Source organism: Triticum urartu, chromosome 1A (assembly GCF_056163025.1).
Source record: "Triticum urartu cultivar PI428250 chromosome 1A, HENAU_Tu73, whole genome shotgun sequence".
NCBI lineage: Eukaryota > Viridiplantae > Streptophyta > Magnoliopsida > Poales > Poaceae > Triticum > Triticum urartu.
In genome coordinates this window covers 464,616,564-464,688,652 of record NC_141873.1, presented here as the reverse complement: position 1 = coordinate 464,688,652, position 72,089 = coordinate 464,616,564, and the positions used below count along the sequence as shown (strand labels likewise).

The window sequence follows — 72,089 nt, the reverse complement described above, 5'->3', positions numbered from 1 at the left end:
TATAACTCATGTTCGGCACGATCTTTCCAAAACTAAGTTCCTCTCTTTTACAGATGAACACCATGCTACGCCCGTCCAGGATACGGCACAACGGAGACACAGGCGCAGACGTGCAGCAGGGACCCGTTCCAAGGATTCTTTTCAGATTAAGACCCTGCGTAAACCTTTTTTACTGTCTCTTGTTGATACACATCCCCTGGTTTCTTGGTATAACCAAGGAGGAGGCTGGCATTTTGGCATGTGGCCACATCAGAGTTTTGCGCGTACCTGGACACTAGGGGCTTATTACTAAGGGCGTTATCTCGCCCGCCCTCATAAAGACCGAATACCTTAGGGAGTGTTCGGCGTCGCGAGTTTGGCCTTATATGCATCAACTCCGAATCATGTCTTTGGTCAAATGTTGGGTTTGCCCGGCTCCTGTGTTTTGCTACCTTACATTCCTCTCTATCGGCTAAGGCGGCACCAGGAGAACTACTGTGATTGTGCCCCGGTTCGGCCAGGCGAGCACCTCAGTAGAGAAAGCCGAAAACTGACTATCATGATATAGCGTGAGATTGGTCAACCACTCGATGACTTACCGGAATCTTTAGGATTCCTCCGCATTAACGAAGGGCCGCTTCCTGGCCAGGCACATACGCGCCCCGAGTTAGGGCGAGCGCAGGCGCCACCAGGGGCTATATAAGTAGCCTCACTATGAAACTCCTATGGCTAAGTGAAAGTGATAAAGCATCATAGTCCAATTGCCTAGTTCGCTGCGCTATCACCTCCTTTGTAGGACCAAGACGTTGGATCAAGTGTGAAAATGCGCCTTCTGCGAACACCCCCGCATTATGTGCGTGGGGGCTGAAGCCGACGACTGCCATCTTTCAGATTATATATACATATATGTTAAACGGCCGCACAGGAGGTATTATAATACTTGCAGGCACAAGTATAAAAAGCTTCTACAATTTATCAAAATATTGTTTTACAATAATATATGCCATTCGAATATAGTATCCTTCGAGCACTGCATCTCTATTAAACGAGCGCCTTGCAGAACTTCCTGAAAATAGCGCTCGGTAGGTACTCGGCTTCCATCCGAGTCTGGGGATGCAACAGCGGTGGCCTCCATTTCCGCCCGGTATGTCTTGACACGGGCAAGAGCCATCCGCGCACCCTCTATGCACGCTGACCTCTTCATCGCATTGATATGCGGCGCCGCACCAAGGAATTGCTGCACCAAGTTGAAATAACTTTTTGGCTCTGGCCTCTCTGGCCACAGATGACTCATGACATACTTCATGGCGAGTCCGGACAACCTATTTAGCTTGGCCCATTCGGCCAAACAATTGGCTAATAACAGCGGATTGTGGAACTGCGACCAAAAGAGCTTTTCCACTTCGTGATCTTCTTGATCTCGGAAGTGTTCAGCCGCATCTGCGGCACTCGCTGCCAAATCCAGATAGGTGTCCGTCGTACTCCACATCCGGTCTAACGGAGCATGTTTAGGATCACAGAACTTCCTCCGCAGCATAAAGGGCTTTCCAGCCGCGATCTCTCCGGCCTAACGCAGCTCCTCCTTCATAGCTCTCATCGCAGAGCGAGCATCCTTGGCATCGGCAACAGCCTTCTCCAAGTCCGTCTGTTCCGCCCGATCTTCTTTTTCAAGAAGCTTGCAACGGTCAGCAGCGTTCTTCAGCTTCACGGCCATTTCCTTCTTGCTTCGGCAGTGAGCAGCTTGTTCGGCTTTCAGCTCTTCAATTGCCTTTAAGGCAGCCGCATCACTTTTCCTGGCTTGCTCCTTGGCTCGGGCAAGTTCCGCCTGAAGATTCTCCCTGGCAGCAGCACCATCTGCATCAAGCGCACACATTGTAAGATACTGGCATAAAGCTCCTCTTACCAGGTGCCGCCGGAGGAATTACATACCTTGTGCCTCGTCAAGCCGCTTGTTGACAAGCGCGATGTTGGCATCTGCCACGTCAAGTTGCCGCTTTAGCTTGGCAAATTCATCAGTCCGGCTTGCCACCGGACACTTCGCCACCTACGTATGAAGGCGGCATATTAGACCTGGGATTATGATCCTCCGCGCGTCGTCATTTTTGAGAACACACAGAGTCTCAGGGGCTACTATCTACACAGGGCGCATCTTACTTATGCGCAACTGTCCAAAAAGGATACATTATTTTGCGTACCTCAAAACCTGCCAGTAAACTCCTGACGGCCTCGTGCAATCCGCTCTCCGCGGATGAAATCCTCTCAATCACCGTACCCATCAATGCATGGTGCTCCTCTGAGATAGATGCTCGCCCTAGCAGATCCTTCAGCTCCTCCAACCGCGCACCGGACGGTGCCGGGCTCGTCCGATGGCCCTTTTCGAAGGCTGGACGCGGAGGGCTTTGGGGGGGCCATATGACTACCGTCCAGCCCTGCCGGATTCGGAGAAACCCTTCGCGACGATACCTCGGGATCGCCCGCCTCGCAAGGCGGTACGGCAGGGGGAGGCATTCCGCTCTCCATCATCTCCGGAAGAAGATCCCCCGAAGACAAGCTCTGCTGAGAAGGGCTAAGGTCTGAGCTACAAGGTAAATTTTTGATTACTCTTCTCAGATATAACGCAAGGATTTCTCTCATTTCTTAAAAATAAAAACTCCTCTCTACTTATGGCTCAGTGGAGGGCTGATCCCCTTGAGGGCATAATTCGGCCGAAGTATCCCCCGGCGTAGGACCCTCTGACGAAGATTTCTTCCCCCGCTTTGAGGCCATGGTCTCCGGGTCGTCAGAGGCGGTCCTCTTCTTCCCCTGGGGAGAGGAATTTTTGATTCCTCCCTTCCGGATAACCTTCTTCAAGGAGGCTGTAGCTTCCTTGTCCCCTCCCTCGCTTTCCTCCGAGGCACAACCTCCAACATCATGGATAGCACGGGACCCGGCGTGGTCTCGGGGAGGGGGGCCGGACACCTGATTAGCTTTGCTTTTGCTATCCACTCCTGTTTAAAGGACAGCTCTTTTAAGGGCAATTTTATGATAAATATGCGGATTGCGAGTCCGAGCACAGGGCTACTTACTTGAGTATCCGGACACACTACTTGTGGTCTGAAGAACAATTTGTACATCTCCACGGGCGTCATGCCAAGAAAATGTTGGAGAACTCGTGGTCCCTCCGGGTTGAACTCCCACAAGCGGAGGGGGCGACGTTTGCAGGGCAGAACTCGGCGAATTAACATAATCCGCGTCACCACGACCAGACTGATGTCTCTTTCTAGGAGATCTCGGATGTGGCCCTGCAACAGGGGCACTGAGGGAGTCCTGTATTAGGGGGTGTTCGGGTAGCCGGACTATACCTTCAGCCGGACTCCTGGACTATGAAGATACAAGATTGAAGACTTCGTCCCGTGTCTGGATGGGACTTTCCTTGGCGTGGAAGGCAAGCTTGGCGATGCAGATATTCAAGATCTCCTACCATTGTAACCGTCTCTATGTAACCCTAACCCTATCCGGTGTCTATATAAACCGGAGGGTTGTAGTCCGTAGACAATCAACTCCATATACAACAATCATACCATAGGCTAGCTTCTAGGGTTTAGCCTCCTTGATCTCGTGGTAGATCTAGTCTTGTACTACCCATATCATCAATATTAATCAAGCAGGACGTAGGGTTTTACCTCCATCAAGAGGGCCCGAACCTGGGTAAAACATCGTGTTCCCTGCCTCCTGTTACCATCCGGCCTAGACGCACAGTTCGGGACCCCCTACCCGAGATCCGCCGGTTTTGACACCGACATTAGTGCTTTCATTGAGAGTTCCTCTATGTCGTCGCCTTTAGGCCCGATGGCTCCTTTGATCATAAACAACGATGCGGTCCAGGGTGAGACTTTTATCCCCGGACAGATCTTCGTCTTCGGCGGCTTCGCTCTGCGGGCCAATTCGCTATGCCACCTAGAGCAGATCGAAAGCTACGCCCCTGGCCATCAAGTCAGGTTTGGGAGCTTAAACTACATGGCTGACATCCGCGGAGACTTGATCTTCGACGGGTTCGAGCCACGGCCAAGCGCGCCGCACTATCTCGAGGGGCATGATCTAGCTCTGCCCCCGGACAGTGTCCTGGAGGCCGCACACGCATCGATTCCGACCCCTAACTCGGAGCCTATTGCGCCAATCGAGGATGAGCGGTTGGACGTCACCTCGGGGGCTGCGATCTCAAAAGCGATCGAGCCGAACGCTAGCCCTGCACTCTGCGCGACCCGTGACTCCGAGGATCCGGACTCCTTCCCGGACTCCGAACCCCCCGCGCCCCTGCCAATCGAATCCGATTGGGCGCCGATAATGGAGTTCACCGCCGCAGACATCTTTCAACACTCGCCTTTTGGCGATATCCTGAACTCTCTCAAGTCTCTCTCCTTATCAGGAGAGCCCTGGTTGAACTACGGTCAGCGAGGATGGGATACGGACGATGAAGAAATTCAAAGCCCACCCACCACCCACTTTATAGCCACTGCCGATGATCTAACCGACATGCTTGACTTCGGCTCCGAAGACATCGACAGCATGGACGACGATGTAGGATACGAACAGGAACCAGCACCTGTAGGGCACTGGAAGGCCACCTCGTCATATGACATATATATGGTGGATACTCCAAAAGATGGAGATGGCGATGGAACAGTGGGGGATGACGCCCCCAAGAAACAGCCAAAGCGCCGGCGTCAGCGGCGCCGCTCAAAATCCCGCCAAAGCAAAAACGGTGATTCCGGCACGGGAGATAATACTACCCCGGATAGCGCCGAAGAACACCCACCTCAGCAAGATTCGTCATAGGAAGATGGAGAAGCCAGCCCTCATGAGAGAGCGGCAGACCGAGAGGTCGAGGATGATAACTATACGCCTCCCTCCGAAGACGAGGCAAGCCTCGATGACGACGAATTCGTCATACCATCAGACCCCGCCGAACAAGAGCGTTTTAAACGCAGGCTTTTAGCCACGGCAAGTAGCCTCAAGAAAAAGCAGCAACCGCTTAGAGCTGCCCAAGATTTGCTAGCTGACAGATGGACTGAAGCCCTTGCGGCCGAAGAGTATGAACTCGAACGCCCCTCCAAGAGTTACCCAAAGCGCAGGCCGCTACCCCGATCAGAGGAGGAAGCACCTACATCACCAGCGCATGACATGGCAGACCGGCCACCTCACGGCCGCGACAGAGAGGCCTCTCGGCCCTCCACCCAAGCCATGCCCCGACGCCGCTCAACTAAGGCACGGGAAAATGCGCCCGACCTGTGAGACATACTGGAGGATAAGGCAAGACAAACAAGATCGATCTACGAATCGCGCAGGCGCCCTACGGCATGTGACAATGATCTTCACTCCGGATACAACAAATCCGGCCGGGCCGAACACAACAGACATAGCTCTTCCGAGCTACGTCGTGATACAGCCCAGTACAGAGGCGCCGCACACCCGCTATGCTTCACGAATGAAGTAATGGATCATAAAATCCCAGAGGGTTTCAAACCCGTAAACATCGAATCATACGATGGCACAACAGATCCGGCGGTATGGATCGAGGATTATCTCCTTCACATCCACATGGCACGCGGCGATGATCTACACGCCATCAAATACCTCCCGCTCAAACTTAAAGGACCGGACCGACATTGGCTTAACAGCTTGCCAGCAGACTCAATCGGTTCTTGGGAGGACCTGGAAGCCGCATTCCTCGACAACTTCCAAGGCACTTACGTGCGACCACCGGATGCCGACGACTTAAGCCACATAATTCAGCAGCTAGAGGAATCGGCTAGACAATTCTGGACACATTTCCTAACAAAGAAAAACCAGATAGTCGACTGTCCAGACGCAGAGGCCCTAGCAGCCTTCAAGCGTAACATCCGCGATGAGTGGCTTGCCCGGCACCTGGGACAGGAAAAACCGAAATCCATGGCAGCCCTCACGACACTCATGACCCGCTTTTGCGCAGGAGAAGACAGCTGGCTAGCTCGCAGTAACAACTTATCAAAGAACCCTGGTAATTTGGATACCAAGGACAAAAGTGGCAGGACACGTCGGAATAAGCAAAAACGCCGCGTTAGCAGCGACAGCAATGAAGACACGGCAGTCAATGCCAGATTCAAAGGCTATAAATCCGGTCAGCGGAAAAAGCCATTCAAAAAGAATACTCAGGGACCGTCCAGTTTGGACCGAATACTCGATCGCTTGTGCCAGATACATGGCACCCCCGAAAGGCCAGCCAATCACACTAACAGGGATTGTTGGGTGTTCAAGCAGGCAGACAAGTTAAGGGCTGAAAACAGAGACAAGGGGCTGCACAACGACAACGAGGAGCCCAAGCCGCCGAACAACAATGGACATAAGGGCTTTCCCCCACAAGTGCGGACGGTGAACATGATATACGCAACCCACATTCCCAAGCGGGAGCGGAAGCGTGCGCTACGGGACGTATACGCGATGGAGCCAGTCGCCCCAAAGTTCAACTCATGGTCCTCCTGCCCAATCACTTTTGATCGAAGGGACCATCCCACTAGCATCCGTCATGGCGGCTTCGCCGCATTGGTGCTCGACCCAATCATCGACGGATTTCATCTCACAAGAGTCCTCATGGGCGGCGGCAGTAGCCTGAACCTGCTTTATCAGGATACAGTGCGGAAAATGGGCATAGATCCCTCAAGGATTAAGCCCACAAGAACGACCTTTAAAGGCATTATACCAGGTGTAGAAGCCAACTGTACAGGCTCAGTAACACTGGACGTGGTCTTCGGATCCCCGGACAATTTCCGAAGCGAAGAGTTAATCTTCGATATAGTCCCGTTTCACAGTGGCTATCACGCCCTGCTCAGACGAACCGCATTCACAAAATTCAATGCGGTGCCGCACTACGCATATCTCAAGCTCAAGATGCCAGGCCCTCGAGGAGTAATTACGGTCAACGGAAACACCGAACGCTCCCTCCGTACGGAGGAGGATACGGCGGATCTCGCAGCAGAGGTACAAAGTAGCCTTCTCAGGCAATTCTCCAGTCCGGCCATTAAAGAGCCAGACACTGGCAAGCGCGCCCGGAGTAACCCACAGCAGGACCGCCTGGCACACTCTGAGCAAGTGTAGCAATGCGGCCCCAACCCCAGCTTTCGCGACATAGCGAAACCAGTACCTCGCGTACATAACTACGCCCTTGAAATACCATGGGCACAGGGGAAGGGGCACAATAACGGCACACCCAAAATACGGCTTAAAACGTACTAGGGGCTGCCGGATTCTTTTTTTAATTTTTTCTTACTTTCAGGACTCCATACTTCGGACGACCTATTCGGCAATTCGACTGCCGCACAAACGATGCAAGATCCAGGGAGGCAGATAAGCCATGCCGCATTATGGAACTCCCAGGTGGTCTCTGTTACGAGCGGTATACCTGTTTTAAATACAATTCCGCGGCCTGCCCCTGGTTAGGACATACTGAATAGTCCAATATCTTTTGCTTACCGCACTATTTGTATTGTTCGGCTTTGATAAATAGCCTCTCTCTAAACAATGCTTAGCTTCTTGTCTATTTTATGCATTATCTTCTTTTCACATTTATGTTTATTAAATGACATGATTGCACCCGTACACCATGGTACGGCAAACACGCCAGGGGCTTCAGTACCCCTCATAATGGTGTGAGAAGTCCGTACACTTTCACAAGTGCGGCACCCCGAACTTATAGCACTATATGCATCGGCTCCGAATCATGATTTGGGTCAATAGTTGGGTTTGCCCGGCTCCTATGTTTTGGTGCCTTACGTTCCACTCTATCGGCTAAGGTAGCACTAGGAGAACCACTGCGATTGTGCCCCGGTTCAGCTGGGTTAAGCACCTTAGTGGAGAAAGCTAAAACTGACTGTCATGATGTGGCGAGAGACCGGTCGCTGTTCAAGAGGTTTTTCGAGTCCCTAAAGGCTTATGCCGCTTCGAGCGAGGAGCTGGCTTTGTCCGGCCAAGGTGTGGATAGCGCCCCGAACTCGGTCTTCCGAACTAGGGGCTTCGCCGAAATTTCAAATTATAGAGTTCTATGGCTAAGTGAGAGTGTTCAAGCATTATAGTCCGATTGCCTGGTTCGTTGTGCTGAGCGCCTCCCTCGAAGGACCCAACTATGGGAAAAAGAGCGCTCAGGTTTATCCCAAACACCCCAGCACTAGTGGCACGGGGGCAGAAGCCGACGACTGGCCATCTCTCAATTTTTGATAAACGGCCGCACAGAAAGTAATATTTTAAATTCAATAAGCATTGCTTAGCGCATATGAACAAGTTTTTAGCGCACAGGATAATCACGAGCGAGTTCATTCAAATATCACATCCTTGGTACATTCATCCGCCACAAGGCGGGCACCTGCAAGAACATCCTTGTAGTAGTTCTCGGTCTTGCGATGCTCCTTCCCCGACGGTGGCCCGTCCTTCACAAGCTTCTCACCGTCCAGCTTACCCCAGTGCACCTTTGCACGGGCAAGGGCCCGACGGGCACCTTCGATGCAGACGGAGCACTTAATGACCTCAAGCCTCGGACAGGCCTCCACCAGCCGCCGCACTAGCCCGAAATAGCTCCCAGGCAGGGCCTCTCCGGGCCACAGCCGAACTATGAAGCCCTTCATAGCCTGCGCGGCCACCTTGTGGAGCTCGACCAGCTGTTTCAGCTGGTCGCTCAAGGGCACAGGGTGTCCGTCCTCAGAATACTGAGACCAGAACACCTTCTCCATCGAGCTGCCCTCTTCAGCTCGGTAGAATGCGGCGGCATCGGATACACTGTGGGGAAGATCTGCGAATGCCCCTGGAGAGCTCCGGATTCGGGTAAGTAACAGGTAGTTCACTTTTATATTTCTGCTTTTCACAAAGAATGCCTTACCCGCTGCTATCTTCCTCATCTCCTCCAACTCTTGGAGGGCCTTTTGGGCTTCGGCCTTGGCAGACTTGGCAGCCTCTAGGGCCATTGCAAGCTCGGATGCTTGCGCCTTCGACTCCAGCTCCAAACTCTCATGTTTTTTCATGAGAGCCTGAAGCTCTCGCTGCACCTCGCTGACCTGAGCCCCAAGTCTGTCTCGCTCGGTGCGCTCCGCAGCCGTTTTCTTTTTGGCCGCAGACAGCGCCTGCTTAAGGGTTGCCACCTCAGTCGTGGCCCCTACAATAAGCAGTACAATCCTGTTACTCTTTTTGCAATCAAGCCTTTTTATAGGCACTTTTTCTGTAAGGTATTTCTTACCTTCTTCCTCCTCGAGCCGCCGCTTGGCAAGGCCGAGCTCTTGCTCAGTCCACTCGAGGTCCTGCTTCAGGACACCCACCTCCGCAGTCAGTGCGGCGGTGGATAGCAGCGAAGCCTGCATACGCATATTGACTCTTTTTTGTTAGACTCCTGCGATATTTAATAGATCCTCTATTCAGCTTTTCTTTCCGAACGCCAAACAGAGCATCAGGGGCTACTGTCTATGCGGTAATATTTTTACATATTTTTACTTACCTCGAAGCCTGTTAGAAGGCTAGCGCAAGCTTCAGTCAGTCCGCTCTTGGCGGACTGAACCTTCTGGATCACCGTACTCATAATAGTACGGTGCCCCTCGTCGATGGAGGCATCGTCAAGCACCTCTAGCAGATTTTCCGGCACCTCCGGTTGGACGGAGGCCGCCGGCTCAGAAGGCTTGCTCCTCTTGGAAGGAGTTCGCCTACCGCGGTCCGGAACTGTGGAAGATTCCGGCGCGGTGTCCGGCACAAAGCCTGACTGAGAGCCCTGGGGAGCCCTATCCCCTTCACTCCCGGAGTCCGGGAGGTTGCCTTGCGGCCCCTCCGGGACCACCTCCTCCTGCCCCGGAGCTTGTCGCGACGCCACTTCGGCGTCGTCTGCAGTGCGGGGGGAGACAGCGGGCAGAACTGAGTTCACGTCCGATGAGTCCAGGGAGCCGCCCGACGATTCGTCGAATTCGGCCCAGGGCGGACTGCATAATTACATTCGACATTAGGGAAAGCTGTGCAACAAAGGAACATCATGAGTTGCTCTGATATCCGAACTTACGATTTCGCCGGACGCTTGGCCCTATTTGGCCACTCCTCTTTGCCCTCTTCGGCATTCGAGGCGTAGTCCGGCGGAGGGGCCTTCCTTTTCATAGACCCCTCGGCCTCCCCCGTTGGGGCGGCCTTCCTCTTCTCTCCTCCCTCCGCTGGGGGGGAGAGTTTTCTTCTTCCTCCTTCTCATTTACGTAGGAGGAGGGCGTCTCGGACTCGTCAGATGACGAGTCCGACACCACCACGTTGCGGGCACTCTTTCGAGTCCCCGTGGTCGTCTTCTTCTTGGCCTTCTTCTCCGGCACCACATAAGGCGCCGGAACCAGCAGCTTCACTAGTAGAGCTGGGGCTGGGTCTTCGGGCAGCGGAGCCGGACAGTTAATCGGTCCGGATATCGCCCGCCAAGCATGTCAAAGGTAAGGGAGTTTAGATCCCGCATAGAGTCAAACTATGAAAAAAGCTTAACATCATGTAAAAGGTGTAGATGGCATACCTCGCTAGCGTGACGCTGTGAGATGTATCCGCGGTCCTCGGAAGCGGATGCGGGAGCCTCGGCGCCCTTGAATAGCATCTTCCAGGCATCTTCGTACGTCGTGTCGAAGAGCCTGCTGAGGGTTTGATGCTGCGCCGGGTCGAACTCCCACAGATTAAAATCCCGTTGTTGGCACGGGAGGATCCGGCGGACGAGTATAACCTGGATTATATTAACAAGCCGGACTGGCTTGTTCACCAGGGACTGGATGCATGTTTGCAATCCGGTCACCTCTTTTTCGTCACCCCACGACAGGCCCATCTCTTTCCAAGACCTAAGCCGCGTGGGGGGTCCGGATCGGAACTCGGGGGCTGCGGTCCATTCCGGATCGCGTGGCTCGGTGATATAAAACCACCTGGATTGCCATCCCTTTAGGGTCTCCACGAAAGAGCCCTCGAACCATTGGATGTTGGCCATCTTGCCCGCCATGGCGCCTCCGCACTCCGCCTGGCTGCCGCGCACCACCTTGGGCTTGACGTTGAAGGTCTTGAGCCAGAGGCCGAAATGGGGGTGGACGCGGAGAAAAGCCTCGCACACGATGATAAACGCCGAGATGTTGAGGATGAAGTTCGGAGCCAGATCGTGGAAATCCAGGCCGTAGTAGAACATGAGCCCCCGGACAAATGGGTGGAGTGGAAAACCCAGTCCGTGGAGGAAGTGGGGGAGAAATACTACCCTCTCATGGGGTCTTGGGGTGGGGAGAAGCTGCCCCTCTTCGGGAAGCTGGTGCGCGATGTCCTTGGACAGGTATCCGGCCTTCCTTAGCTTCTTGACTTTACCCTCCGTAACGGAGGAGACCATCCACTTGCCTCCCGCTTTGGACATTGCTGGAGAAGGTTGAGGTGGGAAGTGCGGGCTTGGGCGCTGGAGCTCGGGTGCGCAAGAGATGGATAGGCAAAGGAGGAAGAAGGCGTAGGTAAAAAGGTGGATCCTTGTCCCCTTATATGGGCGGATGCGGTTGTGCGTCCCCACCTGCCTAGTAAAACTCGCTTGCCTCCCAAGCGCCGTGATAAGTGGCGCGATTGGGTTACCCACATCCGTATTGATGAGAATCCCGTAAAAGGGGGGTACACGATCTCTGCTTTGACAAGACGTGCCAAGGAAACCACCTCGCGAAACACGCTGAGGTGGGAAAGTGAAAACGATTCAAGTGAAGGACTTGGCTGTAGTGTGTTGACGCACTGCGGAATACGTCAGCAGATTTGATTTGTGTTAATATTATTCTCTCTATGGCAATATGTGGAAGCTTATTTTGCAGAGCCGGACACTACTCTTGGTGTTTACAATCTTCTATGAAGGACTTGGAGGAGGAACCCGCCTTGCAATGCCGAAGACAATTTGCGCGCCGGACTCGTCGTCATTGAAGCCTGGTTCAGGGGCTACTGAGGGAGTCCTGGATTAGGGGGTGTTCGGGTAGCCGGACTATACCTTCAGCCGGACTCCTGGACTATGAAGATACAAGATTGAAGACTTCGTCTCGTGTCCGGATGGGACTTTCCTTGGCGTGGAAGGCAAGCTTGGCGATGCGGATATTCAGGATCTCCTACCATTGTAACCGACTCTATGTAACCCTAACCCTATCCGGTGTCTATATAAACCGGAGGGTTGTAGTCCGTAGACAATCAACTCCATATACAACAATCATACCATAGGCTAGCTTCTAGGGTTTAGCCTCCTTGATCTCATGGTAGATCTACTCTTGTACTACCCATATCATCAATATTAATCAAGCAGGACGTAGGGTTTTACCTCCATCAAGAGGGCCCGAACCTGGGTAAAACATCATGTTCCCTGCCTCCTGTTACCATCCGGCCTAGACGCACAGTTCGGGACCCCCTACCCGAGATCCGTCGGTTTTGACACCGACAGGCACGTCCTTTGCCGACCCTCATTCTAGCCCCTTATTGACCCATGACGCCAGTCGTGGTGGGGGACCCGAGCGAAAAGCAGGCAGTGCCACCCACTTGGTGCTCCTGGGAGCTGTGATATAAAACCACTCTCGTTGCCATAAGCTGGACTCCCCTTGAGAAGAGCCCTCGGGCCATGGAACACCAGCATTCTTGCTTATAAAAGCACCTCCGCACTCCGCGTGTCGTCCCTCGATCATCTTCAGCTCTACTTTGAAGGTCTTGAGCCATAGTCCGAAGTGAGGAGTAATACGGAGGAAGGCTTCACACACGACGATGAATGAGGAAATATGGAGGATGGACTCCGGAGCTAAGTCGTGAAATTCTAGCCCATAATAAAACATGAGCCCCCTCACGAAGGGATCCGTCGGGAAGCCTAGCCCCTGAAGGAAGTGAGACATGAACACCACACTCTCACCAGGCTTGGGAGTGGGAATGACCTGCCCTTGAGCAGGCAGCCTATGCGAGATTTTTTCGGTCAAGAACCTGGCCTCTCTCAACTTCAGCACATGAGGGCATCCATCGGCCTCGAAGGTCGGAACCGGACATTATCGAAGGTCTGAAGCGCCTGAAATCTGGAGCCTTGGGTGTTGGAACTTGAGGCAAAGGGCGAACTCGTTTGAGATTGAAAGAAACGAGTAAGGCCTTGGTCTCTTTATAAGAGGTTGAATACCAAGGGCCCTCCCCGTGACCGTTTGGGACTCACCTTTGATCGAGAAAAGATACCAACGGGTACGGTTGGGTTACCCACGCCCGTATTGATGAGAATCCCAGAATAAGGGGACACGATCTCTGCTTTGACAAGACGTGCCAAGGAAACCGCCTCGCTAAACGCGCTGAGGTGGGACAGTAAAACGATTCGAATGAAGACTTGGCCTGGTGTGATGTCACACTACGGAATACGTCAGCAGATTAGATTTGTGTAAATATTATTCTCTCTATGGCAATATGTGGAAAATTATTTTGCAGAGCCGGACACTACCTTTGTGTTCAAAATCTTCTATGAAGTACTTAGAGGAGGAACCCGCCTTGCAATGCCGAAGACAATCTGCGCGCCGGACTCGTCGTCATTGAAGCCTGGTTCAGGGGCTACTGAGGGAGTCCTGGATTAGGGGGTGTCCGGATAGCTGGACTATACCTTCGGCCGGACTCCTGGACTATGAAGATACAAGATTGAAGACTTCGTCCCGTGTCCAGAAGGGACTTTCCTTGGCGTGGAAGGCAAGCTTGGCGATACGGATATGTAGATCTCCTACCATTGTAATCGACTCTGTGTAACCCTAGCCCTCTCCGGTTTCTATATAAACCGGAGGGTTTTAGTCTGTAGGGAGAACATACAATCATACCATAGGCTAGCTTCTAGGGTTTAGCCTCCTTGATCTCGTGGTAGATCTACTCTTGTACTACCCATATTATCAATATTAATCAAGCAGGACGTAGGGTTTTACCTCCATCAAGAGGGCCCGAACCTGGGTAAAACATTGTGTCCCCTGCCTCCTGTTACCATCCGCCGAGACGCACAGTTCGGGACCCCCTACCCGAGATCCGCCGGTTTTGACACCGACATTGGTGCTTTCATTGAGAGTTCCTCTGTGCCGTCGCCATCAGGAAGGATGCCTCATCCCATCTTTAAAGACGGCACCGTTGCTAAGGGAGCTTTGGCTGTCGGCCAAACTCTCTGGCTAGGTGGTTTCCTTATGACCGCCTGTTCGGCTGCTGCGCCGATGATGACCTCTCATGTCATCAAAAGCAATCTTCACGCCAGCTCAGAATTCGCCGAGCAGCTAGATCGAATGGATCTCTCTTCCTTAAACGAGCTCTTGGATCGCATCGCCGCACTGGGAGTCGCAACGGATTACGGCCAGATTGGGCCTAAACCCGATCTGAGAAAGATTAACTCTCCCCAGGTCACCCATCATGTTGCCGTGGTAGAGGGACAGTGCGGCGACCCTTCATCTATCTTAAGGACTAGCTATGTGCATATTCCCGATCCCTCCAAGCCGGATACCCGCGGAGGGGAGGACATCACTCAAGACCTGAACTTAAAGTCAGGCGACGGGCTAGATTCATTGGACAGCATCCAAGAATCCAAATTTCCGAGTTCGGAAACTCCTTGGCCCCTGGGTCTCAGATTGGGTGAGGTTTCGATTCCACCCACCCACCCATACATAAGTGATCTCTCCCAAATTAGGCAAGAGCCCGAAGAAACAGTACATCATTACTGGGCCAGATTCCTCCTGGTTATGAACAGGATAAAGGACTGCCGCGAGGAAGACGCAATTTCATTCTTCTACAATAATTGCACAGACAAGGGAATCCTCAATGCCATAAGTCGCTATGATATTACACACTTCGCTGACTTGACGTCCATAGTACGAAAGTACTGTGTGATGGAAAGCGCCTGGAAAACTGAAATAGAATTTTGGGACAATCCGGCCCTGAATACAAACCCAGTCCGAAATAAAAGGGTGCATCATCACCAGACACCCGGGTTCAATACCAAAAAGCAAAAGCCTTCTACAGGGCACGGAACCGTACTGGAAGGATGGCTTAATGGACCCTGTAAAATTCACAGTGCAGAGGGCGCCACACCAACTCACAGCCTTAGAGCATGTTGGATACTCCGGCAGGTGGCAAAAATTGGCGAAGATCTTCTAATTCCAGAAGCCACAGAAAGCCACCCCAGAGACAGCAGTACGGTATTAACAGTCTTCGAGACTTCCGCATCAAATAATATGCGAAAAAGAACACTTCGCAGCCTTACCGAAGTCTACCAAGTAGCAACAATAAACCCATGGAGTGACACGGCTATTACTTTTAACGCCAGTGATGAACCTAAATTCCGAACAACCCGAGCACCAGCCGCATTGGTCCTCAGTCCAATAGTGGACGACTTTCGTCTTACCAAGGTACTCATGGATGGCGGCAGCGGATTGAACCTCATTTATGAGGAAACCCTTCAAAAAACGGAAATAGACTGGAACCGCATTAAGCGAAGCAGCACAACCTTTAGAGGAATAATCCCCAGTCGGGAAGCGCGCTGTACAGGAAAAATCACACTAGATGTGGTGTTCGGCACGCCGGATAATTACAGGTCCGAAGAGGTCGCGTTCCAAGTGGCCCCGTTCAGTAGCGGATATCACGCTATGCTAGGGTGGGAAGCGTTTACAATCTTCCAAGCAATACCCCATTACGGGTACATGAAGCTCAAGATGCCCGGGCCTAACGGAATCATCACTCTCGCTAGTGATCCGGACATAGCACTCTGCGCCGAAAACAAGACAACCGCACTGGCCCTTGAGGCGCTATCCGAAGCCCTAGCGGCTGAGGAACTGACTGCGCTGCGCTCCACGGTGAATAGGGACGATGTGATACTCGACAAAAGATCCAAGTCCACCTCCTTTTCAAAGTGCTGGGACTTCGGTCTCAGTTACCTGTGAGGCTGGGAGTAGCCCTGGGTAATCGGACGTAATGGCCACCAATGCGTTGTCCTTGCTCAATTGATGAAACACCCCATCAATCAGCTCCACAGATAAGTCCGGATCCTCTTGAGAGGCCCGGTCGAGGGACCGTCCCGGATCATCGGGTTGTGGAGGAGGGCTGTTTATTTCTTTAACAGCCTGGCGCAATTCCTGTGTTGAAGTCGTTAGACTGGATATTTAACGATGGGAATATAAAACGGATGGGCAAGTAAAAGTGTCCACTTACCCAACTTGGGGGATTGTACATGGAAAATCCACCCTGTGGGTTGACGCGGAGAAATTCCTCCTCTTCTCCCTTGTACAAAGTGGACAAGGTCTTCATTAGAGCGGCAGCCGAATCCGGCCCCTTACGGCCGTGGCGGGTAGCGTCGTCCTCCCCGTTGAAGTCCCACATGGGGTGGCCTCTATACTGGAGCGGCTACACCCCTCGCATGATGCATGCGGCCATGACTCCGATCATGGTTAGTCCGGAATGAGCTAACAATCTTATCCGACCCATCAGGTAAAGAACGTCCTTGTCGCTTTCCCTCTGAGGGCTCTGTGGACGCCAGCTTAGGCGCTTCTTTAGGGGAGCACTGTCGAACTCAGGGAGGCCGATCCGGACAGGATCCCGCAGCAGGACATCCTCTATATAAAAACATTCCGAAGGCCAGTCCTCGGACGCCTTCTTTGGGGTTCCGGATAGATATTCGGTCCCGGCGATGCGCCACACTTCGGCTCCGCCCACTTGATATATTGACCCCTTCTGAGAACGGGGCACAAGGCAGAATAGCCTTTTCCACAGCGCGAAATGAGCCTCGCAGCCCAAAAACAGCTCGCAAAGGGCCACGAAGCCCGCGATATGCAATATGGAGGCAGGCGTGAGGTTGTGCAACTGGAGGCCATAGAACTCTAGGAGCCCCCGGAGAAACGGATGAATTGGCAATCCGAGCCCTCTTATGAAGTAAGGGACAAGGCATACCCGCTCTCCTTTGGAGGGATTGGGGGCGCTCTCCACTTGCTCTCCACCATTATAGGTGGCAAGTCCGGCTCGAACCGGGACCATATAGGCCGGGGGGAGAAATCCCTTGGTCTGGAGCGTCACTAGCTCACTGTGCGGGATGTAGCATCTCTTCCAATCTCCAGGCTGAGGGCTGGAAGGGCGAGAGGAGGGGCTGCGGCGGCCGACCATGATAGAATGGACCTCTGCCGGATACGCTCTGATGAATACTCGCGGAGGGGAGAAGGTGTGGTTTGGATCTAAATCCTCGTCCCCTTAAATAGGCGGCTCATTCGCGCGGCTAGGGGTGTAAATATAAAAACACCCTGACTTTTCGTATTCGTTTGACACGTGGAAGACGGCCATTATTAGGCGTAGAAGCCAAGGAGCGCTACATTTACAAGAAACCGGACATTATTCAACATGTACACGGAATTTGGAGAAGAACCCGCCTTACAATGCCGAAGACAATTTGCGTGCCGGACTCGTCGTCATTGAAGCCTGGTTCGGGGGCTACTGAGGGAGTCCTGGATTAGGGGGTGTCCGGATAGCCGGACTATACCTTCGGCCGGACTCCTGGACTATGAAGATACAAGATTGAAGACTTCGTCCCGTGTCCGGAAGGGACTTTCCTTGGCGTGGAAGGCAAGCTTGGCGATACAGATATGTAGATCTCCTACCATTGTAACCGACTCTGTGTAAGCCTAGCCCTCTCCGGTGTCTATATAAACCGGAGGGTTTTAGTCCGTTGGGAGAACATACAATCATACCATAGGCTAGCTTCTAGGGTTTAGCCTCCTTGATCTCGTGGTAGATCTACTCTTGTACTACCCATATTATCAATATTAATCAAGCAGGACGTAGGGTTTTACCTCCATCAAGAGGGCCCGAACCTGGGTAAAACATTGTGTCCCCTGCCTCCTGTTACCATCCGCCTAGACGCACAGTTCGGGACCCCCTACCCGAGATCCGCCGGTTTTGACACCGACAATGACTTAACACCTAGACGGAGGGAGTACTACTCCTCAGTCCAGGTTTGATGGAATATTCGTCACCTCTTATCTTCTTGTACGTACTCCATTTGTATCTCACTTCGTGTGGCTTCGCACTCGCATGATTTTCCTATTCTATGAACCTGTGTGTGTTTAACAACATGTGTGTGTTAGAGAGAGCGACAGATCGGCCTACTCCTACAGAGAGATGGTGTGTAGTGTACGATTTTAGCCGCTCCAAAGAATCGGTGTGATACGTCTCCGTCGTGTTTATAATTTTTGATTGTTCCATGCCAATATTCTACAACTTTCAAATACTTTTGGCAACTTTTTATACTATTTTTGGGACTAACATATTGATCCAGTGCCCAGTGCCAGTTCCTATTTGTTGCATGTTTTTTGTTTCACAGAATATCCATATCAAACAGAGTCCAAACGGAATAAAAACTAACGGAGATTTTTTTGGAATATTTATGATTTTTGGGAAGAAAAATCCACGCGAGACGGTGCCCGAGGTGGCCACGAGGTAGGAGGGTGCGCCTGCCCCCAGGCGCGCCCCTGACCCTCTTGGGCCACCCGTAAGGTGGTTGATGCCCTTCTTTCGCCGCAAGAAAGCTAATTTCCGGATAGAGACCGTGTCAAAATTTCAGCCCAATCGGAGTTACGGATCTCCGGGAATATAAGAAACGGTGAAAGGGAAGAATCTGAGAACACAGAAACAGAGAGAGACAGAGAGACAGATCAAATCTCGGAGGGGCTCTCGCCCCTCCCACGCCATGGAGACCATGGACCAGAGGGGAAACCCTTCTCCCATCTAGGGAGAAGGTCAAGGAAGAAGAAGGAGGGGGGCTCTCTCCCCCTCGCTTCTGGTGGCGTCGGAACGCCGTCGGGGGCCATTTATCATTACCGCGATCTACACCAACACCTCCGCCATCTCCACCAACATCTCCATCACCTTCCCCCCTCTATCTACAGCGGCCCACTCTCCCGCAATCCGCTGTACCCTCTACTTGAACATGGTGCTTTATGCTTCATATTATTATCCAATGATGTGTTGCCATCCTATGATGTCTGAGTAGATTTTTGTTGTCCTATTGGTGGTTGGTGAATTGCTATGATTGATTTAATTTGCTTGTGGTTATGTTGCTGTCCTTTGGTGCCCATCATATGATTGCGCGCGTGGATCACACCATAGGGTTAGTTGTATGTTGATAGGACTATGTATTGGAGGGCAAGAGTGACATAAGCTTCAACCTAGCATAGAAATTGATGCATACGGCATTGAAGGGGGACCAATATATCTTAATGCTATGGTTGGGTTTTACCTTAATGAACATTAGTAGTTGCGGATGCTTGCTAATAGTTCCAATCATAAGTGCATAGAATTCCAAGTCAGGGATGACATGCTAGCAGTGGCCTCTCCCACATAATACTTGCTATCGGTCTAGTAAAGTAGTCAATTGCTTAGGGGCAATTTCATAACTCCTACCACCACTTTTCCACACTCGCTATATTTACTTTATTGTTTCTTAACCTAAACAACCCCTACTTTTTATTTATGTAATCTTTATTATCTTGCAAATCTATCCAACAACACCTACAAAGTACTTCTAGTTTCATACTTGTTCTAGGTAAAGCGAACGTCAAGCGTGCGTAGAGTTGTATCTGTGGTCGATAGAACTTGAGGGAATATTTGTTCTACCTTTAGCTACTCGTTGGGTTCAACACTCTTACTCATCGAAAACTGTTGTGATCCCCTATACTTGTGGGTTATCAAGACGGTGCCGCATTCATGCCCGGGCAGAGCGGACGTGACCTCTCACTGGCGCCTGCGTTGAAGGGAGAAGCGGATTCAAGAGTGATGGTTGCTTTGTCCGTCCAACTTACTGCTGGGTCTATGTGATTTGACGGCTCATTGGTCATTATTACTGAGGTGGTAGGACTGCTGGATGTCCCACGCTTTCGGCGAAAGGAGGTACTACTAGATTACAATTTTCTCCATTCTTACGGCGGAGGAGTGCAAGAGCAGTGAAAACACGCAGGCTCAGTGATTACATGGCCCACCTCACACTACAACTTTATTTATAAATGACGCGACACCTACTACTCGTTCTCTTATAAACCTTGCGCTTGGCATCTCCAAACTATTAAACTTGCGATTGGCTCTTCGCCTCTTCAGGAAGTTGAGCAATAATGGTACTGCAGTATATATCGTTCTGGCTATATGAGAAGGAATGAATTGCTGCAGGTCCACCACGTGGCGAGGGGCGAGGGGTGAGGGAGAGTGCGTACTATTATGTACGTTTCAATATGGACTACATACGGAGCAAAATGAGTGAATCTACACTCTAAAATACGTCTATATACATCAGTGTTTGGAGTATGTACTAGTATTTCATATTGAAATCTACTAAAGGACATATATTCCAAACAATATGATAATCTCTCTAACCAAGGTAGGGACGAGGAGTAAACGGAGGGAGTACTAGTAAAATTTTCTCCTCATCCTGCGAGCCACCGCGTGCATGGGCGAGGGAGCGGGCGTAAGGCGTAGTAAGCAAACTTCACCTCATCCTGCGAGCCACCGTGCCCGTGGGCGGGGGAGACGGCGTACAAGCAAGCTTCTCCTCGTTCTGCGAGTTGACGAGACACATCAAAAGTACTCCAGTGTATAGAGCCTTGCCTCTAAGGTAGGCCCCACATGGTTTGCCTCTTTTTTAACATAACGCGTCAAGTCGCAATTTGTTTGTTCACCCGTGGTAGACGATCCTCCCTCCATCTAGTGGACAACCAGTACACGTGTCAAATTACAATGTGGGTTGCCTTTTCATACAGAAATGAGCTCCACCGTGTACCCGCGCGGGTGTGGTTGGGAAAGAGACGGGAGTACATGCGCCATGCGTGCACCTCTTCTCTTCGTGCAAGTCCCCCACCTACGTGGGTGTGTGTGAGAGATACAAACCTAGACAAATGGTTTGTGCGTTCGTGAGTGTTTTTTGTTTTTGGGGGGGGTGATTTCGTGAATGTATTTGTGGGAATATGTGTCGATGACATCTCAAACAAAATTTTGCATGCAATGTGTGTGAAATGGAGACCTATCCATATCATATATACAGGGTCGGGCGATCCACGAGAAGAGAGGGAGGGGTAATAGATATCGATAGAGTCGAAAAGAGGATCAAGTGGGTGGGGCGAGATCGATGAAGAGAGCCATCAAAATTGTGTGTGTGTGTGTGTGTGCAAGTCAAAGATATAGGGCGAGTGACCTAGCTACCAGAACGTCAGTGGGCACAGGTCAAGTTTGTGTGTGGCAGGGAGACATGACTAGAGCGCTCGATGTATCAGTGTGTGTGGGGGGGGGATGGGGTGGGGGAGGGGTAGGCAGATGCCTAACTATAGAGGTATAATGACTCGTATATGTGTTGAGAAGGAGAGACCCAGCTATGTCTTGAGGGAGATCGGTCGACATCCATACATAACTGAAGGACGGGAAATAGGATGGGACAGAGAGAGAGGGGAGAGAGAGGGAGGGAGAGGGGTAGAGTGCTGGATGGTTGATGGAGTTGCTTCTCGAAGATGGTGGGAGAGGCCTACTAGACAAACTGAGGGTGGAACTGCAATATTATCAATAAGAGTGGGGATGTGTTTCTGTGTGTGCCTGTACATGATAGATCTATCGAGACACATCCATGGATGATGAAGGGGAACCATGTGTTTGGTAAGCAAACCTAACTAGATTGGTAGATCAATTGTTGTTTGTCGAAGGAAGGGAGAGACATAACTAATGAGGTAGATCGATCGACGCGTGGGGAAAAATGAGTTATAAGGACCTAGCTAGCTATATGTATAGCGGGAGATCGGTCGGTGTACCTCCATTTGTTAGAGGAAAATAAGGCCCGGCGAGACGGATAGAAAGAGAGAATGGATCTAGGAGGTGGTGCGAGAGGCCCAGCTACTAGCTAGATAGGAGGGAGTGTGCGGTTGTAAGATCGATGAAAAGAGGGGCGAGAGTTTACACGTGTGTGGGACAGTATGAGAGACACGAGGCAAGGACACATAAAGGAGGAGATTGAAGGTGCGTGTGTATGTTGTAGGCAGACATCGCTGGAGAGGTTTATCGATTGGTGTGTGTCAGAAAGGAGTTGTGGAGACTGTGGGAGAACGACCTAAAGAAAAAAAATGAATGTGCACGATGGATAGAATGCTGAGGGAGGGGGAGGGGGAGGGGAGGGGGAGGGCGAGGAGGGCGTGTGCATGCACGAGAGAAAGTTAGTGGTAGCTACAAAGGTTAGAGGATTGTGTGGGTGTAAGAGACTAACAAAGATCATAATTTGATATGAAAGTGGATTCATATATTTGAATAGGAGATCATAGTGTTTTAAACATATGCATCCATGAATATAGCGGTAATACGCGTGTTGTGGTTTTACACATGTTATACCATAATGTGATGATGCATGGAGTTTGCAACTCACAACTAAATGTCGAACAATCTAAACCATACTATACATCGAACAATCTCACATTTTATTTGAATTTGTGATAATGTGTGGCGTTTGCGGCTTACAACTAAATATCGAACAATCTAAACAATACTATATATTGAACATTCTCACATTTCATTTGAATTTGTGGTAATGTGTGGTATTTGCAACTCACGTCTAAATACTTGTAGGCGTAGGGGGGCACCATACATAATGTGATAAACACATTATACATATGAGACATGGTTTAGTTTGTGAAGATCTAGCTAGAGCTTGAAATGTACTATGATTTGAAATCAACATAAAGTGGATTCAAAAAATCGAGTTCGAGTTCATATAGTACACAAAGTTCATATGTAACTCGAGACTAATCATGTGGTGTGCTGTGAAGATAATACACAAACGATGGTTTAACTTGACAATAATGACGATTGTAGATCTTATTAAAACAGAGAAACGAATTCAAATGCTTTTACTTCACAACAATCATTATTGTAGATCTTATTCAAATAGAGAAACGAATTCAAATTTAGTTCATATTGAAGCGGTAGTATATACGTTTGGAATGCACTAAAACGTTCATTTGAGTACTAGGTTGCATGCATTATACACATAGCGAAATATTTTAATTGAACATAACATGAATTCAAAGTTTTGGATGACATTTGTAGTGCGAATTGATTTGGTACAGTATGCGTTAGGCTTGTCGGGAAATTTCAACCCGCGCCTTGTTAGCCCGAAATATTTAAGATATATCTTTGTCTCGTTGTGCTCCGACAACTCCCTCCATCTCAACCCATGCCTTGCTATTCCAAAATGACAACGCGCGCGAAAACTCCCACCTCCTGTGAAATCCCGACACGTGAAATGCCCGTGATACCCCTGAACCGAAAGAACCTCCTCAAATCGGTGGGGGTACTTTCGTAACTTACCTCACATTTCGGACAAGCGCGTCCCTAAGCCATGGTTCCCCCACTCCCATCCCATCCGCCCACCCATTCGTACACCAAGGTCGGCAAAACCTGCGAAGCCTCACACCCTCCTCCATCCGCCACCCAGCCGGAGCCTCTTCCCCGACGAAGTCATCCACAGCAACACCTCGACGTCCCTCATCCACCGTACCGGATGAAGATCCGTCGTTGATCTGGTCGTCCCGCCGGTTCAACCACCCCGTCCTCCACCTCCAAGGAGCTGCCCCGACGTTCCCCTCGTCTTTCGCGCCACCTCCATTCCCACACCGCCGTCTTCACCTGCACCACCGGAAGAGCATCATCATCAACGTTTCCTCGGATGAAGCTGCGGCCTAATCGGCGCCACCAAAGAGGTTGTACACTAATCGCCGCATTTTCTTCTTGATTCGAACTCACGGTGCTGCCGGCGCTCGGTCCCGAGCCGACACGGCGCGGCTCCATCCACGGCGGCGTCGCTGGCCACTTCCTCCACGGCGTCGCTCCCTCGGCGGCGACGTCCACATCAGTAGGATCTGCTGCTTTAGCTCTCACTTGCGTTGTTGCTCTGCTCTTGCTCTCGGTCCCCTACCTGGTCTGCTCTTGCTCACGTTGCTGCTCTCGCTCTTGCTCTTGCTTGCGATGCTGCTCCGATTTGGCTACGCTTCAATCGACTGAATCGACTTTTGGGTCAGTCGATTTTCAGGGGGGGTCACCGGAGTTAAGGAAGAACCAGCCACAGCGGGGAGGGGGGCTCGCCAGAGAGGTACCCCACTATCTATCTTAGGGTTCAGGGTGGGGGCGGTGGTCGCCGACGGTGGTGGGGCGGAGGCGTGGGGATCGCCGGAGAAAAAGCTCGGCACAGGGGGCCTACAGGGATGGCCGGGGCGGCGGCGGACCGGCGGTGGGGAGTGTTTTCGGGGCGGGCGGGGCGGCACACCGCCGGCCGCGGGCGGCGGGGGGCGGTTGTTTGGACGGTGGTGGCTCGCGTCTCAGGGGGTGGAGGTTGAAGATGAACTGCAGGCCCTTGATTTTGTATCCAACGGCTGCAAAATCGACTGACCAGAGATGAAAAAGTGAGTCGACTGACTTGTAGCCTCACCTCTAGTGCGTTCAGTTTCGACAGTAAAATTCAGTTTCGACAGCAAAATTCAGTTTCGACAGTTAAGTTCAGTTTCGACAGTTAAATTCAGTTTCGACAATTAAGTTCAGAGATGAGCGGCTGATGTATACATCTAGCAGTTTGTGGTTATGTATTTTATGTCAACTATTGGAGATGCTATTAGAATTCCACTCAGGTTAACGTTGTCTCTCTTGTCCTGCTTCAGCCTCGGCGTCGTACAACTCACCGGAGCTACTCCAACGACGAAACCCTCCATCACAGCGGAGCAGTACCTCGGGCTCCATCTCCAGACGCCTAAGATCTTCTTCCCCTACTCCGACAGCCAAGTCAGCCGGAGCATCCTCACCGGCCAACCCAATCACGCTGAGATCGACATGGCTTCGCCAAAGAGGTTGTACACTTCTTGTGGTTTGACTTAATCTCACCATGCTTCTTTGCATCCTGTGATCTTCCAATTCTTGTGAACCAAACACCCAGATTGGCAGAAATCCTGTGTTTTTAAATTATCTGTTTTGCACGTGCATTCCTATCCTACTCCTGTCTATTTCCTATCCCTGCATTGATAGAATCCTCAAATTCAAACAAGGCCTTACACAATTACTTCTGTTACAGATATGTGTCAAAGAAAACCTTGTGTGGTTTGTCCTGCTCCTGCGGTGCTGTGTTCCACCCTAGCCCAGCTGCTCCAACGATGGAAGGGTTCACCACAGCAGGGATCCGCTCTGCAGATTGTCTTTCGCCGCCTCAGATCTTCTTCCCCGCTGTTGGCAGCCACGACAACTACATTATGATCATCAACTGAGCAGATGACCTTGAGGACTACACGGGTACGCAAGAGAGGTCGCACTCTTCCATGTCTGCTTACGTTATGCATCGCTTAATATGATGACATGCTACTTTATTGTCGTGTTCACCCATTAGACTCCGACTCAGGTCCAAACTTATGTTGAAACTTGAGTTTTTAAATGGTTGTGGGGTACATATTGGGGCAACAATCAATACTATCTGTCTACTATCTGGTTAATCTCGGGTGTCTACTATGAGTTTCATGTTGGGTGCAAACAAACATTAAAGGAGCCATTATCTGTATTTTTTAACTAAAGCTATTATCAGCCTGCTATCATTGGTTTTGGGTCTATCCACAGTTTGGTACCTTCACTCTGGATTTGTGCATGCACTCCTTACATAATATCACTATGTTTTATTCCTATGCATGTCAGTTATTGTACACAATGGAATTGAACATGTAGAGCAAAAGAGACGAGCCTTGCGTGGCAATAAAATGTCATGCAGACGTCGCTCCATGGTGGGCTGATACGTCTCCGTCGTATCTATAATTTTTGATTGTTCCATGCCAATATTCTAAAACTTTCATATACTTTTGGCAACTTTTTATACTATTTTTGGGACTAACATATTGATCCAGTGCCCAGTGCCAGTTCCTGTATGTTGCATGTTTTTTGTTTCGCAGAATATCCATATCAAACAGAGTCCAAACGGGATAAAAACTGATGGAGATTTTTTGGAATATATATGATTTTTGGGAAGAAAAATCCACGCGAGACGATGCCCGAGGGGGCCATGAGGCAGGGGGCGCGCCCCTGACCCTCGTGGCCACCCCGTAAGGCATTTGATGCCCTTCTTTCGCCGCAAGAAAGCTAATATCCAGATAGAGATTGTGTTAAAATTTCAGCCCAATCGGAGTTACGGATCTCCGGGAATATATAAAACAGTGAAGGGGTAGAATCTAAGAACGCGGAAACACACACACACACACACACAGAGAGAGAGAGAGAGAGAGAGATCCAATCTCGGAGGGGCTCTCGCCCCTCCCACGCCATGGAGGCCAAGGAACACAGGAGAAACCCTTATCCCATCTAGGGAGGAGGTCAAGGAAGAAGAAGACAAAGGGGCCCCCTCTCCCCTTCTCTCCCGGTGGCATCGGAACGCTGCCGTGGCCATCATCATCACTGCAATCTTCACCAACAACTTCACCGCCATCATCACAAACTCTTCCCCCCTCTATGCAGCGGTGTAACCTCTCTTTTACCCACTGTAATCTCTACTTAAACATGGTGCTCAATGCTATATATTATTTCCCAATGATGTATGGCTATCCTATGATGTTTGAGTAGATCCGTTTTGTCCTATGGGCTATTTGATGATCAAGATTGGTTTGAGTTGCATGTTTTATTATTGGTGCTACACATCTTTATTATTTTGCATCTCACACAAATCAACGAAGCTATTTAGATGGGTAGCGGCATCTTCACTAGGAAGGCCGGAAAACGGATCTTTCATGACAAGATTAAGCAAGGAAGCATTAATTTCACAAGATTCAGCATCGGTAAGAGGAGCAATCAGAGTGCTAATAAAATCATTGTTGTTGGTATTGGTAAAGTCACACAATTTAGTGTTATCTTGAGCCATCGTGACAAGCAAGCAATCCAACACACAAGCAAACGAGGAACAGGCGAAAAGAGGCAAATAGAGAAAGAGAGGGAGGACAAAGAGAGAGGGCGAATAAAACGGCAAGGGTGAAGTGGGGGAGAGGAAAACGAGAGGCAAATGGCAAATAATGTAATGCCGGAGATAAGGGTTGTGATGGGTACTTGGTATGTTGACTTTTGCGTAGACCTCCCCGGCAATGGCGCCAGAAATCCTTCTTGCTACCTCTTGAGCACTTGCGTTGGTTTTCCCTTGAAGAGAAAAGGGTGATGCAGCAGAGTAGCATAAGTATTTCCCTCAGTTTTTGAGAACCAAGGTATCAATCCAGTAGGAGGCCACGCACGAGTCCCTCGTACCTACACAAACAAATAAATCCTCGCAACCAACGCGATAAGGGGTTGTCAATCCCTACACGGTCACTTACGAGAGTGAGATCTGATAGATATGATAAGATAATATTTTTGGTATTTTTATGATAAAGATGCAAAGTAAAATAAAAGGCAATAAAAATAACTAAGTATTGGAAGATTAATATGATGGAAGATAGACCCGGGGGCCATAGGTTTCACTAGTGGCTTCTCTCGAGAGCATAAGTATTCACAGCGGGTAAACGAATTATTGTTGAGCAATTGACAGAATTGAGCATAGTTATGAGAATATCTAGGTATGATCATGTATATAGGCATCACGTCCGAGACAAGTAGACTGACTCCTGCCTGCATCTACTACTATTACTCCACACATCGACCGCTGTCCTACATGCATCTAGAGTATTAAGTTCAAGAGAACAAAGTAACGCTTTAAGCAAGATGACATGATGTAGAGGGATAAACTCATGCAATATGAAATAAACCCCATCTTGTTATCCTCGATGGCAACAATACAATACGTGCCTTGCTGCCCCTACTATCACTGGGAAAGGACACCGCAAGATTGAACCCAAAGCTAAGCACTTCTCCCATTGCAAGAAAGATCAATCTAGTAGGCCAAACCAAACTGATAATTCGAAGAGACTTGCAAAGATAACCAATCATACATAAAAGAATTCAGAGAAGATTCAAATATTGTTCATAGATAAATTTGATCATAAACCCACAATTCATCGGTCTCAACAAACACACCGCAAAAGAAGATTACATCAAATAGATCTCCACAAGAGAGGGGGAGAACTTTGTATTGAGATCCAAAAAGAGAGAAGAAGCCATCTAGCTAATAACTATGGACCCATAGGTCTGAGGTAAAATACTCACACTTCATCGGAAGGGCTATGGTGTTGATGTAGAAGCCCTCCGTGATCGATGCCCCCTCCGGCGGAGCTCCGGAATAGGCCCCAAGATGGGATCTCGTGGATACAGAAAGTTACAGCGGTGGAATTAGGGTTTTGGCTCCATATCTGGTAGTTTGGGGGTACGTAGGTATATGTAGGAGGAAGGAGTACGTCGATGGAGCAACAGGGGGCCCACGAGGGTGGAGGGCGCGCCCAGGGGGGTAGGCGCGCCCCTACCTCGTGGCCTCCTGGTTGATGTCTTGACGTGGGGTCCAAGTCCTCTGGATCATGTTCGTTCCGAAAATCACGTTCCCGAAGGTTTCATTCCGTTTGGACTCCGTTTGATATTCTTTTTCTGCGAAACCCTAAAATAGGCAAAAAAAACAGCAATTCTGGGCTGGGCCTCCGGTTAATAGGTTAGTCCCAAAAATAATATAAAAGTGTATAATAAAGCCCAATAATGTCCAAAACAGAATATAATATAGCATGGAACAATTAAAAATTATAGATACGTTAGAGACGTATCAGGCATCACGTCCAAGACAAGTAGACCGACTCCTGCCTGCATCTACTACTATTACTCCACACATCGACCGCTATCTAGCATGCATCTAGAGTATTAAGTTCAAGAGAACAGAGTAACGCTTTAAGCAAGATGACATGATGTAGAGGGAAACTAATGCAGTATGATATAAACCCCATCTTGTTATCCTCGATGGCAACAATACAATGCGTGCCTTGCTGCCCCTACTGTCATTGGGAAAGGACACCGCAAGATTAAACCCAAAGCTAAGCACTTCTCCCATTGCAAGAAAGATCAATCTAGTAGGCCAAACCAAACTGATAATTCAAAGAGACTTGCAAAGATAACCAATCATACATAAAAGAATTCAGAGAAGATTCAAATATTGCTCATAGATAAACTTCATCATAAACCCACAATTCATCGGCCTCAACGAACACACCACAAAAAGAAGGTTACATCGAATAGATCTCCACAAGAGAGGGGGGACTTTGTATTGAGATCCAAAAAGAGAGAAGAAGCCATCTAGCTAATAACTATGGACCCAAAGGTCTGAGGTAAACTACTCACACTTCATCGGAGGGGCTATGGTGTTGATGTAGAAGCCCTCCGTGATCAATGCCCCCTCCGGCTGAGCTCCGGAACAGGCCCCAAGATGGGATCTCGTGGATACAGAAAGTTACGATGGTGGAATTAGGGTTTTGGCTCCGTGTCTGGTAGTTTGGGGGTATGTAGGTATATATAGGAGGAAGGAGTACGTCGGTGGAGCAACAGGGGGCTCACGAGGGTGGAGGGCGCGCCCCCCTACCTCGTGGCCTCCTGGTTGATGTCTTGTCATAGGGTCCAAGTCCTCTGGATCACGTTCGTTCCGAAAATCACGTTCCCGAAGGTTTCATTCCGTTTGGACTCCGTTTGATATTCTTTTTCTGCGAAACTCTGAAATAGGCAAAAAAAACAGCAATTCTGGGTTGGGCCTCCGGTTAATAGGTTAGTCCCAAAAATAATATAAAGTGTATAATAAAGCCCAATAATGTCCAAAACAGAATATAATATAGCATGGAACAATAAAAAATTATAGATACGTTGGAGACGTATCAACAACACATGTCTATGGCTAGGAAACTTAACCATCTTTGATTAATGAGCTAGTCTAGTAGAGGCATGCGACAGACACTCTGTTTGTCTATGTATTCACACATGTACTAAGTCTCTGGTTAATACAATTCTAGCATGAATAATAAACATTTATCATTATATAAGGAAATATAAATAACAACTTTATTATTGCCTATAGGGCATATTTCCTTCACGGATTGCCTACAAGTGAGGAACATGATAGCCCTGAGGAATTTGATAGCTCAAATATCCGACCGTTGCTGTGCTATGCGCCAGCCGTCCCAAAATATCTACCCACCTAATGGTCATATCATTGAAGGGCATTTATGTCTTATCATGTAGGGATGCTTCCTAGGCTATAAATAGCCACCCTACAACCACTAGTTGGGTGGCTGCTCCGAGAGAAACTGACACTTGTCATTGAGAGCATCCCATCCTCCGAGGACTTTGAGCGAAAATCATCAAGTGAGGAAAACCCATACCCAAACACCTACCAACCCAAAGTGATTGAGCATCACTGAAGAGATTGTTCCTGTGTGGAACCGATGCTTGTTACCTTTGAGGATTGTGTATCCTCCAGATGGTTAGGCATCATGGTCTAGAGCATCCAAGAGAAAATTGTGGATCGCCTAGTGATCGAGTCTGTGAAGGTTTGGAAGTCACCTGAAGACTTACCGCGAGTTATTGGGCGAGGTCTGTGTGACCTTAGCTCAAGGAGAATACAGCGAGGATTGTGTGTCCTCAGGTTTAAATACCTAGCCGCTCCAACCAGACGTATGACTGTCACAGTAGTTGGAACCGGTCTACCAAATCATTGTCTTCACCAAGCTACTGGTTCTACTTCCTCAACCCTTTCATTTCCTCATTCATGTGTTGAAGTACTTGATCGTTACTGTTTGAAGACTTTGACTAAATACTTTCTCAATTTGCTCAATCCTAATTCTTCAGTCACTTTGTCTTGAGCCAGCTTATCCTGTTTACACGCTACTTGTACTCTGTGCTTGTTTTCATTTCACCATGATGACCTGTTACTACTCTGTTACGCTTGCATCTGAGTACTTATTCCGTTGTTAGTTGTTCGTGACTTACGAAATTCCTCACCTTGAATTTCCTCAGTGATGAATTTGTAAAAATCGCCTATTCACCGCCCTCTAGTCGATATAACGCACTTTCACGGGTAAAAAAAGGTTTGCGTGTTCGCTGAGCCCCCCAAAAATTGACACATCTTGCTATGGGTTAGTTTTTTTGTAATCTATATGAAAATGACTAAATGTATTTTTTGCCTCCATACACAACTATTCTGGTACCATGATTCTACTGGCTATGGAAAACACCACTCCGCTAGGTTAAGACGAGACACATCATGCATCAGTCTAGCTCAGGCAGGGGGTCCATCAATGTAGTTTGCCCAGCAAAAAAATATTTCGTTGTGGCACCTTAGGAAATCAAGTCGTGAGGAGACCATCACATTTTCAGTTTTTCAAATGACTTTTTAAAAGTCCCTTCTCATCATGACATCACCCAGACATAGTTTGTGAAATGACATACTAAAAATTCTTATCTCATCCTGGCATTTGATTCCGACTATTTTTATCTCTACCACATCTGCATAATTTGATTATTTTTCTCCCGTTGCAATGCACGGGCATATCTGCTAGTATCTTTAATAATCTCCTTCGAAGAAAAATGATGTGCCAACTTAACGGGCATGTAGTAATTGTTAGGGAATTCCACTGTTGTATCAATGGGAGGTACTTCCTTGTCATGAGTTTGGTCTGTACATACTTACCAACTACGGAAGACGTGCATAAGAACCATGTCGCGAACATCATCAGAACACCCCATGATGATATGCATGAGCCATTCCTTCCCAGTATTCAACAATTGATCATCACTTGGTAGTGGCCATTCAAATTGCATGTTCACCCAAGCACTTCTAGCATGATTGCATGTGATCGAGGCATGAAAGGTTCCTTCCTCCTCCATGCCACATAGAGTACACACTCCTCGTTTGGACAGGTGACGATATACTTTGCATTTAAGTAGGCAAAGCTCCGAAGCAACCTTTCAAGCTGAAAATTTCATTTATTAGGGAAACCCAAGACATCCATATATAGTTCCAAATAGATCTTGCACCATTTAAAGATTACATCATTTGAAGTGTGTCATTATAAAGTGTTTTGTTCATCATTGTAAGGTGTTGCTCCTATAAAAGAGAAGAAAAAGAGAGAGACCAAATAAAAGATGCACCACAGAGGTGACACAAAAAAAGAGAAAGAAAAAGTGAGGATGGGAGAAGGAGCAACAACATCATCCTTTTTAGTACATTTGTGCTTCAAAGTATCACCACTTCATGCATTGTAGATTGGACAATTTCATGAGCTTCATGTGTTTATACTAATGGGGAAATTACATTAAAAAACTTGGCTTGTATATTCCAATGACGAGCATCATCAAATGCTTGAGGTCTTAATGAGCAAGCAAGTTGGATGCACCCACTTAGCCCATAGGAGAGCTTTCACATATTCATAGCTTTGCGTGCATCCTGGTTGCATGGTGATCCCTATTCCTTGCGTTAACGTCGATCATAGGGCCTTCTCCATTGCCTAATGGTCAACTGCGTTGATGCAAGACTTTTTTTCGCTTTTTTACTTCTCAAAACCCATTCATTATTTTATTTTCACATAAGTTGTCATCACCCCCACAATGTCTATAGATCCCATGGTTTAGCATATCCAAGAGCAACTGCGGAACGGTCTTGGAGCACTCCAAATGCCCTCTCGACATCCTTTTCTAACAGCTTCTTGCCTTTGGGAAAAGTGTTTTAACCCATGGCCAAACTATATAGGAGCTAGATCATAGCTCTGATCTCGATGATCACCCGTCGACACAAATGTGTGATCTTGGCTCTAGATAACCCGACACGCTATAATTTGCAAGGCAAGAAGGCTTGTGTCTATTGCTAACATGATGAGTATATCAATATTTTGAGTCTAAACTTGGTCGCACGGTGTGGGCCATAGCTTAAGTAGCTTCAAACCTTTATCTCGCAGTAGTGCCCATAATATGTTCGTCAATTAGCTACAGGGTATTGACAAACTATTTTACGCAAATATTCGTGTGGGAAGGACAACCTTATGTTGGTCTCTTGGGCTTAACAAGAATGATGTGTTTTTTAACACAAAACGTGTTTCATTTGTGCAATTTTTTATGCATGTACATGATGGCTTCATAGTTGATCTATAATGTAGAGGTCGGAGGATAGACACATTTTTGTAGTGACATCTACCCTACTGGAGCATATTGTTGGGGAGGTTTTCTTCCAGCATGGATGATGGTGTAATCTTTAGATAGGACCCACCATATCTCATGCTGCTATCTTTTTCGTTGCTGCAAAATGTGCAATGACGGAGTTACGACAAGGCAAGGCCATATGAGTCATCTCCAACCTAAGGCTGGAGCCAGAAAATAGACTAAGCCCGTAGCATTCACAACCTAGTCAGCCTAGCACGCCCATGATCGACACTGATATAGAGCTATAATGCACCCATTTGCCTCGCACACATAGCACTCCATGAGAAAAATGTTGGAAATATGCCCTAGAGGCAATAATAAAGTGGTTATTATTATATTTCCGTGTTCATGATAATTGTCTATTGTTCATGCTATAATTGTATTAACCGAAAACCGTAATACATGTGTCAATACATAGATCGTAATATGTCCCTAGTAAGCCTCTAGTTGACTAGCTCATTGATCAATAGATGGTCATGGTTTCCTGACCATGGACATTGGATGCCATTGATAACGGGATCACATCATTGGGAGAATGATGTGATGGACAAGACCCAATCCTAAGTGTAGCACAAGATCGTGTAGTTCGTTTGCTAAAGCTTTTCTAATGTCAAGTATAATTTCCTTAGAACATGAGATTGTGCAACTCCCGGGTACCGTAGGAATGCTTTGGGTGTACCAAATGTCACAACGTAACTGGGTGGCTATAAAGGTGCACTACATGAGTACAGGTGTCTCCGAAAGTATCTGTTGGGTTGGCACGAATCAAGACTGGGATTTGTCACTCCGTATGACGGAGAGGTATCTCTGGGCCCACTTGGTAATGCATCATCATAACGAGCTCAATGTGACTAAGGAGTTAGCCACGGGATCTGATACGTCTCCAACTTATCTATAATTTTTGATTGTTCCATGCTATTATATTATCTGTTTTGGATGTTTATGGGCTTTATTATACACTTTTATATTATTTTTGGGACTAACCTATTAACCCAAAGCCCAGTGCCAGTTTCTGTTTTTTCCTTGTTTTAGAGTATCGCAGAAAAGGAAAATCAAACGGAGTCCAATTGACCCGAAACTTCACGGAACTTATTTTTGGACTAGAAGAAGCCCACGGAGTATCGGAGATGGACCAGGAGAGTCCTGGGGTGCCCACGAGGGTGGGGGGCGCGCCCACCCCCCTGGGCGCGCCCCTGCCTCGTGGACAGCCCAGAGATCCACCGACGTACTTCTTCCTCCTATATATACCCATATACCCTAAAAACTTTGAGGAACACAATAGATCGGGAGTTCCACCGCTAGAAGCCTCCGTAGCCACCGAAAACCAATCTAGACCCATTCCGGCACCCTGCCAGAGGGGGAATCCCTCTCTAGTGGCCATCTTCATCATCCCGGTGCTCTCCATGGCGAGGGGGAGTAGTTCTCCCTCAGGGCTGAGGGTATGTACCAGTAGCTATGTGTTTGATCTCTCTCTCTCATGTTCTTGAGGTGGTACGATCTTGATGTATCGCGAGCTTTGCTATTATAGTTGGATCTTATGATGTTTCTCCCCCTCTACTCTCTTGTAATAGATTGAGATTTCCCTTTGAAGTTATCTTATCGGATTGAGTCTTTAAGGATTTGAGAACACTTGATGTATGTCTTGCATGGGATACCCGTGGTGACAATGGGGTATTCTATTGATCCACTTGATGTATGTTTTGGTGATCAACTTGCGGGTTCCGCCCATGAACCTATGCATAGGGGTTGGCACACGTTTTCGTCTTGACTCTCCGGTAGAATCTTTGGGGCACTCTTTGAAGTACTTTGTGTTGGTTGAATAGATGAATCTGAGATTGTGTGATGCATATCGTATAATCATACCCACGGATACTTGAGGTGACATTGGAGTATCTAGGTGACATTAGGGTTTTGGTTGATTTGTGTCTTAAGGTGTTATTCTAGTATGAACTCTATGATAGATTGAACGGAAAGAATAGATTCATGTTATTTTACTACATACTCTTGAATAGATCGATCAGAAAGGATAACATTGAGGTGGTTTCGTACCCTACCATAATCTCTTCATTTGTTCTCCGCTATTAGTGACTTTGGAGTGACTCTTTGTTGCATGTTGAGGGATAGTTATATGATCCAATTATGTTATTATTGTTGAGAGAACTTGCACAAGTGAAAGTTTGAACCCTAGGCCTTGTTTCAATGCATTGCAATACCGTTCGTGCTCACTTTTATCACTAGTTACCTTGCTGTTTTTATATTTTCATATTACAAAAACCTTTATCTACTATCCATATTGCACTTGTATCACCATCTCTTCGCCGAACTAGTGCACTGTTGGGGAACGTTGCAGAAAACAAAAAAATTTCCTACTCGTTTCACCAAGATCCATCTAGGAGTTCATCTAGCAACGAGCCATCGGATGCATCTACATACCTTTGTAGATCGTGTGCGGAAGCGTTCAAAGAACAGTGATGATGTAGTCGAACACAACGTGATTCAAATCACCGATGACCAAGCGCCAAACGGACGACACCTCCGCGTTCAACACACGTACGGGACGGGAGACGTCTCCTCCTTCTTGATCCAGCAAGGGGAAGGAGAGGTTGATGAAGATCCAGCAGCACGACGGCGTGGTGGTGGATGCAGGGCGTCACAGTAGCAGGGCTTCGCCTATACTACGAGAGAGAGACGTAACGGGGAGAGAGGGAGGCGCCAGGGGCTGGTGTTTCAAGTCCCTCCTCTCCCCCACTATATATAGGAGGGCCAAGGGGGTGGTGCGCCAGCCTAGGAGATCCAATCTCCTAGGTGCGGCAGCCAAGGGGAGGTTTCCCTCCCCCCCAAGGCACCTAGAGGTGCCTTCCACCATTGGGACTCTTCCCTTAAGTGGAACCCTAGGCGCATGGGCTTTTGGGGCTGGTGCCCTTGGCCCATTTAGGCCAAGGCGCACCCCCTACAGCCCATGTGGCCCCCGGGATAGGTGGCCCCACCCGGTGGGCCCCCGGGACCCCTCCGGTGGTCCCGGTACAATACCGATAACCCCGAAACTTGTCCCGATGGCCGAAACAGCACTTCCTATATATAATTCTTTACCTCCGGACCATTCCGGAACTCCTCGTGACGTCCGGGATCTCATCCGGGACTCCGAACAACATTCGGGTTACTGCATACACATATCTTCACAACCCTAGCGTCACCGAACCTTAAGTGTGTAGACCCTACGGGTTTGGGAGACAAGCAGACATGACCGAGACGACTCTCCGGTCAATAACCAACAGCGGGATCTGGATACCCATGTTGGCTCCCACATGCTCCACGATGATCTCATCGGATGAACCACGATGTCGAGGATTCAATCAACCCCGTATGCAATTCCCTTTGTCAATCGATATGTTACTTGCCCGAGATTCGATCGTCGGTATCCCAATACCTCGTTCAATCTCGTTACCGGCAAGTCACTTTACTCGTACCATAATGCATGATCCCGTGACCAGACACTTGGTCACCTTGAGCTCATTATGATGATGCATTACCGAGTGGGCCCAGTGATACCTCTCCGTCATACGGAGTGACAAATCCCAGTCTTGATCCATGTCAACCCAACAGACACTTTCGGAGATACCCGTAGTCTACCTTTATAGTCACCCTATTACGTTGTGACGTTTGGTATACCCAAAGCACTCCTACGGTATCCGGGAGTTACATGATCTCATGGTCTAAGGAAAAGATACTTGACATTGGAAAAACTCTAGCAAACGAACTATACGATCTTGTGCTATGTTTAGGATTGGGTCTTGTCCATCACATCATTCTCCTAATGATGTGATCTCGTTATCAATGACATCCAATGTCCATAGTCAGGAAACCATGACTATCTGTTGATCAACGAGCTAGTCAACTAGAGGCTTACTAGGGACATGTTGGTGTCTGTTATTCACACATGTATTACGATTTCCGGATAACACAATTATAGCATGAATAAAGACAATTATCATGAATAAGGAAATATAATAATAAAGCTTTTATTATTGCCTCTAGGGCATATTTCCAACAGTCTCCCACTTGCACTAGAGTCAATAATCTAGTTACATTGTGATGAATCGAACACCCATGGAATTCTGGTGTTGATCATGTTTTGCTCTAGGGAGAGGTTTAGTCAACCGATCTGCTACATTCAGGTCCGTATGAACTTTACAAATATCTATGTCTCCATCTTGAACATTTTCACGAATGGAGTTGAAGCGACGCTTGATGTGCCTTGTCTTCTTGTGAAACCTGGGCTCCTTGGCAAGTGCAATAGCTCCAGTGTTGTCACAGAAAAGTTTGATTGGCCCCGACGCATTGGGTATGACTCCTAGGTCGGTGATGAACTCCTTCACCCATATTGCTTCATGTGCTGCCTCCGAGGCTGCCAAGTACTCCGCTTCACATGTAGATCCCGCCACGACGCTCTGCTTGCAACTGCACCAGCTTACTGCCCCACCATTCAAAATATACACATATCCGGTTTGTGACTTAGAGTCATCCAGATCTGTGTCGAAGCTAGCGTCGACGTAACCCTTTACGACGAGCTCTTCATCACCTCCATAAACGAGAAACATTTCCTTAGTCCTTTTCAGGTACTTCAGGATATTCTTGACTGTTGTACAGTGTTCCTTGCCGGGATTACTTTGGTACCTTCCTACCAAACTTACGGCAAGGTTTACATCAGGTCTGGTACACAGCATGGCATACATAATAGAACCTATGGCTGATGCATAGGGGATGATGCTCATCTCTTCTATATCTTCTGCCGTGGTCGGACATTGAGCTGAGCTCAATTTCATACCTTGTAACACAGGCAAGAACCCCTTCTTAGATTGATCCATATTGAACTTCTTCAATATCTTATCAAGGTATGTGCTTTGTGAAAGACCTATGAGGCGTCTCGATCTATCTCTATAGATTTTGATGCCTAATATATAAGCAGCTTCTCCAAGGTCCTTCATTGAAAAACTCTTATTCAAGTAGGCCTTGATGCTGTCCAAGAGTTCTATATCATTTCCCATCAATAGTATGTCATCTACATATAAAATGAGAAATGCTACAGAGCTCCCACTCACTTTCTTGTAAACGCAGGCTTCTCCATAAGTCTGCGTAAACCCAAACGCTTTGATCATCTCATCAAAGCGAATGTTCCAACTCCGAGATGCTTGCACCAGCCCATAAATCGAGCGTTGGAGCTTGCACACCTTGTCAGCATTCTTAGAATCGACAAAACCTTCCGGCTGCATCATATACAATTCTTCCTTAAGGAAACCATTAAGGAATGCCGTTTTGACGTCCATTTGCCATATCTCATAATCGTAGAATGCGGCAATTGCTAACATGATTCGGACGGACTTTAGCTTCGCTACCTGTGAGAAAGTCTCATCGTAGTCAACCCCTTGAACTTGTCGATAACCCTTAGCGACAAGTCGAGCTTTATAGATGGTCACATTACCATCCGCGTATGTCTTCTTCTTAAAGATCCATTTATTTTCTATGGCTCGCCATTCAACGGGCAAGTCAGTCAAAGTCCATACTTCATTTTCATACATGGATCCTATCTCGGATTTCATGGCTTCTAGCCATTTGTCGGAATCCGGGCCCGCCATCGCTTCTTCATAGTTCGAAGGTTCACCGTTGTCTAACAACATGATTTCCAAGACAGGGTTGCCGTACCACTCTGGTGCGGAACGTGTCCTTGTGGACCTTCGAATTTCAGTAGGAGCTTGATCAGAAGTATCTTGATTATTATCATTAACTTCCTCTCCAGTCGGTGCAGGCACCTCAGGAACATTTTCTTGAGTTGCGCCATTTTCCGGTTCAAGAGGTAATACTTCATCAAGCTCTACTTTCCTCCCACTTACTTCTTTCGAGAGAAACTCTTTCTCTAGAAAGGACCCATTCTTGGCAACAAAGATCTTGCCTTCGGATCTGAGGTAGAAGGTGTACCCAATAGTTTCTTTTGGGTATCCTATGAAGACGCATTTTTCCGACTTGGGTTCGAGCTTTTCAGGTTGAAGTTTCTTGACATAAGCATCGCATCCCCAAACTTTTAGAAACGACAGCTTAGGTTTCTTCCCAAACCATAATTCATACGGTGTCGTCTCAACGGATTTCGATGGAGCCCTATTTAAAGTGAATGCGGCAGTCTCTAAAGCATAGCCCCAAAAAGATAGCGGTAAATCGGTAAGAGACATCATAGATCGCACCATATCTAATAGAGTGCGATTATGACGTTCGGACACACCGTTACGCTGAGGTGTTCCAGGCGGCGTGAGTTGTGAAACTATTCCACATTTTCTTAAGTGTGTGCCAAATTCGTGACTCAAGTATTCTCCTCCACGATCTGATCGTAGAAACTTGATTTTCCTGTCACGTTGATTTTCAACCTCACTCTGAAATTCCTTGAACTTTTCAAAGGTTTCAGACTTGTGTTTCATTAAGTAGATATACCCATATCTACTTAAATCATCAGTGAGCGTGAGAACATAACGATAGCCACCGCGAGCCTCAACACTCATTGGACCGCACACATCAGTATGTATGATTTCCAATAAGTTGGTTGCTCGCTCCATTGTTCCTGAGAACGGAGTCTTGGTCATCTTACCCATGAGGCATGGTTCGCACGTGTCAAATGATTCATAATCAACAGACTCTAAAAGTCCATCTGCATGGAGCTTCTTCATGCGTTTGACACTTATGTGACCAAGGCGGCAGTGCCACAAGTATGTGGGACTATCATTATCAACCTTACATCTTTTGGTACTCACATTATGAACATGTGTAGTATTACGTTCGAGATTCATAAAGAATAAACCATTCACCATAGGAGCATGACCATAAAACATATCTCTCATATAAATAGAACAACCATTATTCTCGGATTTAAATGAGTAGCCATCTCGAATTAAATGAGATCCCGATACAATGTTCATGCTCAAAGCTGGCACTAAATAACAATTATTAAGGTTTAAAACTAATCCCGCTGGTAAATATAGAGGCAGCGTGCCGACGGCAATCACATTGACCTTGGAACCATTCCCGACGCGCATCGTCACCTCGTCCTTTGCCAGTTTCCGCTTATTCCGCAGCCCCTGCTTTGAGTTACAAATATGAGCAACTGCACCGGTATCAAATACCCAGGAGCTACTACGGACACTAGTAAGGTACACATCAATTATATGTATATCACATATACCTTCTGTTTTGCCGGCCTTCTTGTCTGCTAAGTATTTAGGGCAGTTCCGCTTCCAGTGACCGCTTCCCTTGCAATAAAAGCACTCAGTCTCGGGCTTGGGTCCATTCTTTGGCTTCTTCCCGGCAGCTTGCTTGCCGGGCGCGGCAACCTCCTTGCCGTCCTTCTTGAAGTTCCTTTTACCCTTGCCTTTCTTGAGCTTAGTGGCTTTATTGACCATCAACACTTGATGTTCCTTCTTGACTTCTACCTTCGCTGATTTCAGCATTGAGAACAACTCAGGAATGGTCTTTTGCATCCCCTGCATGTTGAAGTTCATCACAAAGCTCTTGTAGCTTGGTGGAAGCGACTGGAGGATTCTGTCAATGACCGCATCATCCGGGAGATTAACTCCCAGCTGAGACAAGCGGTTATGTAACCCAGACATAGTGAGTATGTGCTCACTGACAGAACTATTTTCCTCCATCTTACAGCTGAAGAACTTATCGGAGACTTCATATCTCTCGATCCGGGCATGAGCTTGAAAAACCATTTTCAGCTCTTCGAACATCTCATATGCTCCATGTCTCTCAAAACGCTTTTGGAGCCCCGGCTCTAAGCTGTAAAGCATGCCGCACTGAACGAGGGAGTAGTCGTCAACACGTGTCTGCCAAGCGTTCATAACGTCTTGGTTCGGTGGGACGGGAGCTTCACCTAGCGGTGCTTGTAGGACATAATCTTTCTTGGCAGCTATGAGGATGATCCTCAGGTTCCGGACCCAGTCCGTATAGTTGCTGCCATCGTCTTTCAGTTTGGTTTTCTCTAGGAACGCGTTGAAGTTGAGGACTACGTTGGCCATTTGATCTACAAGACATATTGTAAATATTTTAGACTAAGTTCATGATAATTAAGTTCATCTAATCAAATTATTAATGAGCTCCCACTTAGATTAGACATCCCTCTAGTCATCTAAGTATTACATGATCCGAGTTAACTAGGCCGTGTCCGATCATCACGTGAGACGGACTAGTCAACATCGGTGAACATCTTCATGTTGATCGTATCTTCTATACGACTCATGCTCGACCTTTCGGTCTTCTGTGTTCCGAGGCCATGTCTGTACATGCTAGGCTCGTCAAGTCAACCTAAGTGTTTGCATGTGTAAATCTGTCTTACACCCGTTGTATGTGAACGTCTGAATAAAACACCCGATCATCACGTGGTGTTTTGAAACAGCGAACTGTCGCAACGGTGCACAGTTAGGGAGAACACTTCTTGAAATTATTTTGAGGGATCATCTTATTTACTACCGTCGTTCTAAGTAAACAAGATGCAAAACATGATAAACATCACATGCAATCAAATAATAAACGTGACATGATATGGCCAATATCACATAGCTCCTTTGATCTCCATCTTGGGGCTCCATGATCATCTTGTCACCGGCTTGACACCATGATCTCCATCATCGTGTCTCCATGAAGTTGCTCGCCAACTATTACTTCTACTACTGTGGCTAACGTGTTTAGCAATGAAGTAAAGTAATTTACATGGCGTTTCTCAATGACACGCAGGTCATATAAAAGAATAAAGACAACTCCTATGGCTCCTGCCGGTTGTCATACTCATCGACATGCAAGTCGTGATTTCTATTACAATAGCATGAACATCTCATACATCACATATAGATCATTCATCATTCATCACAACTTTGGCCATATCATATCACAAACCACTTGCTGCAAAAACAAGTTAGACGTCCTCTAATTGATGTTGCAAGTTTTACGTGGCTGAATTTAGGGTTCTAGCAAGAACGACTTCTTACCTACGTTAAAGCCACAACGTGATTTGTCAACTTCTATTTACCCTTCATAAGGACCCTGTTCATCGAATCCGCTCCAACTAAAGTGGGAGAGACAGACACCCGCCAGCCACCTTATGCAACTAGTGCATGTTAGTCGGTGGAACCGGTCTCACGTAAGCGTACGTGTAAGGTTGGTCCGGGCCGCTTCATCCCACAATGCCGCTGAAGCAAGAAAAGACTAGTAGCGGCAAGAAAGTTGACAAATCTACGCCCACAACAAATTGTGTTCTACTCGCGCAAGAAGAACTACGCATAGACCTAGCTCATGATGCCACTGTTGGGGAACGTTGCAGAAAACAAAAAATTTTCCTACTCGTTTCACCAAGATCCATCTAGGAGTTCATCTAGCAACGAGCCATCGGATGCATCTACATACCTTTGTAGATTGCGTGCGGAAGCGTTCAAAGAACGGTGATGATGTAGTCGAACACGACATGATTCAAATCACCGATGACCAAGCGCCGAATGGACGGCACCTCCGCGTTCAACACACGTACGGGATGGGAGACGTCTCCTCCTTCTTGATCCAGCAAGGGGAAGGAGAGGTTGATGAAGATCCAGCAGCACGACGGCGTGGTGGTGGATGCAGGGCGTCACAGTAGCGGGGCTTCGCCTATACTACGAGAGAGAGACGTAACGGGGAGAGAGGGAGGCGCCAGGGGCTGGTGTTTCAAGTCCCTCCTCTCCCCCACTATATATAGGAGGGCCAAGGGGGTGGTGCGCCAGCCTAGGAGATCCAATCTCCTAGGTGCGGCAGCCAAGGGGAGGTTTCCCTCCCCCCCAAGGCACCTAGAGGTGCCTTCCACCATTGGGACTCTTCCCTTAAGTGGAACCCTAGGTGCATGGGCTTTTGGGGCTGGTGCCCTTGGCCCATTTAGGCCAGGGCACACCCCCTACAGCCCATGTGGCCCCCGGGACAGGTGGCCCCACCCGGTGGGCCCCCGGGACCCCTCCGGTGGTCCCGGTACAATACCGATAACCCCGAAACTTGTCCCGATGGCCGAAACAGCACTTCCTATATATAATTCTTTACCTCCGGACCATTCCGGAACTCCTCGTGACGTCTGGGATCTCATCCGGGACTCCGAACAACATTCGGGTTACTGCATACACATATCTTCACAACCCTAGCGTCACCGAACCTTAAGTGTGTAGACCCTACGGGTTCGGGAGACAAGCAGACATGACCGAGACGACTCTCCAGTCAATAACCAACAGCGGGATCTGGATACCCATGTTGGCTCCCACATGCTCCACGATGATCTCATCGGATGAACCACGATGTCGAGGATTCAATCAACCCCGTATGCAATTCCCTTTGTCAATCGATATGTTACTTGCCCGAGATTCGATCGTCGGTATCCCAATACCTCATTCAATCTCGTTATCGGCAAGTCACTTTACTCGTACCGTAATGCATGATCCCGTGACCAGACACTTGGTCACCTTGAGCTCATTATGATGATGCATTACCGAGTGGGCCCAGTGATACCTCTCCGTCATACGGAGTGACAAATCCCAGTCTTGATCCATGTCAACCCAACAGACACTTTCGGAGATACCCGTAGCCTACCTTTATAGTCACCCAGTTACGTTGTGACGTTTGGTATACCCAAAGCACTCCTACGGTATCCGGGAGTTACATGATCTCATGGTCTAAGGAAAAGATACTTGACATTGGAAAAACTCTAGCAAACGAACTATACGATCTTGTGCTATGTTTAGGATTGGGTCTTGTCCATCACATCATTCTCCTAATGATGTGATCTCGTTATCAATGACATCCAATGTCCATAGTCAGGAAACCATGACTATCTGTTGATCAACGAGCTAGTCAACTAGAGGCTTACTAGGGACATGTTGGTGTCTGTTATTCACACATGTATTACGATTTCCGGATAACACAATTATAGCATGAATAAAGACAATTATCATGAATAAGGAAATATAACAATAAAGCTTTTATTATTGCCTCTAGGGCATATTTCCAACATGCACCTATACAATTTACTATTGTATTGGGTGTGTTGGGGACACAAGAGACTCTTTGTTATTTGGTTGCAGGGTTGCTTGATAGAGACCATCTTCATCCTACGCCTCCTACGGATTGATAAACCTTAGGTCATCCACTTGAGGGAAATTTGCTACTGTCCTACAAACCTCTACACTTGGAGGCCCAACAACGTCTACAAGAAGAAGGTTGTGTAGTAGACATCAAGCTCTTTTCTGGCGCCGTTACTGGGGAGGTTAGCGCTTGAAGGTATATCTTTAGATCTTGCAATCGGATCTTTTTGTTTCTTGTTTTATCACTAGTTTAGTTTATAAAAGAAAACTACAAAAAAATATGGAATTGAGTTTGTCTCATACGCTTCATCTTTTTAATATCTTTCGTGAGTATGATGGAAAGGAAAATTGTGCCAAAGTGTTAGAAGAAGAATGCATTAGATGTTTTGCACTAAATATTTAAATTGTGAGCATGATTGCAATGTTGTTAGTATGAATTCCTTGAATATCCATGATGCTAACGATATGCAAAGCCACAAGCTTGGGGAAGCTATGTTTGATGAAGATGATATTTTTTGTCCCCCAAGTTTTGATGAGCAAATTTATTATGATGAAATTGTGCCTCCTATTTATGATGATTATATTGATGAAAGTGGATTTGAAGAGGCCATGACTTTATTTAGTGATGAATCCACTATTTCGGAAGAGGTTCCAATTGATTATGAGAACAAAGTTGCTATCTATGATGATTATCATGATGACATGTATGCTATAAAGAATAATGATAACCATGAAACTTGTCATCATGATTTTAGTTTTCAATTGGATTATGCCTCACATGATAGTTATTCTGTTGAGTTTGCTCCCACTATTATTCATGAGAAAATTTTTGCTTGTGTGGAGAGTAATAAAATTTCTATGCTTGTAGATCATGAAAAGAATGCTTTAGGTGCTGGTAATATTGTTGAATTCATTCATGATGCTACTGAAAATTATTATGAGGGAGGAACATATGCTCGTAGGAATTGCAATAATATCAAGTTTCCCCTCTATGTGCTTAAAATTTTGGAGTTATGCTTGTTTTACCTTCCTATGCAAGTTGATTCTTGTTCCCACAAGTTGTTTGCTCACAAAATCCCTATGCATAGGAAATGGGTTAGGCTTAAATGTGTTAGTCATATTCTTCATGATGCTCTCTTTATGTTTTAATTCTTGTCTTTTATGTGAGCATCATTGAAATCATCATGCCTAGCTAGGGGCGTTAAACATTAGCACTTGTTGGGAGGCAACCCAATTTTATTCTTGTTCTTTGCTTTTTGCTCCTGTTTAGTAATAAATAATTCATTTATCCTCTGTTGTGATTGTGTTTTTTTATGTTTTAATTAGTGTTTGTGCCAAGTAGAACCGTTCGGAAGACTTGGGGAAAGTCTTGTTGATCTTGCTGTAAAAACAGAAACTTTAGCGCTCACGAGAATTGCTGCTATTTTTATTTGGATAGTACTATTTAGTTAATTCTTTTTGCAGATGATTAATAGATAAATTCCTCACGTCCAGCAATTTATTTTAGAATTTTTGAGGTTCCAAAAGTTTGCGTTAGTTACAGATTACTACAGACTGTTCTGTTTTTGACAGATTCTGTTTTTCATGTGTTGTTTACTTATTTTGATGAATCTATGGCTAGTAAAAGAGGTTATAAACCATAGATAAGTTGTAATAAATTAGGTTTAACACCAATATAAATAAAGAATTAGTTCATTACAGTACCTTGAAGTGGTTTTTTCTTTTCTTTCGCTAACGGAACTCACGAGTTTCCTGTTAAGTTTTGTGTTGTGAAGTTTTCAAGTTTTGGGTGAAGATTCGATGGACTATGGAATAAGGAGTGGCAAGAGCCTAAACTTGGGGATGCCCAAGGCACCCCAAGGAAATATTCAAGGACAACCAAGAGCCTAAGCTTGGGGATGCCCCGGAAGACATCCCCTCTTTCGTCTTCGTTCATCGGTAACTTTACTTGGAGCTATATTTTTATTTACCACATGATACGGGTTTTGCTTGGAGCATCATTTTATTTTATTTAGTTTTGCTTGATGTTTGAATAAAATACCAAGATCTTAAATTCTTAAATGTTAGAGAGTATTCACATAGTTGCATAATTATTCAACTACTCATTGATCTTCACTTATATCTTTTGAAGTAGTTTGTTGTTGCTCTAGTGCTTCCCTTATATCTTTTTAGAGCACGGTGGTGGTTTTATTTTATAGAAATAGATGAACTCTCATGCTTCACTTATATCATTTTGAGAGTCTCTAAACAGCATGGTAGTTTGCTTTGGTTATGAATTTAGTCCTAATATGATGGGCATCCAAGAGGGATATAATAAAAACTTTCATATAAGTGCATTGAATACTAAGAGAAGTTTGATGCTTGATAATTGTTTTGAGATATGGAGATGGTGATATTAGAGTCATGCTAGTTGATTAGTTGTGAATTTGAGAAATACTTGTGTTGAAGTTTGTGATTCCCGTAGCATGCACGTATGGTGAACCGTTATGTGACGAAGTCGGAGCATGATTTATTTATTGATTGTCTTCCTTATGAGTGGCGGTCGGGGATGAGCGATGGTCTTTTCCTACCAATCTACCCCCCTAGGAGCATGCGCGTAGTACTTTGTTTCGATAACTAATAGATTTTTGCAATAAGTATGTGAGTTCTTTATGACTAATGTTGAGTCCATAGATTATACACACTCTCACCCTTCCACCATTCCTAGCCTCTCTAGTACCGCGCAACTTTCGCCGGTACCATAAACCCACCATATATATTCCTCAAAACAGCCACCATACCTACCTATTATGGCATTTCCATAGCCATTCTGAGATATATTGCCATGCAACTTACCAGCGTTCCATTTATTATGACACACTCCATCATTGTCATATTGCTTTGCATGATCATGTAGTTGACATCGTATTTGTGGCAAAGCCACCGTTCATAATTCTTCCATACATGTCACTCTTGATTCATTGCACATCCTGGTACACTGCCGGAGGCATTCACATAGAGTCATATTTTGTTCTAAGTATTGAGTTGTAAATAAATAGAAGTGTGATGATCATCAATAATAGAGCATCCCCCCCCCCCAAAAAAAAAGAGAAAGGCCAAAAAAAGAGGAAGGCCCAAAAAAATAAAAAATAAAAAGGGGCAATGCTACTATCCTTTTACCACACTTGTGCTTCAAAGTAGCACCATGATCTTCATGATAGAGAGTCTCCTATGTTGTCACTTTCATATACTAGTGGAAATCTTTCATTATAGAACTTGGCTTGTATATTCCAACAATGGGCCTCCTCAAGTGCCCTAGGTCTTCGTGAGCAAGCAAGTTGGATGCACACCCACTTAGTTTCTTTTGTTGAGCTTTCATACATTTATAGCTCTAGTGCATCCGTTGCATGGCAATCCCTACTCACTCACATTGATATCTATTGATGGACATCTCCATAGCCTGTTGATACGCCTAGTTGATGTGAGATTATCTTCTCCCTTTTTGTCTTCTCCACAACCACCCTTCTATTCCACATATAGTGCTATATCCATGGCTCACGCTCATGTATTGCGTGAAGATTGAAAAAGTTTGAGAACATCAAAAGTATGAAACAATTGCTTGGCTTGTCATCGGGGTTGTGCATGATTTAAATACGTTGTGTGGTGAAGATGGAGCATAGCTAGATTATACGATTTTGTAGGGATAGCTTTCTTTGGCCATGATATTTTGAGAAGACATAATTGCTTTGTTAGTATGCTTGAAGTATCATTATTTTTATGTCAATTAAACTTTTGTCTTGAATCTTATGGATCTGAATATTCTTGCCAAAATGAAGAGAATTACTTAGAGAAATATGTTAGGTAGCATTCCACATCAAAAATTCTGTTTTTATCATTTACCTACTCGAGGACGAGTAGTAATTAAGCTTGGGGATGCTGATACGTCTGCAATGCATCTATAATTTTTGATTGTTCCATGCTATTATATTATTTGTTTTGGATGTTTATGGGCTTTATTATACACTTTTATATTATTTTTGGGACTAACCTATTAACCCAGAGCCCAGTGCCAGTTTCTGTTTTTTCCTTGTTTTAGAGTATCGCAGAAAAGGAAAATCAAACGGAGTCCAATTGACCTGAAACTTCACGGAACTTATTTTTGGACCAGAAGAAGCTCACGGAGTATCGGAGATGGGCCAGGAGAGTCCCGGGCTGCCCACGAGGGTGGGGGGCGCGCCCACCCCCCTGGGCACGCCCCTTGCCTCATGGACAGCCCGAAGATCCACTGACGTACTTCTTCCTCCTATATATACACATATACCCTAAAAACTTCGAGGAACACAATAGATGGGGAGTTCCGCTGCCAGAAGTCTCCGTAGCCATCAAAAACCAATCTAGACCCGTTTCGGCACCCTGCCGGAGGGGGAATCTCTCTCTGGTGGCCATCTTCATCATCCCGGTGCTCTCCATGATGAGGAGGGAGTAGTTCTCCCTCGGGGCTGAGGGTATGTACCAATAGCTATGTGTTTGATCTCTCTCTCCCATGTTCTTGAGGTGGTACGATCTTGATGTATCGCGAGCTTTGCTATTATAGTTGGATCTTATGATGTTTCTCCCCCTCTACTCTCTTGTAATAGATTGAGATTTCCCTTTGAAGTTATCTTATAGGATTGAGTCTTTAAGGATTTGAGAACACTTGATGTATGTCTTTCGTGGGATACCCGTGGTGACAATGGGGTATTCTATTGATCCACTTGATGTATGTTTTGGTGATCAACTTGCGGGTTCCGCCCATGAACCTATGCATAGGGGTTGGCACACGTTTTCGTCTTGACTCTCCGGTAGAATCTTTGGGGCACTCTTTGAAGTTCTTTGTGTTGGTTTGAATAGATGAATATGAGATTGTGTGATGCATATCGTATAATCATACCAACGGATACTTGAGGTGACATTGGAGTATTTAGGTGACATTAGGGTTTTGGTTGATTTGTGTCTTAAGGTGTTATTCTTGTATGAACTCTATGATATATTGAACGGAAAGAATAGTTTCATGTTATTTTACTACGAAATCTTGAATAGATCGATCAGAAAGGATAACTTTGAGGTGGTTTCGTACCCTACCATAATCTCTTCGTTTGTTCTCCGCTATTAGTGACTTTGGAGTGACTCTTTGTTGCATGTTGAGGGATAGTTATATGATCCAATTATGTTATTATTGTTGAGAGAACTTGCACTAGTGAAAGTATGAACCCTAGGCCTTGTTTCAACACATTGCAATATCGTTTGTGCTCACTTTTATCATTAGTTACCTTGCTGTTTTTGTATTTTCAGATTACAAAAACCTTTATCTACCATCCATATACCACTTGTATCACCATCTCTTCGCCGAACTAGTGCACCTATACAATTTACCATTGTATTGGGTGTGTTGGGGACATAAGAGACTCTTTGTTATTTGGTTGCAGGGTTGCTTGAGAGAGACCATCTTCATCCTACGCCTCGTACGGATTGATAAACTTTAGGTCATCCACTTGAGGGAAATTTGCTACTGTCCTACAAACCTCTACACTTGGAGGCCCAACAACGTCTACAAGAAAAAGGTTGTGTAGTAGACATCAGGATCATGCGTTACGGAACGAGTAAAGATACTTGCCGGTAACGAGATTGAACGAGGTATGGGGATACCCATGATCGAATCTCGTGCAAGTAACATACCGATGGACAAAGGGAATTGTATACGGGATTGATCGAATCCCCGACATCGTGGTTCATCCGATGAGATCATCGGGGAACATGTGGGAGCCAACATGGGTATCCAGATCTTGTTGTTGGTTATTGGCCGGAGAGATGTCTCGGTCATGTCTGCATGGTTCCCGAACCCGTAGGGTCTACACACTTAAGGTTCGGTGACACTAGAGTTGTTATGGAAAATAGTATGTGGTTACCGAAGGTTGTTCGGGGTCCCGGATGAGATCCCGGACGTCACGAGGAGTTTCAGAATGGTCCGTAGATGAAGATCTATATATGAGAAATCCTTATTCGGTCACCGGAAGTGTTCGGGAGGTTACCAGTATTATACCGGGACCACCGAAGGGGTTCCGGGGGTCCACCGGAAGGGTCCACCTGCCCCGGAGGGCCCTATAGGCTGAATATAGAGGGGAACCAGCCTCTAGTTGGGCTGGGCGCCAACTCCCCCTTAGGGCCCATGCGCCTAGGGTTGGGGGAAACCTTAGAGGGGGCGCCCCCACCTAGCTTGGTGGGCAAGCCTCCTCCTTGGCCGTTGCCCCCTCTAGATGCATCTAAGGGGGGCCGCCCCCCTCTCCCTTGCCCCTATATATAGTGGGGGGTGGGAGGGCAGCCGCACCCTTCCCCTGGCACAGCCCTCCCCCTCTCCAACACCTCCTCCTCCTCCTCCTCCGTAGCGCTTGGCGAAGCTTTGCCGGAGAACCACGAGCTCCATCACCACCACGCCGTCGTGTTGTCGGAGTTCTTCCTCAACTTCTCCTCTCCCCTTGTTGGATCAAGAAGGAGGAGACGTCCCCGGCTTGTACGTGTGTTGAACACGGAGGCGTCGTTGTTCGGCGCTCAGATCGGAATTGACTGCGATCTGAATCGTTGCGTGTACGACTCCACCAACCGCGTTCTTGCAACGATTACGCTTAGCGATCTTCAAGGGTATGAAGATGCACTCCCTCTCTCTCGTTGCTAGTATCTCTTAGATTGATCTTGATGACACGTAGATTTTTTTTAAAATTATTTGCTACGTTCCTCAACAAAACATGCATGTAGCAAAGGAGCTCAGAAGCAGACAGCGGGCGCCTCAGCATAGCACAACACAACACATAATGGAAAAGGCATGCTCTCTGGCCGACTCAACCTTTTTCTGTAGCTCCATCATTGGTTGTGCGCATCGTGTTACATGGAGGCCGGACATTTGCTGATTGTGTGCATCGTTCTATGTGAAGGTCGGACATTCATGCGATTGTGTCACCTCAATGTATCTTTTTCTTTCTGAGAATGTCACCTCGATATATCTTACATGGCTCTCATCTTTTATCAACTGGTGTCAAAGGGCAAGAGAAGAAGGTGAAACGAGACTATCCAAATGGAAAGTGGGACAATTTCAGACTAGAGGAGTACCACTATTTGTAGGAGAAAGAAGAAAAAAAGGAAAGACACCAATCGTGGTCAAACTTCGTACAATGCAGAATGTAATCTTGCCGAAGAACGAGTGGTACCCAAAAAGGACATGTTCTCATACGGCCGTGTGAATATGTTTGTCCGTGGAGAATCATGGTGGACCGACCGCCGATCCTCAAAAGGAATTAACCAGAAAAGAGACCCTCAACAAATCGAGAAAAGACGAATGTTCCTGAACGAAAAGGGCGAGCACCCTGCTTGTGTCGCGTCGGATGATGCACCGTCTGACACGATAATGACACCGGAACATCTCAAACTCGCGTCGTGCTGCTGACTTTTCTCTCCAAGAGCCCACGGACCCACGTCCGGAGCGGTGTGGCCCACACAACCGCTGCCCCACCCATCAGCGACGTGCGGCCCCACGACACCCGTAGTAGGACAGAGAAACCAAAGAACAGAAATCGCATCGTAACTACCGAAACATGGAAACAATTACGCATTTAACCCCCCAGCCCCAAAATTCTCACCCTTTCCCTCTTTAAAAAAAACCCGCAGCCAATAGGAGACGCAGGTCAAACGCCCGGGCTGGACTTTTGGGCCAGGAAAGATTGGGCAATCGTCGCGTGGAGCGGAAGTTTCCGGGAAGCGCACGAGGGGATTAAAAAATACTACTATACTCCCGGACCGGCGGACCCAGGCAGTCAGTGTCCCGGCCCAGCACCACGCCCCCGGCGTTTTTCCGGTATAAAAGAGCCCCGCACCCAGCGACGCGAGATTGCTTCCCCCAAAACCTCACCTCATCTCATCTCCTCCACAATTGACCAGACGGCGGCGCTCACCTCCTCCCCCTCGGCATCCCCCATCGTCCTGCTGGCTTCCCCGGTTCTCCCTCGTAAGCGCCCCTCCCGATCTCCCCCAATCCCTTCCTTCGATCGATCTGGGTAGATCGGGGCCGATTGTTGCGAGTCATGGTTCGTGTCGATCCGATGGCCAATTCGGGCGATCTGCGTCCGATCCGTCGATTCTGAGGTGGTGGTTAAGCAATCGCCGCACGGATTGGTCTGGCCTTCCGTCCGTCGAAGTTTACGGCCGATTAGGGTTTGTGGTCGATCGATCGGTCGATCTACGCGTTGATTTGGGGTTATGCGATCAGATGTTGTAGGAGCGTCGCGAAAGTTTGAGATTTGGTCGGGAATTGGATTGTTCAGCGTCTATTTAGGCTCGATTCCTTTGAGTGCCTTGTGATGGATCGGTGGATTCTCTTAGATGGTTGAACTAATGGTCCGGAACTGATCCAAGGCAGTTTATTCTAGGAAACATCCGTTAGTTTTTTTTCGTTTGTGGGAAAAATTACTGTTGTTTTGTTAATAATATCATCTGTGCCTATGAAGTATCATAGCGTGTAAGTTTTGGTTAGATCGTAGGTTGGATGCTAATGTGCTTATTATATATTTTTATTTCTGCTGCACTGATGTGGTTTGTGATTAAGCTCAATATTTTGGGGTACCTGATCTTGGTGAAAATATATTAGGTGCTCACAATGGTTTGATCTTTGGTTATCTAAGTGCAGCGCTGAAAGTCCTGTATGATCCTTTTCACAGTTTCCTTTTTGTCAACTAGTTTTTTCATGAGTTACATCCGAGCCAATATGAAATATACTAGTAAAATCTGGTGAAGCGATGGTGTAGGTTAGATTCATGTTGTTAATGCGCTATTTCACTTTGAATTGCGTACAATGTAAAATTCACTTGCTATATGCAGTCTTTTCTTTGCTTCCTGGGACTTTAGTTATTTGGATCGAAGGATAAAACATAGAACACATGTATTCTGTATTTTTCTGCTGTTTATGTTTTTCCTTTCTGACGATGTTTTCTAATCTCATGCAGGTTTTTGATCTCAGTCACTCATGTCTTTTGAAGTCAGCGAGGGATCCCCTTATTTCCACTCGTGCTACTTCTGGTTCATATATTGCATAAAATTCCGAGAATTCACTTGATACAAGTGGATCATCTGGAGTTTTGTGCGAGTACTTCCTATCATGTGAATCAGTGGTAGTTGGTTTAATTGGCAAGACTCAAACTTCTCTCATCTGAGTTCAGAAACATTTGTTGCTTGAGTCCTTGGTGTACTGCTTTCCTTGAGTCTTGCCAAGCCTGGTTTTCCATAAGTTGTTTCTCCTCCAGCTTTTGGTTGGACCATTCTCTCCTCTGGTCTAATCTCATCCATCCTTTGATCCTCCCTTCAGAATAGTTGTCATAACGTGAGCTGTCCTCTGCTCACACGGCAATCTTCTGAAGCTCTCTTCTCTGGTTCTTGTTTGTTCTCTTGAGAGCTCCTCTCCTTAAGTTTGGTTGATCTGCGGCCTTGAATTCTGTCTTTCGAGGACTGAAGCTTTTCTTGCCAAACTTGATATTTCCCTGATTTACTGGTATTGTTAATTGCATAATCTGGTGAAGCAATTCTGGTTGTGTTTCACCTCTTGTGTTCTTCTGCTGATACTGAGCGCAAGACACCCACTGCAGTGATGGCTCAAACTTGCCTGCCACCTGGCTTTCGTTTCCATCCAACTGATGTTGAGCTTGTTTCTTACTACTTGAAAAGGAAGATTATGGGGAAGAAACTTTTTGTTGAAGCTATCTCAGAGGTTGAGCTGTACAAATTTGCTCCTTGGGACCTTCCTGGTAATTTTCATCTATTGTTTTATTTTTTATATGTAATAATTTCACCCAAATTGGTTGGAAATTAATCTATATTTCTCATAATGCTCTCACTTTGGTTGAATTTAGTTCTCAACTTTGTTGTGACCTTCTGTTTTTCTGTGCAGATAAATCATGTCTTCAGAGCAAAGATCTTGAGTGGTTCTTCTTTTGCCCCCGTGACAAGAAGTATCCTAAAGGGTCTAGGACGAACCGTGCCACACCAAATGGTTATTGGAAGACAAGTGGAAAAGACAGAACAATTGAGCTGAACTCTCGCATTGTTGGGTTGAAGAAAACATTGATTTTTCATGAAGGCAAGGCACCGAAAGGCAACAGGACTGATTGGGTGATGTATGAATACAAAATGGAAGATGAAACTTTGGTGTCTGCTGGTTTCTCGAAGGTACTTTAAACTCTTATCTAATGTTTTTGTTTGTTTCACTTTTTTGAAGTATGTTCACTGTATATGAAAGATTCTACCATGCTGGAATATGTTTTGAGGCATGCTCTTTTTTCTTATGGCTGAAACTGAGCGTGATTAGTTGCCTTTATATTTAGTTAGAAAGCTGTGATCCTAGTATTTCTTTCAAATTCTCTGCAAGCTTAATTAAATATATTTGCTGTCTGTTTGTTTCAGGATGCTTATGTACTCTGCAAGATATTTAAAAAGAGTGGGCTTGGCCCAAGGATTGGTGAGCAATATGGGGCTCCTTTTGATGAAAATGAATGGGAGAATTTAGATGTTGGATCTTCTATCTTCTCTTTTGCACCGTCCTCAGGTGTAGAGGATCCACAGGTCGAAAGTTCTGCCTTGGCTACTGCAATAGTTATTCACGAACCATCCGCTCCTCAGCAGTCTGTTCAGTTTTCCGAACATGTTAATATCTGTTCTGATCAGGTCAATGATGCGCCTCCTGAAATTGATGGGATATTGTTGGACGAACTGACAAAGTTTTTGAATGATTCTCCCAACCATGACGTACGTTCGCCGGAGGTATTAGCTTGCTGACTTCTTGCTTATCATATTCTGTATGTTTGTACCGAAGGAATTATATTTTTTTAATAACCTTTTTACATCTTTTGTTGTAGAATTCTGGTCTGCCTCCAATGTCTGAGCTTGAGGCTCAAGCTTTTGAGATAAATACTGCTGAGCTCTATGACCAATTGGCAGTACTTGCCCAGTCAGGAGATATGCCTGCTGCAAATTTCCCTGCTAGCAACGGGGATGTTATTGAAAACAATTTGCAGCAAACAAACTCTGGACTTGCTATGGATGATGATTATATAGGGTTGGATGATCTGTTTGCTCCTGGGGAAACTTTCTCCTATGATTTTTCTGGTGAAACATTCTCCTATGATTTGCCTGGTGGAACCTTCTCCTATGATTTGTCTGTGCCAAACAATCAGTTTTCGCAGTACCCACTGGATCAATCATCTAATGGCCATCACTATGGTGATGGTGCCGCTCAATCAACTTTCTTAGCAAGTGGACCGCTTCCACCATTGGAACCAATGCCTAGCACTTTTGATGCCTTCTGTTTCCAATAAGCCTGCAAGCTCCTACTGCTTGAACCCAGCCATGAAAGACCCATTCTCATAGATAGCAACTTTTGAGGTACCAAGTCTGTTACCTTTGTGGTCATTGATGTTGGAAGTTGCTGCTGATTCTGGTTTTGGTTGTCCATCATTGTCTGATGTGACTCTTGATGGATCTTGGATGTTGGTCCCTGCTCGAGATGACCCAACAATGGTGTTTGTATCATGGCATGGCTGCTGCTCTATTGAAGAAGCCGGAACTTGGTTGTGTCTCAATCACGAGCACAGACCGAGCTTAGCTTACTGCTATACCGCGGAGAAACTGTTTTCTGCTGGTTTGGAAGATGTCTTGTCTGGGTGGAGATGCTGCAGTCCATCTTGTTCTTTCTGTAATAACTGCCATGTTTGATGCGTTGTCCATAAACCTAGTGACAACTTAATAGCTTAAGTCGCATCTTCTATCTATTTTCTGTCAAAGTAGTACTACTGTATTTGAACCATCGTCATTATTATTATTATTGTAAACCATCATTATGTTTTTGTCGCCACAATGCTTCTTCAATTGTATTCTATATTTTCCTTTTTTATTTCTTGGGCTTGATGTCTTCCAGGTGCCAGGTGATTACAGTTGTATTGCCTGGATTCTTTCTCCCGATTTTTGTTTTGTGTGAATTTGTGCTGTTCGTGTGTGTTGATTTGTTGATTGATCGCAGAGCCACTCATTCTATGACTTTGAAAAAGAACACCAGAGTGTTTCCTATTGCGAATCCACTTTGAATTTGATAAATGTATTGCTTGTGAAGTTGTTTGCGTATGTCAAGCGGTCCCCTATCTAACCATTTAGAATAAATAGTGATGTTTGGTAAATCAACCAATCCCAATATATGTCTGCTGAAAGATCGAAAATAATGGTGGTCCTGAAGTGCAGGTGTTTTCCTAATATAAATATAATGCTGCTGAAGTCAAATGAAGGTTTGGATGTGCAGTCATTGAGAAAGGCATAATGTAGTCTCTCTGATCCTTCTAGCAATATCATTACTCCATCTTTTCCTTCAAGACGTGAGTGTAATAATATCACAAACAGATCTTGGTCTCAGCTATTTCCACATGCTTTCTGTTGTCAGGTTTTGGCTTCTTTCCATGGGAGATTAGCAGAGATATAAGTCACTGTTTGAAGTATTGTGTATATACATATGTGATTTTTTTTCCTGGAAAGTACACAAATTGCGCACCATATATAGTTTTAGAAGAGATAATTCAAGTACTCCCTCTGTTCACTTTTATAAGGCTTTGTAGATGTTTCAGATAGTGTGCAAAACAGCATAATTTCACTTGTCTGAAACGACTTATAAAAATGAATGGAGGGAGTACAAGATAACTACAACTCATTGCAAACAACGATCGTAGCATACACTCCACATCCGGCTAGTCCAACACCAAGACGAAACAACTACAACGCAAAAGAGCTAGCTCCTGTCAAGCTTCCCTCGTCGAGGCATCATCCACCCTTTATATATGCCTAAAGGAGGTGGCAAGTGTATGGCGGGGCTTAATCAGACCAGAGAAAAGCACAATTTTGAAGTCACCGGCGACGGCCGTACATTGCGCCGCCGCGGAAGATTCATGATGGACAACGGCGAACACCGAAGGAGCGCAACGAAGGACCTCCAAATCATGTCTTCAGACACGATGCTCCCAACAGAGGGACGACATTAAGAACGCCGCAATTGTGCCGATCCTGCACCCAATCAAAGCTTTCACCCGGAGACAACAAAGCGACACGGCTCGGCGACACCTCCAAGGAGGGAAATGACAGCCGCGGGTGCCATCGCCGCCGCCCCGGCAAAAACCAGGCAAGATGTTCATCTGTATCGCCGTACATCTCCGCTCAGGTTTGGGGCGTCCTTGTAGCCTCACATCACAACACCTTGCCATCGAAGCCGCACAGCCGTGGTTCGTCCACACCACGCACAACAAAGAGAAACACGGCCCAATCATCCACTATCAACCCGCACATATGAAATTTTAGTTGTTAAGGAACCTCTTTGTGATATACTTCCTCCTTCCCAAAATATAAGGTGCGTTTGACTTTGTACGGTCTTTGATGCATGACTTTGACCACAAATATATATAGGAGTATCAAAGTACATGAACTGAACATGTATAAAAGGCATAGTCGTATTTGTCTTGCAAAATAATTTTATTTCATATTTCCGTATACTAATTTTATGAACATACAATATGTGAAAATTATAGTCAAAGTTATGCAACGAAGACTAGAAAAGTCAATCAGCGCCTTATATTTTGAGAAGGAGGGAGTAATAAAAGTCACTGTCCAAGCTTTTCCAATGCTACCAGTAGGCTAGACGCTAGAGTGAAAAATATTGTGCCTTCGTAAACTTTTGGTCAGATAAGAGAGGTCAAACACGCGCTGTTTACTGTAACCTTTACATTTGTTTTCATTTAAACCTCACTGTACATTGGACTACCTGATCTCCAATTCATCGCCAATAATGAAAGTAAATAGATCGAATGACATTTCATGAAATCTAAGAAGCACGATGGTAAACGCCAGGAGGCATGAGCTGCTGCGGTCTCTGCTCTCGCATTGCCAGCCCCCCCTGCCCTTGCATGCCATTCTTGCCATATTGTTGCCACGCCATCTGCTCCTCCGTCAGAAGCTGCTGCTTCGTCTGCATGTCGGACATCTGCACGTACGTCGGCGGCGGCACCACCATCGACGCCGCGAAGGGGTCCCCACCTGGCGCGGCGCTGCACATCCCCGGCGGCGCAGGCAGGGCCAGCATGGGCGCTCCGGGCGGCCGCAAGGCCACGCTGCTCGCGCTGCCGGAGAACGCCTGCGCGTTCGCCGCCGTTGCGTGGTTGTACATGCCTTCGAGGGCCATCATGTCGAGCCCGCCCCCTAGCATCGCGCGCTGGTTCGCGAGCGCGCTCGCCGACTCGACCAACGCCGTCTCCCAGTCCGCCGATGACGGGTCGAACACGTCGCATGTCGGCGCCGATCCGGCCGGGTTGCCGTCGAACAGGGCCAGCGCCAGCTGCCGCCCGTGCTCTTCCCCGGACATGGCGTCCGCCTTCAAGTTCAAGAAGTCCGCCTCCTCGTCGACCACGTCGGTTGTGATCAGCGGAGCCTCCGGCTCAGCATGCGCCGTCTCGCTGGCATCGGGCTCCTTCTCCACGGCAGCCGGCGGCTCCGCGGGCGCCGGAAGGGCCCTGGCGGCGCTCATGTCGTACTCCTCGACCTCTGGCTCCGGGCTGGACGGCTCCGGCGACGGCGGCGGCAGCCTCCGCAGATACTCGGCGCCGCGCCTGTCGCAGATGAACTCGTCCATGAGCTCTAGCCTCTCCTGCGTGATGACCTCCACCTCCGGCACGTCGGACTGGCGGCAGACGTAGGCGTCCTTGCACCACGCGTAGAAAGAGTCGAGATCCTCGATCTGCTTGGCGAGGCCGCAGAAGACTCCGGTCACGCGCTCGCAGTCCGCGCTCTCCATGTCCGGGAACCGCTCCATGAGCGCGGCCATGACCTCCGTGAGCTCGCAGTACAGCTGCACGCTCTCCTTCACCAGCGGGTACAGAGACACGGACACCACCCGGTTCGTCTTCGCCGCGCCTGAGACGTGTCGTTCCATGTCAGTGCACCTCGGCAATGGCATGATCCGAATCCCACACGAGAATGTAAGGTGAGCAAACAGTTGCGTGCACGCACGGATGGACTCACCTACGGGTCGGCAGGCGATGAATCGGTCGAGGAGATGCTGCAGTTGCTGGACCTTGGCGAGGAGCTGCTCCAGCGTCATCTCGCTCGTCGGTGTCTCCCTCGGCGCGATCGCCCCCGCCTTGGCGGCGTCGGCGTCCGCCGCCGCATCCTCCCGTTTACTCCCGTCAACACCCTCGCGGCTGAGGCGGTCTCCGGGGGACATGTAGAGCTCGTCGCGGAGCAGCTTGCAGCGGTTGGGGCCGCCCTGCCTGGCCTGTATCCGGTGCTCGAGGCGGTCGTCGAGGTAAGCGGCGTAGGTGCGGACGAACGCGGAGTAGTCCCACGCGTCGTCGTCGCTAGCGCGGCCGCAGAAGTCGGACATGTTGAGCATGCGCGTGCCCCGCCGCGTGGCGTAGAATAGCTCCTGCTCGAACACCGGATCGCCTTCGGCGAGGAGGCGGTGCACGATCACCAGCGTCTTGAGCGCCACGTCCCAACTCCGGGTGCGCCCGAGACGGCGCGACAGCGCGGCCACGCAGGCGCTGGCGGACCCGCGGGAGTGGCGCGTGAGCGAGACGATCTCGCGGATGTGGCGCTCGTCGGCGGGGAAGTTCTCATCGTGCTTGGTGGCCTTGACGATGGCCACTTCGAGCTCCGGCGACGCGAAACCGCTGCCGCCGCCCACCTTGGCCAGACCGATGCTGGTCTTGTCCTTGACCGCTCCCAGCGCCTTGCGGAGCTTGCTCGGTGCCATTGTTCGTACGTCCGGCCGGGGAGAGCAATTGGTGGATTCTTTCGCGTGTGGTGCGTCGCGGCGATGGGGAGGAGGGCGAGACGGTGGTGTCTGAGGCGAAGCGCGGATGGTGATGCATGGGAAATGCGAGCGCGTGGAAGCGGGTGGCGGAGAGGAGGTCCGAGGAAGGAGGGCGCCATGGACGGTCACGGTGCAAGGGAGGTTTTGACATGGAAAAAAATTGGGTGGAGACGGGCTCCAAACCCCCGACTGTGCGTACCCGCTCTAATCTGTCGCCATCTGTCCCAGCTCTTCATCTGACGCTATCCTCTCATCCGCTCCTGTACGTACGTTTCTCGGCTCGAGTACTTCGCATCGGCTCGAAGAAAGAACTCGTATCAATCACTTCCGCTGCGATTAGGGTTTCCATGGCGAGCGACTGGCGCCGTCTTCTCCACATGATTGGATTGGTGCGCGTGGGTTCCTTGATTCGGCGATGGCCGCAGCACGCCAGAACGACTCGCCGCCATCTCTCTCCCATGGCCGCATCGGGCCGGAAATACACCAATGGCCTCCGCAGGTCGTGCCCCGCTGCCTGAAGTGCTGCCTCCATCGAGAAGGACGGGAGATGCCACGCCGGCGTTCGGCACTATTGTCGTCTTGGATCATGTAAATCACGCGGATGAGGACGGTTCCTGCTCCATCTCGTACAGCCCGCTGCCGACAGTGACCCTGGACGCAGCAAATTGCGACATAGACTTGCTGCTGCGGCATGTAATGGAAGTCCAGGAGTATGACACAGCCATGACACTGTTAGAATACTTGAACAATGAGAGGATCCAACATTTTATTATGCAACAAAATCAAAGATATGAGCATGTAAAAGAACATCAGTTTTTCTTTCAATTTATAGATGATCGCAAGTATCTATCCTTTTACAGATCCGAAAATTTACAATCAATAATTCTGAACAATTTACAATAAAGATTAATCATTATTTTCATCATAAGATTCTGAATCTTCAAATTCACTGAAGAAAGTACGTTGTAACCAAAATAACATGCTTCCTTGCAATCCATTGAGCAGAACTTCAGCAGGCATTTGACATCTTTCCCGACCTCGTAGCAGGCCATGAAATTGCACAAATAATACAGTCTACTTAACACGGTCTGCTTCATGTTCTCGGTCATCGCCTTCTCCGTTTAACCTTTACTTGTTCCCTCTTCCTACCCCAACTATCTATGAATCGGCCACTCTAAACCTATTTGCAAGCCTCAACTATTAGTGCATCAATTATAATTCAGAAAAGTTCAGAAAACTCTGACATCTAAACTGCAGGAGGCTTTGTAGAACACAAACAAGTTGCGTGCGATGGTGCCGGCAGCATAGAGCATATAACAATGCTATCCAAGAAACTTACATGAACAACTGCTGCAAAAAAGGGAACATATTTTTGCTTACTGATAATAGAAATACAGTGTGATATCAAACATAGTTGAAATCTGAAAACTATACTCGTTGGACTATTATACCGTCATGCTCTAGGGAGAGAGGGTATTACAATTGTGATGCCCATTGACAAAAAAATTGCTACACCGAAAGGCTAGAAAATCAAACTATTATGCAAGGTGCTGGTTCATCGGTGAAAAACTGCTCTTTTTCTGAATCGGGAAACGAATTCATTCAGTTGTTGGTTTACAAACGAGTGGGTGCACACGGATATCAAATCCGGCGAGCTCATGGCCACGAGAGCACTCCGACGCCATGCACGCACGATACTCGCCGAGTTGGCGCTGCACGCCGTCAGCCAGCAGGGGCCCCTCCATGTCCAACTACGCCCGCCACGGCGGCTGCCAGTCTGATCTGGATCTTCTGACGCCGGCAAATCAAGCAGCTATCCCACGGACACACACGGGCCACGATACCGTCGCCGCCACTCCGCTCCGACGGCGTCGCTCGGCCTTGGCTGTCCGCTGAGCGTGGAACTAGACGGGGGATCGTCTTCAGTTTCGTGAGCCGATATAACAAGTACCGATCGAGCCGAGCAGAAGCGCCGGGAGTGAAGGAACAAGCCGAAAAAAGGAGCGCTATAGCGGATGCCGTGGGATGCAAACATGGGACAGGTGGCACAATCTCACGTCAGGTACGCAGGGAAGGATCCGTGGAGACGGTCTCCACCCAATTTTTTTCCGACGACAGGAATTTGTATGGATGGTTTCGTCTGTTTTTGTTGTATATACTTACAACATGTCTGGCAGATCCTGTATAAGTCCGGTGAAATGCCTTTTTTTTATCGTTTTTACAGGATGGACCAAAAATACAGCCTGAACAAGTCCACTAAAAAGGACCCGGCCTTTTACACGCGGCCCATAAACCGCCCTCCATTCCTCCATATATGTGGGCTCCGGGGCTTTTAGGGTTCCCGTCCCGTTTTCCCACATCCACCTCCGCCATGAAATTCTTCCTCCAGCGAGAAATCCCTAGACCTCCTGCTGTGATTTTGCGCCGCATTGAACCGCCGGAAGTTGCCGGAGATGGTGTCAGTGGGTGCCGGGCGTGGCGGTGGCGGGGGGTTCGGCGGCCGCAAACGATGCAACGAGGACGAGGCCGGAAGCTCCTCCCTCCGCCCTCCGGTGTCGGAAATGCGCATGGAGCAGACACGTTGTCCCGCATCGCCGGAGCGCCAGCGTGGGCGACCTTTCGTCGCCTCGGGCGGATCTTCGATCCGTCAGTCCAGCGCCTTCGGGCGGCCGAGCGCGCCTGGTGGGAGGCGAAGGAGCCCCCCCCCCCCCCCCCTCCCGGAGATGCAGCTGCGGCCGAGCGCGTCCCAACGCTCTTCAAGGAGTGCCAATTCATATATACCCTCTCCAGCACGCTCATCTACCACACCCTCCACGACAACGAGCCCTTGCCCTGCGAGGACGACTCCAGCGACAAGGACGGCGAGTAGATGCGTTATTGCTAGTATGTTTAATGTTTAGTATGATGTTTAATTTTGGTTTGTATTCAAGAAAGGTCTGTTTTTTTGCGCGCAACAATATTATCTTGATTGAATTACAATCCCAGCCATAAGCGGGCACTACTCTATGCCAGTCGGCCGGCCAAAGGCCCAAGTCATTCGCTTTAAAGCCATAGATTGATGCACCCACAATCGTTGGATCAGATAGACCACACACACACAAGAGAGGACCGATGTGCTCAGCTCAAGCTCTCGCATCTCCCGCGCACATGCGCAAAAGCATGATACGGTCACCAGACTTCTGAATACGCTTGTTATGGTCACTATATATAACAAGATAATTTCTCCGCGCGTTGTTGCGGGACTTTGTTGCAATAATTTTGTGGAAATTCTATTGAGCAAAAAGTAAAAAAAAATATTTTACTTGATTATTTGATAGATACTCCCTCTGTTAACATATCAAATAATCATAATATGTGGCTAATTTTCGCTAGAGTTGTCGACGCTTGTGCCTTTTTCTTGTGACCAAATTGTATGTGTGGGATTCCTTTCTTGATGTACTGAAAGTAATCTGAGCCAGTAGGTGCAAATGCTTGGCATTTTAAAATTTATAAGCAGTGATCGACATAGCAGCAAGGAAGGACATGAACGAAACTCACCTAGAAGGCTAGCCTGGGCAGCACTTTCTGCATTTTATGATAGTTTTGAAGAGTGTTGTTCACTTTGTACTTGTTAAAGACCAGAAATTGCACATCTATATCGTATTGTTTGTACCACATACATGCATCATGGCCAAATACTATGAAACAATACTCTAGATTTTTTTAGATAAACATAATTCTACGTCCCAAATTTTACTAACCCATCTGTGCATACATTCCAAAATACTTGAGCATTTTAACCTAGATGGAGGTTTAGCTGCCACTCACTTCACTAATTTATAGTATAACTGTTAGGACCCCGATTCCAAGTCACATCGATCTAGCCGGTAACACCTCATATCACTTTGCGGCCTCACGCACGGTATTCTCACGGGTGTCGCCTTAGCATGGCCCGGGACCGTTTGCGCCTTTTGGCTCACGTATATGATAGTGTCGCTAGCATTCATATGACAGAGAACCCGGACCGATATGACTAGTCGTAAACCCAAAGTGGCACTAACTTACGGGGACAGGCATACATGAATCAACATCGAGCATGTCGGTCAGCAGCGTGTGAATCCGGGCTGTAGCACTGGGCTAACAGGACTCCGGTGAACCGGACTGTAGCAGGCTAGGCAGGACTCCGGATGTCACCGCGTGACATTTCCCCGAAGGGACAGACACAGGAACGAAGTGAATCACATGCCGGCCAGTCAAGTGTTCCGGAGCAGTAGTGTTGGGCTAGCAGGACTCCGGTGATCCGGGCTATAGCGGACTACTATGGCTCATGGAAGCACAAGACTACATTTCCCCATAAAAGAGGCTACCAAGGATAAACAACTAGGTTGTCGGATCCCATACATACCAAGCATTTCAATCATACACACAATATGCTCAACATGTGTAAATACAACATGGCATCACAACATAACTCTACGACTCAAGTATTTATTCATTAGACTCCGAGGAGCGAGATATTACAAACATGGGTCTCATGACCCAACATTCAGAGCATACAAGTCAAAGCACATGCGGAAGCTTAATTTGTCTGAGTACAGACAACTAAAAATGAAGAAGGCTGAGGAGCCTGACTATCTACCAGATCCTGCCGAGGGCACAAGATCGTAGCTGATGTATCAAGCTAAACGTCGAAGCCCACACGGAACTATTAGCGAGACTGACGTCTCTCTGCAGAACATAAAATAGGCAAACGTGAGTACAAATGTACCCAGCAAGACTTACATCAGAACTAGCTACATATGCATCAGTATCAACGACGGGGGTGGTGGAGTTTAACTGCAGCAAGCCAGCTTTGACTCAGTGGCTAACCTAAACTATGACTGCAAGTAACTCTTTTGAGGTGGCGCACATGAGTCCACATATTCACCATATCAATACACCACTATGGATCCGCTCCCGTCTCCCTACGAGAACGCCATCCATAGCACTCACGCTTATCTTGCGGGTTTTAGAGTATCCACTTTCGCTTGTCTATGAACTATGCAAGGGGTCCAAGTTTCCATATCCGAGGAATCCGGCTATTCGAATAGATAATGATAACCCTGCAGGGGTGTACCTCTTCACACACGCTCCTACCACTTACCGTCGTTTACACGACATGTACTCGGCAACCTTCAAGCGGAAGCCCAACGAGGGTGTCGGCCACGGCCTACCTAAACACTCAAGTCTCTAGTCCAGGTTTATCGCCTATCCAGGTTCCATCCACAGGGAGTCCGGCCGAGGTTTCCACATACGGCCCCGAACGATGTGAACAGGGTTCCCGAGACACCAAATGGGCGCCCGGTACACCGTGCCACGGTGTATCTACCGCATCATAGCCCACCCCTAGGGTCAGCGCTACGCACGGCCGCCAACACATAGCCTACAAACACCAGAAACTAGTTGCAACTCCTGGACAGAGTACTAGGGTGATTAAGAAGCCGGGAGGGTCAATTAAGGATCCCAATGAGTGGTAGTAGTTGTTCATGGATCACAGACACAGAACTCAGTTCCTAAGAACGGTTTCAATGAGACAACCCACCATGTACTCCTACATGGCCTCTCACCGCTACCTTTACCAAAACGTGTTCACACACTTAGCTCACACACAGTAGGACATGTTCACACACCTCCGATTCATTCCCGATGAATCAGACCTGACACAACTCTATGCAATAGCAGGCATGACAAACAAGCATGAATGAGTAGGCACATCAGGGCTCAAACAACTTCTACTCATGCTAGTGGGTTTCATCTATTTACTGTGGCAATGACAGGTCATGCAGAGGATAAGGGGTTTAACTACCGCAACAAGTAACATATGAATCGTTGTTGTCCTAATGCAGTAAAAGAGAGCAGGAGCGAGAGAGTGGGCTTGTATCAGAATGAACAAGGGGGTTGTGCTTTCCTGGCACTTCTGAAGACAACATTGAGTCTTCATCAGTGTCAACGATCACAGCGTCGGAGCAGCGTCTACCGAGAGGGGACAATTACCGGCAAACAAGGAAGAACACAATCAATGCGATGCAACAATATGATGCATGATCATGACATGGCAATATGCTGTTGATTGAGCTAATGCAACTAGCAACAAGTTAAATGGAGTTGGTTTGAACACTAGGTTCAAATTTAAATTCAAACTATGAATTCAAATAGCGCATTATCATGTTTTGGACTAAACAGTGAGGTTAAGTTGTTCAAACATGCATGAAAATGCCATATTCAGATTCCTTGGATTTTTCTGATCATTTTTCATATATAATTTATTTCATTTGGAGTCACGGTTGAATTTCTATGAATTTTAGAAGTTTATACTAATTTCTGGAGTTTTCTGAATTATTTTAATCCAGAAAATGATAAACTGCGCCAGCAATGCGTAAGCATGACGTCAGCAGGTCAAAGGGGCTGGTCCAAGTCAAACCTGACAGTGGGGTCCACACGTCAGTGACACAGTTAACTAACAAGGTTAATTAAAATTAAACTAAACCTAATCTAGTTTAGTTAAGGCATGGGCCCACATGTCAGAGGCTAATTAACTAACTAAATAATTAACACTAACCTGGGTTAATTAGCAGGGCTGGCCCCATGCGTCAGTGACCCAGAGTGGTCAAACCCTGGTCAGACGGGGTCAAACCCCCGGGTCAACTCGCCGGAGTTGACCCGCGGCTTGTCGCCGGCGAAGCCCGAGACGGCGGAGGGCTCGGGATTTGCCCACGGTCGACGGTTTGGCGCGCCGTTTGCGGCTACGGATTGCTGGCACACGCGCGCATCCATTCCAGCAAGCAGCAGTAGCTGGGATGGCCGGAGCTGACGCCGGCGAGCTCGGTTGCGGCGGCCGGAGTTCGGACCTCGGCGGAAACGGCGTTGCGGAGCACAGGCGAGCGAAGTAAAACACTGCGTAGCCTCGTGGGGTCGCCGGGAGCTCGGTGAGGTGCACGGGCGTGACTCGTTCGAGCTCAAGCCACGGCGGCGACAAGGCCGGGCGGCGGTGAGCTTCGGTGACGGCGGGGAACGACGCTACGGCAAGGAAACGACGCGGGGAAGAGTGGGTAACGACGGCGGAGCTCACAGGGAGTCGGACGGCGGTCTCAGCGGGCTCGGGGACGTCTGGTAGCTCTCGAATCGACAACGAGAATCCACGATGGCCGGCGATGGAAACGGCGATGCTGGCGACGTTGTGGCGCGTCCGTAGCTCCGTGGCTTGGTGGAGAGGATGAGGAAGTCAAGGCGAAGCTCGTGGGCACGTCGGAGAAGCAAGGGGGAGGCGGTGGCTGCGGCAGCAACGAGCGGCGGCGACGAGCTCCGCTCGGTGGGGAAGAGGGGGAGCCAGAGGAGGGGGAGAAGGCGCGGGAGAGAGTGACAGGGTCGAGAGGGAGTGCGTGGCATCCTCAGGGCGATGGGGAGACAGGCAGGGAGGCAGGAGGTGGCCGGCGCGTGCCGGCGCGCGGCGAGCACACGCCCTCCTGCCTATTGGCAGGAGGTTGAAGACGGTGCGACGGCTGGGCTGGGCCAGCTACAGTGCTGGGCCGAGGTAAGTGGCCAGGTAAGCCCAGGTAGCTCCTGTGTCTCTCTCTTTTATTTATGTTACCTTTTCTAATTTCTGTTTTTCTGTTCTGGTTTAAAATAAATAGTAAACCATTCATAAAATCCTGGAAATAATTATGGGTGCTTTTTGAGTTATTCCAGTGACCCTTAACAATTTCCAATATTTTTGGAGCATCTAAAATATATATAGCATTTAAATAGCTCCAATTCAAATATGGTTGAATTAATTCAAATTCCAAATATGTCCTGCAAAAATGTCAACCATTTTCGGTAGATGCTTCCACCTTGATCCAGAAATGATGAACATTTTTAAAGGGCATTTTGAAATTATTGAAAAAGATTTTAGTAAACCCTAGTTGGTTTAAGGGGGGTGCTGGGGGTTCTGTCATCCCCATTTCAGTTTCATAAAAAAATAAACATGATGCCATGATGATCATGCAAGAGTAAGCAAAGCTAAGCTAGGGCTGTGACAACTCACCCCCACTAAACAAGAATCTCGGCCCGAGATTCAAGACGTGAGGTAAGAAGGAAGGGGGGTTACAAAACTATTGCAGTCTTCTTGATCCAACTGCCCCTCCCGAGGATGTTGACTCATTGCGTCATCTTGATCTTAACGTCTTTGCTTTCGGGATCTTCATCCAACATGACGACGGCAGAAAGAAATTCTACAGGAATCGATCTCCTCGGAGATCGAGCACTCAAGATCAACTCATGGAGTGAGATATAAAACATCTCTTGAGCCGAGACACGAAACACACATCAGGGGTGATGGAAAGAAGCGGATGATAAAGGTTCAAATTTGGTAGGCAACAATTCCACGCTTAAGTAGGATGGTGCATGGTTTCAAAGTAGCGAGGAGATAATTGCCATGATACCATAACGAGACATCTTAAGGAAGGTGACTCGCAGAAATATTCCCTTAAGTGGCAAAAAGAATTACTTTTGATTCAGAGATCATTGAAACTCTTCATACCAGCTTAAGGCAATTTACAATTGATCGTTTGAGATAGCTCGAAGAGATGGCATACTCGGACTAGGATGGATGATGTGGACTACCTTGTTGAAGACAACGCAAGGGATGATTTTGCTTACGCATGCTCTCAAGAACTTGAGCATTTCCATATTCATCAAGGTTCTACCAACATCCGTGGCAAGGATCCTGGCAACACGACATACTACCATGATGACTAGTGATGGATGATGCGGATACAAAGGAAGATAACACCTTCTCAGATCTTCCCTTAGCGAGGCTAAGGGAACAGAATCTGGACGATCGACCGAGAGACATTTAGCACTCCGCCTCTAATGTTCTCCTTGATGTGCTAGCGTAATCCATTCATAGATATGGTTTGATATCTAGAACATCAAGTAAAAGGTCGGACTTCGGAAGCTCAAGAATCCATAGGGAATAACTATGGAGGCAGATCCTGCGAGATCCTTATGGGGAGATGACCAACTTCTTCAACCAGGATACTACAATAATAGGCCTTCCGGTTAGGTGTGTTGGCCACGACATCCACATTACCGGTTACAGAGGGACCAACAATATAGTTCTTGGAGTACGTTCCAACCATCATATCTGCCTGAGATTCAGATCTGGTTGGTGTTAGGATATTCCAGACTCATCGAGTCTAGAAAGAAAATGAAAGTTTGCAACACAAATCGACGAGATGTCATTGCGATATTCTCAGGAAATGGACTATGGTAGTAAGCTCCAAAACATGAGCTGGTTCTGCTAAACACATGTGAACATGTTGTCCCAGACAAGCATGACCACATAGTAGTCTTACAATGAAACACTACCGAGTCCTAGTTGGGAACCATCATCAAGGATATCGAAGTCCTTGTATAAGTCATATGATTAGCTCTTATGAAGAAACTTCTTTTCCCTGAACAAATCAGCCAGTGGCTTGGTGTGATAGAGAATACAAATGGAATGGAGGTAGCGAGCCTGTCAAACCATAGCACACTTCGCACATGCATCACTGACTTGGGATGGTACCATAGGAAACAAAAACAAACTTTCTTGAATTCACGGCGGCAACTTGCACCTAAAGCACATGAATTCGAGGAAGTCACTTCTTCCATCCAAGCATAAGCTTCATGAACGGGACACGAAGACATTGCTTACAAAGTTTCCAACACTAGGTTGATGTTCAACATGACCCATGGGGGAGACAAAATGCTGCGGATGGGCTCAACAACAACTCATCGGAATTTCCATATCACTGGACCTCCACCATCATGTAAACACGGTGATAGCATTGGACAGACCAAAAGATGTAATGGTGTATGCTCGAGGGATCAACCACGAGTAAGAAAACATTACGAACATCGTTGGTTCTAATTTGACTTGACGATAGCCCATACTCAAGTCAAAGTTTTGACAAGGCAATAGATCCAACAACTGATCACGAGGACCAATCGATGGAGATATCATCTTCCTTCAACACACACACACACAAAAAGATATCCCTTAACATGAACTAAGTCAGACAAGTTTTTATCTTCCAACTCTCCAAGTTGTTGTTTAGCTTAACCAACCAGCTCAGGGATATCCAACACGGATTCTTGGAGAAGGGGTGGTTTACAAGAAAACCAACTTGATCACGAACTCAACATAGCGGTCAGGTGACAACCAAGTAATACTTCCGAGAAGATCTTCGGAAAATCACGAACCACCAATATGTTACTAAGCTCGAGAACAATCTTGCTGTTCAAGGCAAGACGATCTGATCAAATAAGCAAGGGGTTGAATAATCCTCACTCATTGATCGAAGAGTGCACCAGAAATAAAGACTAGGTAGCACGATCAATTTTAGGATGATGATTTAATAACCATCACACTAAGAATGAGAATATTGTCCATTAACTACCAAGCAACACGGTTGCTAGGAGTATAAATTTCACACATCATGGTTCATTTGTCGGCATTCAGGTTGCAACAACACGGGACCGAGGAATGAATAATGATAGCGAGAAGTATCACTGCGTCAAGAATTCATAAGAGGTGGTACAATTCTCATGACATTCTTGACATAAAGATGGTAACACTTCAAGGTAGAACAGAGCAAAAGCTGGATTGGCATTTGATCTGCGGAATACAACTGCTTTGACCCAATCCTAGAAATGGATGAGGTACTGGAGCTTGTTTCTCCTAGTCATTCTGGAATAGAATGGCTTGACGGACCACAAGAATAATAGGCATCGATGAACACGAATGCACAGCTATTCCTGACTATCAATTGATAGACTAGGGTCGAAATACAGCTGAGGAGGATCAACTCAAGGAACATATATCTTTCTGAGTTGTGGATGCACAGATTAGTATGTTGAACAAAGCTCAACATATTTCTTCCGGATAACCCATGCAGAGAGGTAGGACTGGCAGAGTCACAATTATGAATGGAGAACTCCTCAAGAGTACTCTAATTGTGATCTTTTGGTTCAAATAACTTCTGCCATATTGGCTCATGGTATTGGAAGAACGATATACCACAGACCTCGAGGACTATCACATGGTTACTAATATCTTAAGGGAACTAGCAAATACTAACAACATGAGGTAGGGTGAATCTCGGGTTCAAAACCCAGTAGTAGAATACCTAGTAACTAAATAACATCACGGGATGCTTTCAAGAAAGGTAGCCAGAATTTTCACACTGGGGATATAAAGCATTGCTAGATTAGTGGGTGGTTCACTAGAATGCCTAGGGTCATAATACTAGCTCCAACATATATATCAAGGCAATGGAGTACCTCAATAGACTGATTAGTGTGCTTAATCTAGCCCCAAAGGACATCGGAAACGGGATGAAGAGATTTGCAAATGCATCAGACTGTTTAGAAACCTGGGATGACTCGGACAACATAACGGCTGTAAATGCTCAAAAATATTTGAGACATCCTGTAAAATAGTGGCATGACTGCTCAACATCACCATATCAAGGTTCTGAGATCAACTAAGAACACATGGAAGTAGTAGGAACTGAACAGAGGCTTGAATACATCAATCCTATAAGTCTCTAACATAGTAACTCGTCATCCTGATAGATAGATGAGAAGGCCTAGTTCTAAATCCCCGTAGAAGAGAAGAGGTTGACTCGTATCAGAAGGCCATGAGGTATAAGGAGTAAAAAGAGCCTTACGTTCCCTTCCACAATCAATTCCCTTATATAACTAAAGCATTTCTAGACTCAACTTTGACCAGTTTGGCTTGGTAATCCTACAGGCAATCAGGCTCTGATACCAACGCTGTCAGGACCCCGATTCCAAGTCACATCGATCTAGCCGGTAACACCTCATATCACTTTGCGGCCTCACGCACGGTATTCCCACGGGTGTCGCCTTACCATGGCCTGGGACCGTTTGCGCCTTTTGGCTCACGTATATGATAGTGTCGCTAGCAT

General features: G+C 47.4%; 1 protein-coding gene and 1 pseudogene across 2 annotated transcripts; one reads left to right on the top strand and one right to left on the bottom strand.

Moving 5' to 3' along the window:
- Positions 1-52,087: 52,087 nt before the first annotated feature.
- On the top strand, positions 52,088-56,169 carry LOC125519058 (NAC domain-containing protein 13-like; annotated as a pseudogene). The gene is made up of 5 exons (XR_015604034.1): positions 52,088-52,239; positions 53,234-54,028; positions 54,172-54,449; positions 54,684-55,040; positions 55,136-56,169. The product of XR_015604034.1 is annotated as an NAC domain-containing protein 13-like (transcript).
- Positions 56,170-57,756: 1,587 nt separating this feature from the next.
- On the bottom strand, positions 57,757-60,224 carry LOC125535545 (putative clathrin assembly protein At1g03050). Its single transcript, XM_087525602.1, has 2 exons — positions 59,325-60,224; positions 57,757-59,216 (listed from the first exon to the last, which is right to left on the bottom strand). Exons 1-2 carry the CDS (start codon positions 60,055-60,057, stop codon positions 58,132-58,134), a joined length of 1,818 nt encoding a protein of 605 aa, XP_087381728.1. The 5' UTR covers positions 60,058-60,224; the 3' UTR covers positions 57,757-58,131.
- Positions 60,225-72,089: the final 11,865 nt, after the last annotated feature.

Excerpts from the sequence above, each read along its gene's own strand:
- LOC125535545 (XM_087525602.1), bottom strand. The coding sequence starts at position 60,057 with ATGGCACCGAGCAAGCTCCGCAAGGCGCTGGGAGCGGTCAAGGACAAG. Across the intron at positions 59,217-59,324 it reads CATCGCCTGCCGACCCGTAG|GCGCGGCGAAGACGAACCGG; the intron begins GTGAGTCCATCC and ends GACACGTCTCAG.